This window comes from Taudactylus pleione, unplaced genomic scaffold (genome assembly GCF_031769625.1).
Source record: "Taudactylus pleione unplaced genomic scaffold, aTauple2 ptg000397bl, whole genome shotgun sequence".
Taxonomy (NCBI): Eukaryota; Metazoa; Chordata; class Amphibia; order Anura; family Myobatrachidae; genus Taudactylus; species Taudactylus pleione.
Genome location: NW_028284799.1, coordinates 1,714 through 73,802, shown reverse-complemented (window position 1 = coordinate 73,802; position 72,089 = coordinate 1,714).

Sequence of the window (72,089 nt, the reverse complement as noted above, 5' to 3'; positions counted from 1 at the left end):
CTGTAACAACTACTGCACCATCTAAATATCTGGAGCCACTTGCCACACAGATTATACCAACTTCTGCACCCCCCTTACCTCTGTATACCAGTGGCTTAAGGGAAGGACAAGGAAGGAAGACCTTTCTTTGTTGCGGTGATTTCTCATCCCATTACAGCACTGGTGACACTGCTGGCCAGGTCACTATATCTCATCATACTACCATTGATGTTAAATCTCTACAAGCTTCAATACCCCTTATAGCCTGACATATATGGATGGTATTACCATTTGGATTTCATATCATAGCAGCGTATATTAAAACTTAATCAGCACACACTTGGATTTCATATATTCAGGTCTATTTAATTTTTACTTCAATATCTCTATGATGTAACTGCTGCGTTCATCTGCAATTGTGGCCTTTCTACTACGATATTAATGAGATACTGGTCAAAGTAACCGTGGAGTATCTAAACTCTTGACAAGTGTTATGGACAGATTTGTTACTCTTACTACCCCAAAACCTCAACGAATAAGAGGTGGTGACCGCCGCACTGATCTAGTTTCGGAAGAATCATACCTAGCGACAATCCCTCTCTCTTCAGATACAACAGCCACCACAGATCCTATGATGCCTCCGAAAACACCTTCGCCCTCTCTGACATATGCAGAAGTAGTGAGAGCTATAAGGAAAACGGTGGAACCCCTACTACAAAGCCAAGCTGAAAAATTTATGGAAGCCGTGACAGATTTAAAATCCCAATTGAATTCAGTTTCACACCAAATTTCTGTTAACGAAAACAGGATCGGCTCAAATTTCTAAGAAATTGAAGTTCTCAAACAACAAGTCTCCTTGCTTACATCCTCTCGACAGCATCTAATGTTCAAGGTGGATGACTTAGAAAACAGGTCGAGACGCAACAATTTGAGACTCTTGGGGTTAAAAGAATCTATTAAAGGTTCCGATCTTTTCAAGCTCTTACTCTCAGACCTGCCGGAATTGCTTGGCATACCCGAAGAATTATCCTCATTGGAAATAGAACGTGCACATAGGCTTGGTCCACCACGTGACTCAAACCAATCCCGACCCCGGCCTATAATATTTAAATTTTTGAATTTCCTCCATAAAGAACTAATCTGGTCTACAGCAAGAAGTAAGGGCCCTCTTCATTGGGAGGGTCAACGCCTCTTTCTTTTCCAAGATTACTCTGCGGAGGTCTCCAGAGCACGTAGAGAAATGGCGCCTTTGTGCTCTCAACTAGGGCAATCTGGCAAGCAGTTTGCCCTTTTATACCCAGCGCGATTGCGCCTTTTCACCCCACAAGGCCAGAAAGACTTCACCATGGTGGCTGATGCCCAGGCTTTTCTAAAAGAAGAAGAAGAGGCTACACTACCATCTGAAATGGACCAAAATGATTGATTACAGGTTTATTTTATATCTGTTTGCATTTTTTGATAGCTGAATATATATCTTGAGAATTTAACTATTATAAATCTGCCTATAAGGCTTCTGGTTCAGTATTACATCTTTAATATGTTATAACTATTTAGATTCTTAAGGTTTAGTATTTTTTAGGTCTAGAATCTAAAGACCCACGGTTGCTCATATTTTCTTTTTTATAATGTGATTGATTAATGTGATATCAATAGTTGCTCAATACAATTACTTGCCTATCGGTTATAGGCCATGGTTGCAGTGTTTCTGCAGATGCTCTCCACATCATGCTTTTTTCTTTTTATTTTTATTTTTTATTTTTATTTTTATTTGATTTTGCTTCCATATTTAATTTTTATAAATTATATGAGGTTCCTGCATATTTTGTATACTCTCGGTTTTATTTTTGCCTTGCACTACATTTGGGTAATTTATATTGGCACCGTTTATACTAAGAATGGTATTTATCCATGCATATTACGGATGAATCTCTGGATTTGGAGACTTGAAAGCCTATTTTGCTACGAATCTGATGTCGTCACGACTTAAACTATACTCCTGGAATGTCAGAGGTATCAATTCCCCGATTAAGTGTAGACGCATTCTTACGTATATTAATAAAGTAAATGCAGATATTACTCTCTTACAGGAAACCCATTTAACTCCCGAAGAACACACTAAATTAAGTATGATGCGACAGCAAGTGGTGGCATCATCATCTTATAATTCAAAAGCCAGAGGTGTGGCTATTCTGATACGAAAGGGTATTACTTTTGACATCCACCGCCAGATTATAGACAAACTAGGTCGATATGTTATACTTGATATTACTCTAGAGGGTTCCCGCTATACATTATGTAATGTCTATGCCCCCACAAGTTACGAAAAATAATTTTTTCTAAATCTGACTAATCTATTACGCCCCTTCTCTGACACCCAAATTATTATGGGAGGAGACCTCAATCTGACAGCCTCTCCGGTACTGGATAGGAAGAGTCCCTCCAGTCCTCAGCTCCGTCAACCTAAAATTAATTTAAACTACATGGCAGATCAGCTTGGATTATTGGATATTTGGAGAGTTAAACATCCGACTGAATTAGAATACACTTATTATTCGGCAAAACACAATGTTTTTTCTAGGCTAGACTATTTTTATTTATCATCCTCATTATCAGTCAGGGTTATAGACGCAGATATAGACCCAATCATAATTTCAGATCATGCTCCTATATGGATTGAGTTGCAGGGTAGATTCACACTGGGTAGTCATTCCCATTGGCATTTCCCAGCTAAAATGGCAACTTCCTTAAAATTCAAATCTATGCTGGAAACCGCATGGAATGATTATAATACTAATAACGCATCCCACACTGATAATCATGCCCTATTCTGGCAATCTGCAAAAGCGGTTCTCAGAGGTGTTATTATGGCATATATGTCTAACTATAGAAATACTCAAGACACTGTATATAGGGCAGCCCAATCATCCCTCACTACAGCTTTTCAAACCTTTAAAATATCTCCTACGCAAAGGAATAAAACTGTATATCGTGAAGCTAAGTTACATTTTGACCAAGTTTTGACTCAAATGGATAATAGATTTCTGCAAACTGGTAAACATAATTTTTTTCAGCATGGTAATAAACCTAGTCGCCTATTATCCAACCTCCTTAGAGCGGACAGAGGTGCCTCGCATATTGCGGCTTTAAAAGATGAAAGTCTTATCACCCAATATGATGGTAAATCTATTGTATCTATACTCCATAACTATTATCAGAATCTTTACTCTCAAGACCCTATAAACCTATAAAAATATGTTCTGGCAACGGATAATTCTACCACAAATTACTCCCTTACAAATGGAAGCTCTAGTAGCCCCGATTTCACTTATGGAACTCACTGAAGCCATCGGTGCCCTCAAACCAATGAAAACCCCAGGCCTAGATGGCCTTAGTGGATAATTTTTTAAATTACTTTGTCCTAAAATTGCAGAACCTCTCACAGCCTTTTTCAACTCTATCCTCATCTCTCACTCTCTCCTCCTACACTTTAATTCGGCCCTGGTTAAGGTGCTATTAAAACCTGGAAAAGACCCACTTCCTCCCTCCTCCTACAGACCTATCTCCTTAGTAAATTTAGATTACAAGTTATTCACAAAAATATTAGCGGACAGATTAAAAGTGATATTGCCATCAATCATTCACCCGGATCAAACCGGTTTTATCTGGGACAGGAACTCTGTCACTAATATCAGAAAGGTGCTGGCAGTTCTCCAGTCCCTTGAGACTTCTCCATTGGGTGATCCCGGGTATTTATTATCTCTAGATGCAGAAAAAGCATTCAATTTGGTGACCTGGGATCACCTGATGGAGACTTTCACCCACTTTGGTTTCCCTAATGTGTTCGTTCTTCTTATAAAGGCTTTATACCATAAGCCAGCTACCCAAATTTTCACTAATAGATTTTTGTCCCCTCCCTTTGTTATTCAAAGAGGCACACAACAAGGTTGTCCCTTATCCCCTTTGTTATTTGCAGCTGCACTGGAACCTTTGGCCATAGCTCTCCGACAGGCACAAGATTTCACTGGCATTAAGATTAGAGATGTAGAATCCAAACTAGGATTGTTTGCAGACGATATGCTCTTTTTTATTTCAAACCCTCACATATCAATCCCAACAATTTTCGAAAATATTCAGGAATTTAGTTCTTTTGCGGGATATCGAATTAATATTAATAAATCAGAACTACTCCCTCTTGCCCCTTCCACTCATTCTGTCCTACCAACCCATCTCTCTGCCATGTTTACAATCACCACGCATAAGTTAAAATATTTTGGGATCTATATTCCTGGCTCCCTATCTCACTTGTATTCTTTTAACTTTAACCCAGTACTAACCAAAATTAACACGCAATTAGAATCTTGGATGGATTTGAAACTCTCCCTGTTAGGCAGGGTTACAGTGGTTAAATCCATCATTTTCCCAAGCTATCCTACCTACTTCAAATGTTGCCAATAACAATACAGAAAGCAGATGCTCTCCGTTGCACACAATTGTTCTCCAAGTTTATATGGCATAAAGGTAAACCCCGAATGCCCCGTTCATGTACATATATTCCCAAAAAACAGGGTGGATTGGGAATGCCCCACATTTTAGCATTTGCAAGGACAGCGCTTTTTCGATATATCTCAGATTGGCTCCTCCATTTGAATAATTTTACCAATACGATGCTAGAAGAAGCTTTATTTCACCCATATTCCCCTGCGGCCTTACTTCATACTCCTAGTTCAAAAATCCCAGAAATATGTCGTAATAATATCCTTTTTCAAGATACATACAAAGCCTGGACGGCTATTAACAAATCAGTCCAATGCAACCCTCTTATCACTCCTTATATACCTTTGTGGGGAAATCCAAATTTCACATCCTCCTTGGATAATCAGACCTATAAGTCCTGGTATTGTAAGGGAATCCTAGCAAATAAAAACATTTTTGACCCTGGTGGACATTTATTTTCATTTACACAACTTGAAGAACAATTTCATTTACCCCGATCAAATTTCTTTATGTACCTTCAAGCCCGACATTATGTACTCACTGATCCTCTAAAGTCTACTCATACTGATTCCAAATTAAGCGATATCCTTTCTTTTAGCCAAACTAAAAAATTTAAGATTCATTTTCTATACCCAGATCTTATCCAATTAAGAGATCCCTTGTGGTCAAAACTCTCAAACATCTGGCAGTCAGAAATACCGGACCTACCTGACCTTGAGGACATGCTCCGCTATAACGCAAGGATATTACCAACGTTAAAGTCGGCACGCTTACAGGAAATATATATCCGTGTATTAAATAGAACTTATATTTCACCTGCCCAAAGGAAACATTTTGTTTCTACCGAGATGGGTTCATGCCTCAAATGCAAAGCCTCTTGTGCCACAATTTCCCATAATTTTTGGTTTTGTAGGAAGATTAGGAAATTCTGGTGTAAATTGTTAGACTATCTATCAACAACACTTCATGTCCAACTACCAAGAACAGCTAGCGCCTTACTTTTTGCAGATTTTTCTTCATGGGAGGAGACGCAGGATATTTCCCACCTATTACTTTTATTTCCGGTTACAGTCACAGTGGCCAAACAAGTTATCTTACGACATTGGATTTATCAGTCCACTCCTACACTGGGGGAATGGAAAATAGCTTTACTAGAGGTTCTCTATCACGAACGACGTATGGCCACATTTTTCATCGAAAAGGGAGTGATTTCCTTTCACAAAAAATGGGGTGCTTACATTGATGGCCTCCCGATACAAACACAGGAACAGATCTGGAGAGTCTTTGAAAACACAAATTGTTTTTTTTTACGACAGATTACATAACCGGCAAAATAGTACTGTATGCCTATGTTTGCTATATCTGTTTCATTTTTTAAGTAGCAGGGTCCCCAATTTTTTTGGGGAAAGAATCTCTTTCTATATTTTCCTTGTGAATATTGATCTACTTTTTGTTTTTCTTTTCTTTTAATTTTTAAAATTTTATTTACTTATTTTTATTTTTGATACTGTAGAATATTTTCAGTCAATTTGTTTATGATTTCATTTATATAAGGTTATGTATACAGGTGCTCGCCATAGGGGATGCACCTACCTTGTTAGTTGAAACAAACAAAAAAAAAAATTACAGCAGATTTGAATGTGTAAATTTTATAGCAGACTGAAGATGAAGATAAGGCAATTACATGTATGTCTTTGTATATGTTATTTTTTTTGTCTTTTGTCTGTATATTTTTTTGTTATGTATTTTTTTCGCTGTACAATAAATAGAATTTATAAAAAAAAAAAAATAAGGGGGGAAGTAAGGGATAGGATACCCCTTTCTCATATTCATTGCTTATCTGGTGGTTTATCTTTCTTGTGAACCTCCAGTTCATGCTGGAAGGGGACATGATTTGGGTTATTGTGTCAGCTCATGTCTGATGCAATTGTGATAACTGTAAATGCTGTTTTCTTGCCATGTAATATATATGTATTCGCCGGTATTGGTGTAAATGCAAATGTCTCATTGCTAAAGTTTTATTTTGTTTGATTGTACATCTATGCCCGCCGAGGCATCTTTTCTATCTATGCATATATAGGTTTGCAACTGTCTCTGTGCCTAATGTCAGTCAAGTGCTAAATGTTTGCTGTACTGTGATGGTGCATTGCTGGTTTTCAATATTCTAATGTAATGTATATTCATCCTTGCCAGTGCTTAATTTGTATGCTGACATTTCTCAAAATACTGTGTATTTTACTGTGAAGCATTTACCTTGTTAATTTCTGTGGTGCAATGTATATCTAATGCTTGCTTAACCCTGTGTAACCCCGGGTGGCAATTCGGGTGGTAATAATTTGTGGCATAGGCATTTAGGTAGATTGTTCTTCTATTTTTTTCTATAAGGCTCATAAACTGTATTTAAGTTATTGAAAGTTGCCGGTGAACTACTGCTGTCAGCATAGCTTCAGTGTTATCCCTATTTTTCCCAAGGCTCAAAGACTGTGTTTAAGTCATTGCAAGTTGCCGGTGAACTACTGCTATAAGCATAGCCTCAGTGTTATCCCTATTTTCTCCAAGGCTCCGTCGAAGTCGAATAATTGCATGTGACCGCAATTCAACTGTTATTGGATGATTTGGTCGTCCACTGTCCGATTTATGTTGGTACAATCCATGCCGCACCATTGCGTGCGCACGCACCCAGTGTGCACACGTATCTACACATTCTCACAACACTAAATAAGCGAATAATATGCAACACTCTCACACTGATAAACACAATATTCATGCAGTGTTTAGTAAGGTAATAATAAACAGCTTCTGTATACATGTCTGAGAAAAGTAATTAAATACACCAGGATACTGTGAGTGTTTTACATATAAATTGAGAAGCCTCGCATATGGACAAGTATGGCTGTGGCAACTGAAATATAACTCAGACATTGATATGCACAATTGAATTTGTCTGAGTGAGAAGTCATAAACAATGGTCGGAGGTTTGCTTAAGAAGTACTGACAGGTGTATTCTGAATGGGCAGAGGAAAACTTTTGAATTAGCTATCAGATGAAGTGGCACCTACAAACAGCTGTGGCTCTCTTCCCCCCCCTACTTAGAAATAAACTTGCTTTTCAAGCAACTTAGAATTTGGTTCAAGCAATGTAAATAGATAAAGCAAGTGATATATATATATATATATATATATATAGAAATACAATGTCTGTTAAGAAACAGCAACAGGCGGCACTCCACGGACTTTATAGTTGAAGTAAAGTGACTTTATTTGCCAACGTTTCAAGACCTGGGCGGTCTTGTCATCAGGGTGTTCCACACCCTGATGACAAGACCGCCCAGGTCTTGAAACGTTGGCAAATAAAGTCACTTTACTTCAACTATAAAGTCCGTGGAGTGCCGCCTGTTGCTGTTTCTTAACAGACATCGTATTTCTACATTGTTCCTAGGAAGGCACCCAGGCATTATCACATTGGAATACTGAGTGCCCCTCTACATGTTCTATATATATATATATATATATATTAAATCCATCACAAATACCCTAAATTGCATAACACACACACATAGACTTACATGCATACGCACATTAAATAAGACATATAAATATATCAAAGCACAAAACACATAAACATATTAGCGAAACTACGCAATATTCTTACACTTACACATTGCACACTTATATAAAAAGGTTCCCTAGCATTAAGGGAACACAGACGGTGTGATGGTTAGCGTTACTGCCTCACAGCACTGAGGTCATGGGTTCGATTCCCACTATGGACCTAATTGTGGAGTTTGTATATTCTCCCTGTGCTTGCGTGGGTTTCCTCCGGGTACTCCGGTTTCCTCTCACACTCCAAAAATATACTAGTAGGTTAATTGGCTCCCCACAAAATTGACCCTAGTGTGTTTGTGTGTGTGTGCATGTGATAGGTGTAAGCTCCACTGGGGCAGGGACTGATGTGAATGGTAAGATATTCTCTGCAAAGCGCTGCAGAATATGTGTGCGTTATATAAATAACTGGTAATAAATAAGGTTAATATTCAAGGTTTTATTCATTATTAAATATGTAATGAAGCGACTGTATTTAAGATCTCAGGTTTAGTACATGATAAGCAGACCATGTTTGGTACCAATCTCAAACTCTGTTTATTTGCAGGTTTCCGATTCTATCAGCAAGGAGATTGCAGCAGGCATTCGCAAGATATGAATTGTAGGTTAGAATGTATCTCTGTATGTAGCTTTTCTTTATTAGTTCTTCAGAGGGAAACCTATACCAAGAAGCAATTGGATAGCTGATCCATAGCTCTGATGACACCATATGAACTAACCAATGAACGGAGTGACCTGAAGCAAGAACCAATGAGCATCTGTTATTCTGTGCCTTTGTTGTCTTTGAAACCTGTACCGAATATAGGCTTGTGAACTGAGGCAGTAGGCAGTCATTTCCTCCATATCCTTGGGTGACGGTGACCGCAGAATTTAATAATTGAAATACTGCATACTGGGCCAGTGCGCAGGCGTAAGTATTAGTTTTGTACCTTGTGTCTGTATAATTTGTTTCCGCTATTTGTATTTAGATCACAGCATGTAACTATCTGTTTTTATGGTGAATAATAACTTTTTGTGCTTTGGAACCACAATCAAAGTCTGAAAGCAATTATTTATTGTGCGACAGGTTATGCTAAAATATCAAAATTTTGGGTATAAAGGTTTATTAGGAATCCATAGCTCAAAGACTGTATTTAAATTATTGCAAGTTGCCGGCGAACTACTGCTATCAGCATAGCCTCTGTGTTATCCCTATTTTTCTCAAGGCTCAAAGACTGTTTTTAAGTTATTGCAAGTTGCCAGTGAACTACTGCTATCAGCATAGCCTCAGTGTTATCCCTATTTTTCCTCCAAAGGCTCAAAAACTGTGTTTAAGTTATTGCAAGTTGCCAGTGAACTATTGCTATCAGCATAGCCTCAGTGTTGTCCCTAGACTCTCAAGCAGAGCCGTAACTAGACTTCTTGGTGCCCTGTCCAGAAAGAGCATTGGCGACCCCCTTATTTTTCAAAGGGACATAATGCACCAAAAAAGGACCATGGCTTCATGGGGAAGGGCCAGGGAAGAGATAGGAGAGGCCAGAAGATGCTGGGGATGAAATAAGAGAAAGCTACAATCAAGAATGATAATAAACAGAAATTTGACAGGCCCAAACAGCGCCACCTGACCTGTGGTGCCCTGTGTGATGGCACCGGCTGCACTACCCTAGCTACGGCCCTGCTCTCAAGGCTCAAAGACTGTGTTTAAATTATTGGAAGTTGCCGGTGAACTACTGCTATCAGCATAGCCTCAGTGTTGTCCCTAGACTCTCAAGGCTCAAAAACTGTGTTTAAGTTATTGCAAGTTGCCGGTGAACTACTGCTATCAGCATAGCCTCAGTGTTATCCCTCCCTATTTTTCTCCAAGGCTCAAAGACTGTGTTTAAGTTATCGCAAGTTGCCGGTGAACTACTGCTATCAGCATAGCCTCAGTGTTATCCCTCCCTATTTTTCCTCCAAAGGCTCAAAGACTGTGTTTAAGTTATTGCAAGTTGCCGGTGAACTACTGCCTTCAGCATAGCCTAAGTGTTGTCCCTGTTTTGTTTCTTAAAGCAAAGGCTTAATAACTGTGGGCCTGATTCAGAGCCGGACGCTATTTGCGCTCGCTCGTTCAGAAAAAGGGGCCGGCTATTTAAATTGAGCGCTCGCTCTTTGCGGTCTGTTGACGCCTCTATGTCTGAGCGAGCGAACGAAACATGCGCTCGCTATTTTGTAAAGTCGCCCCCTGGCCGCTAGCATCCTACGTCATCTCCGCTATTTATTAGATTAATCAAGTACATCGAAAGGTGTCTGAACTGCTCGCAGTGCTTGTGGTAGGATTTTCCTACCGCAATAATGCGAACAGTTCAGGCTAAGAGACAACCAAGTGACGTGGCCGATGACGCTGCTTTGTTAATTATGCACACCCTTAAAACGCCCGTTTTGACAGTTTGGCACACCTGTGTTCGGATCTCCACTCCCTGTTTTCAAGCACCTTCCCCTGTTACCACCCACAAACGCCTCATCCTGTCACTCAAATTAGCAGGCACTCGCTATTTTGGGAGCGCTCGATTTCCAACCACACTGACTGGTTGGCGCATGCGCATTACAACCCATACGCATGCGCAGTTGTGCAAACATCGCTCGGAGCGAACGAGCGGCCGCTTACGAGCGGCTCTGAATCAGGCCCTGTGTTTCCTGTGGTGACCTTCACTTGCCAGCCAGGGTCACGGTAGAGGACATGGAGGTTGTAAGTGATTACTTTGGAATTGAAAGTGGTGAGGTTGTATTCTGTTCATGATATATTTTATACTGTTATTCACTCATTTGTAAAAATAAAACTGCGTTGTACCTTCCTTCCGCTCTGGTTACTGTGTCTGCAAAAGGGGATTTTATTAGGCTTGCCTCTCTGTCACGGTGTGTCCTATCTTAGCAGCGGGGAAATCGGCCACTGAAGCTTATTGAACACACCTGAACCTGGTGCTAGTGGTGCATCATTACTGTACTAAATTCCGGAGCATCACACAGACGCCTACCAGCCTATTCATAAGATGCACACTTGTCATACTTGCCGACTATCTGGCTGTTCCTTCCGGGAGGGAGCAGCCAGATCGGCAGAACAGGGGGCGTGGCTGGCAAAAGGTGACATGCCCGGATGGGCTGAGGCATTGTGAATCAGGGGGCCGGGCCAAAATGACGCGTTTCAGCGTGAGTCGCTGTCAGTGCCCCCCCCCGCTGCGGGGGTTTAACAGGTATTGGCAGGGGCAGATCGGCAGCAGGTGGGAGGCTTGCCAGCCTTTCCGGCAGGGCGGGAGCTGCACCCGTCTATCGGGAGGCTCTCGTCTGAATCGGGAGGGTAGGCAACCCTGCCACTTGTGCACATCATATCCAGGAAGAGTATGCAACCATCAGTAACATCGCGCAACATCGAATGCGATCGCAGCACATGGGGTTGACCATACCCTGCCGCAAGCACTGTGAGTGAATACTACCAAGTGACGTGTACAATGACGTTGCCTTTTAATTATGCACGCCTCAGAAAATGGCGTTAAGACGCTGAGGCAAGCCTGCGTTCGCACCTCCACTCCCCCATTTCTAGAGGCTAGCTCATCACAACCCACAAATGGCATCTCCTGTCACTCATTCTGCCGGGCAGTCTATGCACAGCGAGCGAACGCTTTCCGATCGCTCGCACTGGTTCATGCACATGCATTGCAATGCATACGCATGCACAGAATGCAAACAATCGGCTGGCTGCATGCGAACGCATCCTAACGAGCGGGTCCGAATCAGGTCCCCAGTTTCTGCTGAAAAATAGCACAGACTTTATTTGTCTGTGCTTCATGGTGACATTGCTCACTGTAAATTGCATATGGAAAATGTAAGTCTATTTCCATGCAGCAGCTTCGGTCTCAGGTTGTGCAGGTGATAACTGACTCCGTCTGAGGTCAGGGCTCTTCTCCCTTGTACTGCCCTAGCTGGGGATTTCTACTTGTAGGTATGTAAATAGGCAGGTGTAGCCCATGCAGTTTGGTGCATTGGAGTACCGGTTCTTCAGACTTTCAACGTTTCAGGTGTTACCTGACTAGAAATGGGGTCAGTTCGCTTCCCTCTTGTAGTTTTCCCAGCTGGGAATTCCTACGTGGAGGTAGGTGAATAGACAGGTGTAGCCCATGCAGCTGGGTGCATTGAGGTATATGTTCTTCAGACTTTCAACACTTCAGATGTCAGACTCCTGTAAGTTAGTGGTGATATCCTGGCAAGGGACACCGTGGTGTGGGATGTGCGGCTGTTATTGGAGTAGAGTTGTCTATAGACTTGTTGCCTTATGTCTTCTCATGTTGACCTGTTGGTATTAGAGCTCCAACACATATCGGCCCATCATGAATACCTGGAATATTTTATTGCTCACCCCCAAACACTTCATCCAACAGGTATGTCCCTGCTGCGCCTATGAAAGGTACTACTCTTTTTCCTCACTAATCGGCACTCTCATCACCAGCTCCCCACTGATATCACCTGGCACTGCTATATGTAACAGAGTACATATTCACAGTGACATCACAAGGGGTGACACCAAAGTGCTGACCCCTCCTCAGTGACAGGAGCTGGGTGCTGCACTGTAGCATTACATGCAGCACTCAGCTCCTGACACAGTGAGGGAGCCGGCACTGCAAAAAGACTCGTCTCTGGGGACAGCCAGCCCGTATCTCTGGCCCCCCCGGAGTGACTAAAACAGGGGGATCGAGTCACCAGCCCCTACCAACACTGGTTGTCACCAGAGGCAGGGATGCCAAAGCATATCCACAGGGAGAACCCTAACAGCAGATGCTGTACTTAACTTACTTCTACTGTGCCCTTGGAGTTGGAACTCTCATCCTGAGTTCAATGCCTGTTGGCAAATGGGGGACAGCAGATTATAACCCATTTTACTGCATACATAGGTTCTACTTTTACATTATTTAATTTTATCTGTGGAGATGATACAGTATATTTCTGTGCAATACTGTCTTTATTCCACTGTGAAATGCTATAAATGGTTTCTCAGATTGTGACAACCGTTAGTTTGCATTGCATTTTTTTGTACAGAAATTACAGCATTTATGAGGTATTCCAAATATTCCCTTTATGCCACAAATGTCACATATGAAATATATGGTTCCCCAGATAGTGACTATCATTATCCTGCATTTTTACATAGAACGTAAGTGTATTTGAGATTAGTGTTGCCATTTCTAATAAAGTATACCTATATCTTTATTTCTCACATATTTTGCCTTAACCATATCACCTCCCTTTTTGATTACACTTTTCACCTACCTTCACACTTACGCGCACACTTTATATTTAATTTGAGGCCCGTTGCCTCATATTATCCATTTGTTTTTTATTTTTTTGTTATTTTATATTCAATGTTGATATGAGGAGACATTGTTCTCTCATGTAATTATTTCTATTGTGCATATGTACAAACATATATGTGTTCCTGTGTTTTATGCCATTACAGTGCTAGCTGTTTACTTGTTTTCTATATGTACTGAAAGTGTACGGTTTTTCTTCTTTCCCTGAGCTTATTCACGATTTATCTCTTGGGTGCACCTCTCTTTTTCCGATAAGCATGGGTGTAATTACCATAGGGCAAGGGGTGCAGCTGCTATGAGGCCCAGAGCTGAGGGGATCCATCTTCCCTGTCAAAGTCACATATAGGGGTGCTTACAAACTTTAGCTATGGGGCCTTCAAATACCTAGTTACGCCCCTGCCTATAAGCTATTCACAGCTTTACAAGGACAGGGGATTAATCTTTGAGAGCATTGCTAGAAATTCACAACTTTGTTAACGTTGTTTGTTTTTGTTGATCTTTTGTAATTCTGCTTAGCTCCCTGTGCAGTGTTTTCTCCCCCCCCCCTATTACTTCCCATTATACATTGCAGTTTACAAAGTAACAAAGACTTGTTAGTTGATTGTAGGCAAAAATATGAATAATAATCCTTAAAATTACATCTGTACAAACAGGGCCGGATTAAGGCTCATGGAGGTCCCAGGGCAATTAAATTGTTGGGGCCCCCTCCAAGCCACATGGAGCCTAACCCCCCCTCCCCCTGAAAGCCCCAAATGAAGCCTACCCCCTCCCCAAGCCACATGAAGCCTACCCCCACTGCCCCCCTAGAAAGCCCCACATGTAGCCTACTACATGCAAATCCCAGCATGCATTGCAACAGTTTTAGCATGGCCAAATAGCAAAACTGTAGCAGGGCATGCTGGGAAGTATGGTTCCACAACAGCTGGGGGGGTGCTTACTGCCTACCCCTAGGCTAGGCGTATGAGGACACATCTGTATTTCTATGAACCGCATGCCGATTTGGCTCTGCTTAGTCCTTATTATTTTTGTGGATCCAATCAGCGCCATTGAGACAGCCACGGCCCGGCCCCTCCAATAGGGGCGCTGAGAGCCACGCCCAGGGAAGGGGTCTTGGCCTAATAGCGGGAAATGTGGCCACGCACCCTTAGGATAAAAACAATTTTAACATTTTATTTTTTGCAGCAAGCCCGGGCCTGGGTAATTCGTACCCGTTACCCCTCCCCCTTCTCTGCGCCCCTGCCCTCCAATAATAATTTGTACCACTTCCCCTCTTGGTGCCCCTGGATTTAATGTGAAACTGTCTTTGGACAAACTGATGGAAGGAATGAAAAATAAAGCAAGTCTCAGGCGGAACAATAAGCTTGCATGACTCTACACTGGTGATATTCATTGAAACATATGGTTATTAGGACAATATATTATTCTCTAATCACAACTTTGCTTATCCCATAAACACATTAAATAAAAACAAATGTAATAATTATAATATAAGCTCTGTCACAAGATGATCCTTTTATACTGAATCTTACTGGATATTTTGGTTCAACTCATATTTTTCAGTTTAGTTTTCTTTTAATAAACATGTAAGAAGTGACACGTTTTTATGTGCACTTTCAGCATTTACCACCACATGGAAGATATTAAATACTTTACATTTAGCTGACTTCCTCCTATCAACTGTTGCTATGTGTCAAAATATCCAGCCAGATCTTATTTCTTAAGAATTCAGTAACTCATTTGCACAAGACACACCCCATTGCTGTGTCTGGCCTTGAATGAACACGGTCAGTAGTCCTCCTGATATGATTAAACAAACATGTTTACTGTGGAGATAGAAATTCTGAAGAAAGTTTACATGCCAAGATATTGGATAAAAATAAAATGCATATACTAATTTACAGCACATTTACTTATTTATTTAATTAAACAGAATATAGTCAACAGTACTCAAATGAAATGGATATGGCTCAGGGTGAAAGGAGCCCATATAGTCAGTATTGTGATAAGGCACACATGCAACTTCAATGCTCTAATATGGGCTATTGGTCTGGAGATGTGTAGATAGAAGTCACTATAGGTCTATTACTAACAACACTTGACTGCACTTGATCATTTGTTAACAAATAATAATGTCAATACTATCATACTGTTCTCTTGCCAATAGACATTTTGATAATTATTCCAGCAAAAAATGGCACAGAGTGAAACTTGGATAAAATTATATCAGCATTTTAACATGTAAATTACATTTGTACTTTTACATGTTTAAATAAAATAAATAAACACCCTTCATATTTCAATTATCATTTTATCCTGCTTTTGATGTTTTGTGGAATATTATTTTATAGACTGTACTTGATAAATGCTACTTCAAAGTCGATTGGTTGCTATAGGCAACTTCTCCACAGGTCCATTTCTCCACTGCTTGATAAATAGACAGCTGAGACATTAAATACAGATAACCAATAGAGGAAGAGGAGTTCCATGAGGAGCAACAAAGGGAAACCTCCCAGAAAGTACATTGAGGAGTTTGCTGAACTTGTTAGCTGTTAACCTCAGATACTCCATGATCCAAAACCAAGTAGCGACCGACAAGAGTGGAAATTTGTTATAAGTCCTAAGATGACAACATGTGTCCAGAAAGCATGAAACCAACAAAAGCTGTGTGTCTAACTGCAAATGCAGAAGTTGGAAGAATGCCTACAGTAGATTGTAAGCTTGCGAGCAGGGCCTTCCTACCTATATATCTGTCTGTTATTACCCAGTTTTGCTCTATTAATGTTTCCAATTGTAAAGTGCAACGGAATATGCTGCGCTATATAAGAAACTGTTAATAAATAAATAATACCTACTGCCAAGGCAAAGTGTAAGACTTTAAATGAAAGAGCCAAAGAGGCCAAAGAGGGACTCAGTGTAGAGATTTCTACTCCATAGAGATTTGTCAACATTGCTATCAAACACTACCAATCAGATAGAGTGCCCACCAATTCCTTGAGCAGCATCTACATAGCTTTGTCTCAAATGTCCAGGATGACTGGTCTCAGTTGCTTGCATGGGCAAAGTTCTCACAGATCAACCTATCTGACTTTGTGCTTGAGGATTCTACCTTCTTCAACCCTTTGCCTTCAGCTTTGTCCCTCATAGCCCATCCTCTTATGACTAGGCAGATTGGTCAATCCTGGTAGGTCTCTGATAGCTGCCCTTTCAAAGCAGTTCTCATTACAACCAGCGCCCTTTCAAAGCAGTTCTCATTACAACCAGCGCCCTGAATAGGCCACATGAGGAGACCTATTATAGCTGGTGTTTAGGACTTTATTAAAATCCTTTGCCACTGTAATCTTGAAATAATATTTAAAGCTTTTGAAGCTACCAGGCTATAGAATATTTTTTTTTAAGGCTATTTAATCCCTTATTATTTGATAACAGGGACATATGGAATGTTATGTGAAATTATATGAAGGATTATTAAGACAAGGGCAACAACTTAGCAAGTAGGTACTAAGAGGAAACGCTGCTGGTTTTGTAACAATTATGTTAATTATCGGGAGCAGATGGACCATCATAATTAATCTACTAACTTGCCGCGAGCACCAGAGCAATTCATCAATGCTTCGGCGCAGAGACAGCTGATACGAAAATCATCTGTCTCCTCAAAGTATATTCACTGCTCCTTTCATCTGCTTTTGTAGAAATGAAGTGATAATGAATAGACCCCTAAAAGAGACAATGGGCCTGATTCAGCATAGATCGCAATTGCAACCGCATATGTAGATCGGCCAATTGTTGTGTACTGCGCATGCACCACACTGCGCAAGTGTCGATCGCACTGTGATTACGGATGCACTGTGGAATCAATCGCACAGTGAGTGAAAGGCCGTGAGCATTTGGGGCCGGTGACAGGGGAGTGGTAGCAGAAATGCAGGCGTGCCTGTCCGTTTGAACACTGTTTCATGGGCGTGCATAAATTAGCCACTGCGATTGCCTATGCAGCTTGAGTACTCACTGCATGAGACAAGACCTGCAAATTCTGACATAGGTCAGACCTGGTGTAATTGTGCGTGAGGGGCTGATGTTCTCCGATGTATACACAGGGCTGCAAGATGTATTACGGATGCGAGAAGGCAGTAGTGGGTGTCTCTATGCTGGCTGAGCGGTGGCAGACATTACCATATTTTCGTAGCTTCATTGCGTGCGATTACGCAGCTGCGATCTGTGCTGAATCAGGCCCAATATTCCAAAGGCCAGCTATTGAACAAGAAGCTAAGTGCTCGTTGAAGTCTGCACTCATTTCAAATATACATTTGTAAAGAAGCGGGCAATCGGCCCGTGAAACATATTACAGTGCCATTATATTGCTGTCATCATTTGGGAATGTAATGACCACTGCAATCCTGTCAAACTAATTTATTAAATCAATACTGAAAAGAAAAATTGCTCAATCTAAGGATCTTAACTGTAAGGTGCACCTGTGATCAAGAGAACTACTTTATTACTTTGTCATGCATTATTTACTAGTGCAGAGGCTCAGCCATATGCCCAGTCAAGATAATGAAAGACTATGCCACAGCTTGGTCAGCAAACAGCGCAGTGTTATTGGCACATACACATGAAAACTTGGATGCCTTACCCAAATTTGAGTTTACAGCAGTTTTAAAGCAATTGCACCTAGGCCTAAACCTGTATGTTTACAAAGGTCACAATTTTTGCATCGGTGCCACTACAGCAGCAGCTGTACCTGGCTTGTTAGAATTAGACATCAAAAACCTGGACCGGTGGTACTCCAGTGTATACAAAGCAAATATAAGGTCAAGAAAGCGCAGCATGAGGTCTGATTCAAGAGGACATTTTTGTTTTCCCTCCTAGTAGGGTTCAATTGGCCAGAATTACTGGGCGAGGGGGGTTAGTTTCACCTTCCTCTTTATTCGGGTTCAATAGGTCACAGTGGGATGGCGAGCAACAGTCCCTAAAACCTTTTTTGGCGGCAGAGCTGTGTACTGCTATGTTGTGAGGATCTACAGCAAGAGGAGTCACTACAGCGGTATCCATGGCAATGCTTGTGGAACAATCTGGGAGGGGAAATCAAGGGTGCACATATGCCTCCCCCTTCCCCACGCAGATGGGTCTCCCATAGCAAAGCTAAAAAGCTCTGAGAACTTGCATGTTTCACACTGTAAGCCGGAGCCTGCAGTGCTGGCTGTAGCTGTCCCAACCTTAGCAGAAAATTATACTAATCTTCAATAAATGCTGTGACCTAATTTTCTCCATACACATCTCGTCTCATTATTTCAGTCTGGTAAAGGACAAAACCCTATAAGAGGGGAAAGTATCAGCAGCTTCATGTTATACCTTACCGCATAAGAGAAGACAGGGAAAGTACTACTGTGGATATTTCTAAAACCTGAACTGTTGGGGAGCCTTGAGGACCAAGTTTGGAAACCTCTGCTCAATGCTATACTTTCACATAGCTGGTTGGTGATACGAAAAGGTCCTTCCATACTGGTTTTGAAAAATAAAACACAACAGATATGCCAAAGATAGAGACTTCTTGCATACACTTCAGATGTGGTGGGAGGTGATCACATGGAAATTTATTGCCTTTTAGCACCTTCTAAATGTTCCCTTACAATTTTATTTTCTGGTATGTCTTATTATAGATAGTAATTATTATACATTCAAATTTGATTTGGTAGCTGTACCTAGTAGCAAAGTAGCAGAATTGTGCAGCGGGATAACACTGGGTGGAACTGGTATTGTGCATTCTCTCCCTGAGGGGTCTATTTACTAAGCAGTTTTAGGAGACAGTGTGAAAAGTGATAAGAAAGTGATAAGGTGCCAGCCAATCAGCTCCCAATTGTCATCTCACAGGCTGTGTTTGAAAAAAGACAGTTGGGAGCTGATTGGCTGGCACCTTATCACTTTCTTATCACTTTTCACTCTGTCTCCTAACACTGCTTAGTAAATAGACCCCTTAATGTGTTGCATAGTTTGGTGCTGGTGGCAGATAGTTCACACGTGATAACCAGATCATATGTTTATTGTACCTGGTAGAGCAATAAGTAGTATATGACACAGGGATATAACAGGTATGTAAACTATAGTACTCATGCAGCTTGGAGCATTAAGGTATTGCTGGACGTTGTAGTGCACCTGGCATCTGGGTGGTAAGCAGCACGGTATAAGGTAGTGCTATGCCCCTCTAATATAGTGGTGATGATACAGTGTACCTGCAAGCTCCTAGTAAGCACTGCAGGGCTGCTGTCATAGGAAAGTCTGATAGGTGCGTCCATTATCTGAGAATGTTGGGAAGGAAAGGCGCACATGCTCAGTCGCGCATGTCGGAGGTCATGCATCTCTGGCAGGTACTAGGGACTGCCGGCCCTAGCTAGTTACTTAATAATTCCTGTCTTAGGAGTACAACTTTTTGTTGAACTATTTGAGAAATATAACCTCATCAAGAAATGGATTCTGCATAATCTCTGTTCTAGTTGATTTGTAAGTCACTGCAGCAGGGGACAACTATCTAAAAAATATGTCGTTATTACAGTCTAAATTCTTACTATAGGTCTTTGTAGTTAAGCCATGACTGTATAAAAGACAATAATATCTGGAAATGTAAATGAAACAAGAAATAGGTAAATATTATTAGATGATAGGCAACCAGAAGCACTTCAGTCAATAGCATATATACTATGGGAGCTCAACCTGTACCCAGAACAGACACCATGGTTTGATGCAGCGGGTGCAACCCTATTCAAACTGTTGGTGGCACCATCATCCATGTAGTATATATTTGGAAATGTGGCACCAGGGCATATGAAAGTAAAGACTCTGACACTGTAACAGTGCTTTTACAATCTTCTCTGCATGCACCATCTTCTTAAAATATCACACAGGAGGAGCCGCGATGGGTGCTACACATTGGCCCCCAGACATTTCATCTAAATGTTATCAACATATTGTAGAGTCTACTTTGTGTTTTCTCCTCATTTGGCTGATTTTTTTACCTTTTATTGCTTATTTGTTTTCTGTGGGATTTGGCATTGTGGCGAGAATTCAAGAACAATGCAATGTCCACTATTGTGGCTCTACAAGTGCCAGCATTTATTTCCACACCAGTGCATGCTGGTATTTGTAGTGCCATCACAGCTGCCACTAACTAGCTTTTAACATTATTACTGTGACACCTACCACCCAGTGGCACCAGGCTCTAGTGTTATTCAGCATTGGGCTGTGCCTCGTTCGGTGTGGAGGACCGATCATTGTTTGGCTCCCCCTTCTAGAGGACTGGGCTTGATGCTGAGAAGCACTGGCCTGTTGTCTTTGTAACTGATTTAGCCTAAACTGAATGTGATTCAGAGTTTTGCGCAGGTCTCTGGTAACATGATGCTTGTGCTTATTCCTGGAGACTTCTTTATTGTGCATAAGCACATCTCCCTGAAACTGTCCACAGCACCATTTTCCTGGTGGTTTCTGTCTTCAGCACCGGCCAACTCAGGTCTCCAGAGAGGTAAGTATAATTATGAGTGCAGGGTGTACCCCCCTGAACTCAGGGGCCCATGGGCACTGCACACCCTGCACCTATTATAGATATGTCAATGAACAGAGGACAAGAATGAGATTATCCCCTATGCATATAGTGTCAGCACTTTTGAAATATTTCAGACACACACTAAATTTTATTGAAAATAGTAAGGGGCTGATCAATTAGGTTTGCACTGTGACCTCTCTCATTACCAAGCTGTGCACATCGCCTGATATTTCAGAAACCCCTCATACAATTTCATTAGAAACAGCATCTCATGCAAATCGTGGTTATGTTTGAAATGTGTAAAGAGCTTTTAGTAGATGAATAGTTAACATCCACAAATCTGTGTATATCTGTCAATTAAGTTGCTGTAAACTGGGACTTGCTTTTCACCTATATTAATGAACATTGGGCCTGATTCAGTATGGATCGCAATTGTGATCGTAGCTGGGAAATCCATACAGAACGCAGCTGCAAAAATATACAAATGCCTTCCAAAGCTCAACCGGCATAAAGACGCCCACTGCTGCTTTCGCATATCCGTCCAATCTCGCTCTTCGGCATAAACATCGGTACTATCGGCATACATCAGCCACTCTCACAGCATTTACATCAGGTCTGACCAGCCGTAGATACAGCAAGTCTCCATGCATGCAGGGGGCTTTTAAGCTGCATAAGCAGTCGCAGTAGCGAATTTATGCACGCTCAGGAAATGGCGTTTAAACAGACAAGCATGCCTGCAATTCTCTGATCATTCCCTCCTCACCACCCCCAAATGCTGACATCCTGTCACTCACTCAGCAATGGATTTCTCTGTGCGTCCATAATCGCAGTGATTGCTGCGCATGCGCAGCGCAGCTTACACGTATGTGCGATGGCAAACAATCGCTTGATATGCATCAGTAGTTGCACTTACGATCGGTACTGAATCAGGCCCATTGATTTTCAAGCTGCATATGTACTGCAGGAAACATTTTGCGCTTTTATTTCTTGTGTGATTAGGATTATTATTTGTTTTTTTAATATATTTTATAAATGTACATTTATTTTGTTTAATGTGTTTCAGAATTGAGTTACTTGTCTGAGGAAGCTGACAGTGATCTGCAAAACGGATTGCGACCCCCGCGGGTATCGGTGCAATATTACCCAAGGCGGGATTCCTTACATCAAATAGTGAGCATATTACTTGTTGGATTATTGTTCAATCTATATCACACAGTGTATACTATATACACTTTCTTTCTTGGTAAGTGAAATAACAGGGCGCAGTGCACCCTGTGCTGGCGCCACCTCTTGAGGGCATGACATCATGAGAGGGCAGGGCCACTAGCAACAGGAAGTAGAACATTGCCTAGAGCAGTGGTGGCGAACCTTGGCTCTCCAGCTGCTGTGGGACTACATATCCTAGCATACCCTGCCAGTTTTAGCATTCCTAATAGCAAAACTCTGGCAGTGCATGCTGGGATATGTAGTCCCACAGCAGCTGGAGTGCCAAGGTTCGCCAATACTGGCCTAGAGCATCCACAGGACGCTCCAGATGGTTATACAGTCTGCAGGGTGCATGCCTGGAACATTCAAAGGACACTCCACTCGGCACTGCAGCAGCGATACTGGCTACAGGTTGCTGTTCCAAGGACCTTGCAAGCCAGATGCAGGGGCTGTGGGGCAGCGATTGTGCCGCCCACAGAGCCCTACGTTCTGTGTGCCAGTACCGCTTGCACACCCCTAGTTACAGCCCTGTCTGTACCCATAAGTACACCTTAGGATATTTTTAAATATATATGCAAGGGTTTTTTTGGTGTGAGCATGCAAGATATGTGCTAACTGCAACATGCAAGGTTAGTTTGTAGGGTTGTATTCAGGTGTATGTGAAAAGAATAGCAATAATGATTTAACTGAAGGGTATTAATACATTGTGAGCGTAAAATTAGTAGTGGATATACAATAAGCATACAATTTTGTTATACCGGTTAGAAATCATGCAGCATTTCTGACCCCTCAATTTATATACTCTGAACTTAAAATGTAGAACTTTAAATGGAGGCTTCGAATAGCCATGCTTGCACCTAATGCTTATGTAAAGGCCCCCATACTTCTACGATTGATCGGGGCAATTTGCTGATCCCCAGATTTCCGGGTTGGCGCATTGGTGAAATTCAGCATGTTGGATTTCACGGATTTGCCAATCACGATCAAAATAGGATTTGTTTTTGGTCTCACCCCCTCAGATGGTGTCACTGAACAGCGGTGATGCATGAGTGTCATCCATTCCACACGCCCATGTCCAGAGAGGCTGATCAACAGCTCCTGGAGCGCTGGGCAAGCCTCCAGATAATGAGAACAAGCGCGTGACACACAGTCATGCCCCCCCCCCCTCCCCCCGAAACTGCACACATTAACGAGCATGGCCTCACAGGCACAAGGCCATGCCTTCGGTGCATAGTGACGGCACTGGAATCTGAATCGGCCCCTAATTATGTGCTGGAGGCTATCAACTGTATCTACTATTAACCTGGTTGTCAGACTTCAATTTGCAGGGGTTATAGCCCAGGAGAAGATGGCTGGAACTGTGTAAGAGTGATGTGCATTGGCAGTGAGCACCCACATTACATACACCTGGAATAATACTAGTGGGTACATTCCCATACATTTTTCACTTATTTGAGCCCAAAACTACTATTTAGCAGTTTTATTTTGTGTGCATTAACTAAAAGAAGCAGCAACTGTTCCCATGAAATGATGTAACTGGGTAATGATTCTTGGGATGTGTTATAAAGAACCAAATGTTCTGATACACTGTGAACCTTAACCAGAATATACAGCCTTGTGTTCTCAGAGCGATGGTGAGCTGTTCGCACAGCAATCAGGAGGAAGAAAACAAAAAAACCTGTTTAGGCAGCAGAAATCAAATCAGATGAAAACCATGTGATGAAGCTGGGTCTGGCTCACTGTGAAGCAATATCTGCAACATCTAAAAAGGTACTTTTTTTATTTTTGGAAAGGAATACATTTTGAACACAAGTGTAATAGTTTCAGTTTATTTTCAATGCTGCCTATGAGCTGCAACATATATGGTTTTGGGACCTATTGCCCTGTTAATCAGTATCACAAGCTCACACCAACTGTATTGAATAGATAGCTAAATAAGGGCCTGATTCGGAGCCGGACGCTCTGACCAGAGCGCTCGGGCTGAATCAGGGCCCTCCTACCTAAAATTGGAGCGGCCTCCTGGCCGCTCGCATAGCTGTGGGTGACCACCCAAAGCTTATGCGAGCGGCCAAAAGATGGTCGCGATGGTCAAGACCGTCACGACCATCGGGCTTGCGACGAGACCCTGCGGTAGGGTCTCGCTGCCGCAAGCCCAGGAGTGCTTTTGGCTCTATCAGAGCCAAAAGCACTCCCACTGACATCACTAGTGATGTCAGTGGGGCCGGCCCCAGACGGTAGGCGTTCCCATGGGAACGCCTCCGTCTGGGCAGCAACGCCCCCGGCACGCCCACCAAAGGGGGCGTGCTGTCACTCACCATCAACAGCACGCCCCCTTTGGTGAGACACCCATAACTAAGGCTTGGCCGTCGCTATGCGGGTCTCGCGCATTCGCACAACGGAGCTCCCTCTGTCGTGCGCATGTGCACTAGGGCAACATCGACCCGCTTGCGAGCGGGTCTGAATCAGGTCCTAAGTCAGTATTTGTGGCTGCTGCTCATATACACACAGATATTATCATGCAGTGATATGCGCTCAGGAGGTTGACAGTAACTATTTCACCTCACTATGCCGTCACTGGGATCCTAACACATGTGAAATGCTACTTACAGCATTCCAAACTTGAAATAACTCTATACAATGCTCTTTAGTCCCTGAAGAGTCTCCTAAAGGCACAGTAAGGAGCACAACACACAAATGTAATTTAGTATATTTAATCATACTTGCTTGATGATACGATTATTTGCCCCCATATTGCTCCAAAGTGTGAAAAGACTCCAAGTGAGTTCAGTATATTTGTCGACATGATCCTAATGGGAAAATATAACAGGTCGATATTTACATGAGAATGTCGACAACAGTCAACATTCTTGTTGACATTTTGAATGTCGACATGGGGACTGCATCCTTTCTAAGCTGACTTTGTTATCCTTATTTTTCACATAGTGACAACTTTTTCTTTATAATACATAAGATGTTTTAATGTATTCTTCATGATATTATTTATCAGCTATTCATTGCACCGATTTATGCTTTGGTGTAGGTGTTTTGTTTTTTATAAGAGAAAGGAAAGCTCTGTGCCTCCCACAGCTGTGCCCTAGAAAACGATGCTACATGGAGGAGTTGGGGTTGGATTTCTGTCCACGGTGTAATGTCTGGTTGACACAATTGTATTGTGAATGTATAGAATGACACAGAAAAACTATTATTTACTATTAACTTTTATTTTGAAGGTACCACAAAGTGAACTCAGTGCAGTCAAAGGTATACATAGGAAACCGTAATAGGGTATACAGCATAAATATAGGTATTATGATCTGCCATTGCATATTGTAAGTACATAACGAAAATACACCACAGACTGGGTAGAACAGGTTACAGGGGCAGGGCAACTCCCTGAAGCTAGTAGGGACATACAGAAGCCATGATCCTATACCCAACATATGGGCCAAAAGTCGGAATCACTGAATAGGAGGAGACAAGGGAACAGAGTGGACAGTGCTATTGAAGATCAAAAGCGGGGAAGCAATCGGGAAGCAGACTGCCTAAATACCGGCAGCCGGCTTCCCGACTGTCATATCCCGGCAAGGGTGAAATGCCGGGCGTCTAGATGTAGATGCCCGCATTTCCCCGACGCCGGGCGACCGGCATCCCGATCGTAGTGATGCCGGGCGCCGCGAGCGGACAGCCGCGGGGGGGAGGGTTAGGTTTAGGGCTCCCGGGGGGGACTTAGGGTTAGGCTAGGGGGAGGGAGGGTTAGGCACCCCCGGGGGGGGCTTAGGGTTAGGCACCCCCCCAGGGGACTTAGGTTTAGGCAGCGAGGAAGGGGGTGGTTAGGCACTTAGAGGGGGGATTAGGGTTAGGCACTTGGGGGGGGGAGTTAGGGTTAGGCACCCCTAAGGAGGGTTAGGGGGGTTAGGTTAGGTGGGTTAGGTTAGTAGATACTCACCTATCCACGATCTGGAGTTCCAGCTCTGTCGGGCTTCCGCTGCTCGGAACTCTGCTGATGTCGGCCTGCCGCTGACGGGAATCGAACCGCCGGCGGTATTTCATACCCATTCCCAAAAGCGTGGTGGGGCCATGCCCATAAGAGCTTACATACTGAGAGGAAGGGCTGATTAGATAGAGGGTGAATTGTTAAGAATATATAGTTGAAGGTTTAAGGAGAAGAGAATTACATAATTAGAATGGCTGATGTACTTTCTAAATAATGATTTAAGGGCTCATTTGAAGCTGGAGAGACTTTGATTGGGCAATAGAGTTCCAAAAGATGGGCGCACCAGAAACAAAATCTTGAATCGAGCGCTAGACGAAGTGACCAGGGTGGAGGAAAGGAGTCTAAGGAGTGGAGGGGGCGTGAAGGGGAGAAGAGATGGGGTCAGAAATGTAGGACTGGGAAGAATGGTTGAAGGCTTTGTATGTGAGGGTGAGAAATTTGAACTGAATTCTGAGCAACACACATGGGGGAAAAGGCAGATGCCGTGTGTCATGAGTGGAAAATCAGATGAATAGCAGTGTTGAGAATAGATTGAAATGTGGGGAGAGGTGAGAGGGAGGGAGGCCAGAGCAAGAGATTACAATAGGTTTAAGATGGGTACTCTCTAAGACAACAGGCATTTGTTCCGACATCAGGGGGATTGCCTGACAACACTTAAACGAGATAATGAACAATGGAGCGATCACTGTTCCATCCTTCATTAACTTACCATAGGTCACTAGCAATGACGTCAGGTTTGATGTACAGCACATCAAGCCTGATGTTGCATGCGACTGCGGGAGTGCGCATATTGAGCATACACACTGAGCAATGTAGGCGATTTGTCGTTACAAAATGGCTTAAGTGAGAAATGATGACCATGTGAATGATCATTTTGGTGGCATCATGGGATAAGGAAGGTTGATTCAGAGCTGGAAATGACAAGATTGAGAGATGGCCATAGTGTGAGGAGTAAAGGAGAGAGTGCAGATGAGGACAACTATGAGGCAGCAGACTTGGACAGAAGAGAGTGAGCGGTCATTAAGAGAGAGATGGAGGGACCCTGGAAGGGGGAAAGCGATTTCTATCTTGACCAGGTTAAGCTTCAGCTTTTAACAAAATTGTATGTATTGTTAATACAGGGTATATAGAAAGGTAACATATTGTATTGGTCACTCTCTGGCATAGATGATATATGTCCAAAGATGGGCTCTTTAGTGAAACATTATTTGAGAGTGATCAAGTAAGAAGGATACACACTAATATTTATATTTTATATACACATACATATATGGGTAACACTAACTGAATATGTTTTTTGTTTGGTCATATAAAAAATCTGTACACACTTATATTATGGAGAATGCACTTTTGAAAGCTCAGTTCCATACCAGGGGCGGATTGGGCTACCGGAAGCACAGAACAGTTTCTGCTGGGCCAGGCCCCATGCTCCCCAGAGTGGCTTGCTACAGCCCTTGCCCCCATGCTGATTCACAGGCCCAATGACAGGTATGTATGGGATCCAGGGAGTTTTTTACACTTGCCTCTTCCCCTTCCAGCGCTGGTGCCAATGCATTAAAGATATTTTGTTTATTGCGATACAGTGCGCGTGATGTCATGACGTCACACCGCACCACTGCGAAGCAACACCTCGGGGAAGAGCAACCAGAAGACACAGAATAAGGTAAGTGACCCGGAAGGATGTAGGGAGCTGGAGAGACATAAGGTGGCTGGAGCTGGAGAGACCCAGGTTAGTTTAAGGTTGAATAGGGAGGGGGGGGCTGAAGCTGCAGAGACATGGGGGGGTGAGGATGAAGAGACATGGGGGGGGGGTTAGTGTCTGGAGATGATCCACGACTTGCAGGATTAGTAGGAAAAGGCTTGGGAAAAGTAATCTTCAGTAAGGCACCAATTCTAAAGAGACCATTTTACTGAAACAAAGGGTATACCAAATTAGCAAATACAGTTTAATTATATAAAGTTGTTTGATCAGGGAAGTTCACATTTTGCCCTGCACCAAAACATATGCTACTATGCATTAGCTGGATTGACCTGTTATATCATATGATAACACTGTTTATATTCCTACGCAATCAGGCATCTTCCAGACCATGTGATCTCCCTATGTGAATACCAACTGAAGTCACCATCTACTCAGGGAGGAACAATTTCTTCAGAGGGTGGCTCTCAATCTATGGTATAAGTGAAATGGGGAAGGGGTCACTCCTCACAGCTCTAGCAGCAACAAGGGAGGAAAGGGGCAGCTGGCACTGCTGTTAATTACATAATCTAGAATAGATATATATTTAACACACTATGGGCCAAATGTAATAGGGTGAGAGTTTACAAAATGTGAGAGTTTAGCAGTAAACTCTCACATTGGTTGAGTTTTATCTTCAAAATGGGAAAACATCTGAATGAGATTTTAAATCTTGAGAGTTTTTTAAGTCTAAAAAAACATGCAAGTTCGCTCTGTTACCTTGTTTTTGGACTCTATTACATTGGCAAAGTTTAAAAAGTGTCAGAAACTCTCACTTTTCTAAACTCTCACCCTATTACATTTGGCCCTATATGTGTGTGAAAAAAAAAATATATACATTATATACACACACATATATATATATATATATATATATATATATATATATATATTACACACACATAGGGACAAGGGACCTCCTCCCATTGCTATATGGACTAAAAACAGACTATCACACTGAGTGACTGCACTACTAAGCACTTTGTGCTACCAATATACTCAGCTAAATCTTATAAATTATTATTTTTTAGGTCTATGTATTTTTGCATTTTTTCCTTCTGCATAGGACTATATCTATTTTACTTCTTGTTTTTGTTTTTGATTTTTTTGTAATGTGTCCTCTCTTTTTATTGGAATTTCTATATGATTCTTTGTATACCCATATATCTTGCTGTCATTTTCAATAAATGTACCCCACTATTTTTTCTAAAAACATATGAATATGATTAATTATTCGTATATCCCTAAAAAAAGTGACAGCTAGTGACAGAGTAGCCGTGACGTGGCCTAGCAGCTTCCCATGTATTTTCAAATGCATGCAACTAATATCTCTGAATTTCTATTACCATACAGTCTTCATATATTGTTGCAAGTATAATTCAGTGTGCTGAGGAACAATAGGGGGTTAAACCCCTCCCTTTCATTCACCTGAAAAGTACTGCCAGATTGATTGAGCAGCTGCCATTTTTTGTTTGTATATCACCTTAGGAAGGTAGCCCAGGTCCGGAGTACATCCCTGTCTGAATGGAAAACAAGGAATGGGAAGCGTCACGAGAGGGCGCTCAAATTAGACACCCTCCGGGCTGAAGCTATGGCTTGTAGAAAAACAGTTTTCCACGTGAGCCAGCGCAAATCCACAGTCTGTAACGGCTCAAACGGAGCCGACTGTAGAGCTCAAACAACTAAAGACAGGTCCCAAAGAGCCACCGGAGACACAAATGGAGGCTGAATATAGAGAACTCCCTGGAAAAAACGGCACTTCCGGCAGCTGAACTATATGCCGTTCGAAGAGGATAGACCAGGCCAAGACCTGGACCTTCAAGGACAATAGCCTGAGTCCCAAATCCAGACCCAATTGCAGAAAGGAAAGGATCCGGGAAAGGTGGAAAGACCTGGGGTTAAAACCTCTAGACAAACACCAAGAAAAATAGGTCCACCAAACCTGGTGATAAATACATGTCAAAGAAGGCTTCCTAGCCTGCATCATGATCTGAACAACCCTGCTGGAGAACCCTTTTGCTCTTAGGATGGATGTCTCAAGAGCCACCTCGTCAAAGCAAGACGGGCCAGGTCTGGATGGAAACATGGACCCTGAGACAGAAGATCCAGCCGCAGTGGAAGATGCAGAGGGGAGTCTATGTAGAGTAGATTTACATACTTCACATGGCAAAGCCAATCCAAAAGCCACCAGGTATCAGAATGCCACACTTCAGTTTGAACTTGCGGAGGACCCGAGGAATCAATGAGATCGGAGGGAAGACATAAATCAGAGGGAAGGTCCAAGGAACCACTAGTGCATCTACCAGGAGAGCTTCTGGATCCCTGGTGCGGGAGCAGTATCTAGGAAGCTGATGGTTGTAATTAGACGCCATCATGTCTATGTCCTGCAGCAGGCCCCAGCGACGAACTAAGAGCTGGAAGATGTCTGGATGCAGCGCCCACTCGCCTGCATGGACGTCCTGACTACTTAGGAAGTCCGCTTCCCAATTTTGAACACCTGGGATAAAGACAGTGGACAGTGCTGGAAGATGCCTTTCTGCCCAGCGAAGAATTTGGTTGACTTCCTGCATGGCTCCCTGACTGCCAGTGTTGTCCTGGTGGTTTATTAGGCTACAGCGGTTGCATTGTCCAACTGTACCTTCACCGGACGACTCTGAAGGTAGTGTTGTGCCTGACACAGGGCCCTGTACACGGCATGAAGTTCCAGGGTGTTGATGGAAAGCTGGCTCTTTTGAAGCATCTAATGTCCCTGAAGTGTTAACTGACTAGTCACTGCCCCCCACCCCCGAAGACTTGCATAAGTGGTGAGTAGGACCCAGTTCTGGATCCAAAAGGGACACCCCTTACTGGACTGGAGCCACCACAGTATAAAGAGACTTACCTCCTGTGGAAGAATTAGAGTCTGAGCCTTGAGGTTCAGGCGAGACTTGATCCATCAGTTCAGAATGATTATTTGGAGAAGCCGGGAGTGGAACTGACCGTACTCTACCATATCGAACGCTGAGACTAACTACTCCAGAATCTGCATGCACGAATTAATGGACACAATGTTGACTGAGAAAGGTGCATATTCTGGCTTGTAAGATCAAGATCTTTTCCAGAGGGAGGAAGACTCCCTGAGCTCTGGAATCCAACATGGCTCCCAGATGGAGCATCTCCTGGAATGGAGATAGCGTGGTTTTCTTCCAATTTATTATCCATCCGTGAGATTGTAGGAGCTCTACTGTCAGATGGATGTGCTCTCTGAGAATTGTCTGTGATTGTGCCAGGAGAAGCAAGTCGTCCAGGTATGGCAAAATTCTGATGCCCTTGCGGTGCAGATGTGCTGCCATGACCTTTATGAACACACGAGGGGCCGTGGACAGGCCAAAGGGTAACACCTGAAGCTGGTAGTGATTGGTTTGGATAGCAAACCTGAGCAAATGTTGGTAATTGGCTTGTATAGGGATATGCAAATAGGCATCCTGTATATCCAACGATGCCATAAAGCCTCCCAGTTCCAATGCTAGAATGATGGTCCAAAGGGACTCCATGCAGAATTTGTGAATCCGAAGAAATTTATTCAGGTGTTTCAAATTGAGGATGGGTCAAAAGAAGCAGTCCGGCTTCTGAACCAAAAAAGCCCAACCCACTCTGGGACGGGGGAACAGGAATAATGACCCCTGAAGCCATGAGAGAGCTAATAGACTCCCTGAGAGCTTCTTCTTTTTCTGGATGTGTAGGAAGACCAGTGACAAACAACCGGGAAGGCGGAAGCTGGCGAAATGTGAGAGTGTAGCCTTGGGACACAACTGCTCCGACCCAAGCATCCGTAGTCTGCATCCACACTGCCGAAAAATGAAGAAGCCGGCCCCCCACTCCGAGGTCCCCCAGGAGGTTCCCTACCCATCATGCGGCAGGCTTGTCCTCTAGCTTGGCAGCCGGACGTCTAGTGGACCAGGGTTGCCTACCTCTGGGTTTGGAGCTTTTAGAAGCAGGACCCTGGCTTCTGGGAAATGGCTGACCTCTGACCTTGCCCTGTGGATGAAAGGAACGAGATGCTGAAGTCCTGGATCTCGGAGTGGTAATAGATGGTAAAAAAGCAGATTTAGATACTCCAAACGTTGTCACCATCTTGACCAATTCTGGTCCAAATAGAGCATAACCCAAATAGGGAAGGACTTCAAGGGCCTTCTTGGAATCCGTGTCAGCCTTCTAGGTGCGCAGCCAGAGTGCTCTTCTTGCTGCAACTGCAGGAATATTAAATGTTAAAATTCCTGAATCTATAGCTGCTTTGGAGAGATAAGAAGCTGCCTCTCTAACGTGTGCAACCATAGTAACCAAGTCACTTCTGTGTACACCAGCGGTAAGTCCTTGCTCAGCGGCCCACAGCTTTAGCCACCCAAGCCGATGCCAGGGCTGGACAAGCCAGAGCCCCTGCATTCACATAAATTGCTTTTAAGAAAATATCCAGTTTCCTGACCGTCGGACCTTTAAGAGATGCAGTGTTAGGGATAGGTAGGAGGGATGACCTAATAAGTCGAGTAATATGGGCATCCACCAGGGGGAGGAGACTCCTAGTTAGCCCTCCACTGCAGTGAGAGGGTAAAAAGAAGTAATACGATTGGAATCCTGAAAGAGTCTACTAGGGTGAGTCCACCACTCCGCTAGGAGGTCTTCTAGCTACGCAGAAAACAGAAATTCTGCCACTGATTTTTTCTGTCTTTTAAAGACCAGCGCCTTGGCTCTAGGAGGTTGCTCTGAGTCCTCCAGTAGAAGAATAGCTATCACTGCTCTGATAAGAGCTTCTACGCTACTGCGGACAGAGTTCCTCTGGGACAGAAGACGTCTCCACACTTGAAGCAATGGAAGCACTAGTCTCGCCATCTGAAGATATCTCTGAATCCGAACCTCAGTCAGAAAGAGGCAAAACGTCATCTTGCATGGACGAACATCTGCAAGATGACGTTTTGCCTCTTTCTGAGTTCCGTTTTTTTGGAGGGAAAAATACGAACTCAACGTGCAAACTCGAACCTATCCGCGCCTGCACATCCCTAATATATATATATATATATATATATATATATAAAAGCTGTACTCAACCCCTGCAAGGGATGTCTCCCAGTGACCAGTAACAGCAGGTACAGAAACACAAGTAAAGGTACACTTACTCACAGGGACAGAGACCACTTACTGCAGATAAATGTGGGCTAAATAAGCTCAACAAACCAGCCTAAACAGCAGGTATGAGCAGTGAATTAAGCACAGCTGCTGGGAGCAGGGTATCAGAGTTGACAGGAGCCCAGCTCTCTTTCCAACGCTGGGGCAGGCAATGCTGTAAAATGGCCGCTCAGCATCTGGGAGGGGGAGGAGAGTAGGATCTGCCGAGGTTTAGTGGGCTTAGGGAAAACAAGCCCCAAGGGTGCGGGAAGGGCAAACAGGGAATCACCAGCCTCCCCCGTCTGGCATAACCATCAGGGAACATGGCCACCGCTGCTATGAAGCAGCCCCTGCTCCATATAGTAATCCCTGGTGGTCTAGTTGTGAGCGCGGTTAGACAGAGCCCCCCACCGACAGCTCCTGCCGGCACCAAACTCAAACTGAGGGTCTCTGACTGGGGTTGGGGTATAGAGGATAGGAGCCTGGGCTTGTGGGTATTTACATTTAACTATTTAGTGCACAGGCTCTCCTCTCCAGGCTATACGTTTCTGGATTTGGCATTCCTAATTTAGATACCGGAACAAGTTACTCCTAATAAGCTGTGCAGTGACATATATATATATATATATATATATATATATACGTGTGTGACAGGGTCAGCATCATTTCACATGAAGTAAATGTGGAATATCCAGATCTCCCAGGTTTGGCAGAGCAAATGCATTAGGATTGTATAAATGTCCACTTCAGGTGTTGCCTCAATCAGTGCCTGGAAAGACAGCTGATTACAGACCCACCTGTGAGAAGCTGGTTTAAGAACTGCAGAGACACTGGGGAAACTGAGCCTGACGGTGAAATAGCCGCCCAGCTTATAGGCCTGGGGGTGACTAGTGTTAGGGTTCCTGGACCTGCGAATCCACTGAAGAAATATTGCTGTATTGGAAGACTTTGTATGACATCTTGTCTGTGTACCTGCCAGTGGTGACAATAAAAGCTACTGATGGATTTTACCCAGTCTCTGTGATTCTTGTCACAATATATATATACAAAATGAAATAGGCGATGCAGATTGCGTAGTATGTTAAAAGCACAATGGTTTACCTAAGATAAATCACACATATATCAGAAAACTTAAAAACCTCGTTCGGAAACCCTATGCATACTTCAAAAAGTCGCTACTCCGTCATATATTAAGTGCTTCCAAAGCAGTGAGCCCTGTTCATTGGAAATCCAGGTTAGCCCCTTCCATGTCTGAGTGGTGTACACGTCTTAATCACTATATGACTATGGATGATTTGATTTTACCCCACTCAGACAGGGGTAAACATTTCTCTGTGACTTTGCATCCCTGGTTGCAGTTTAAGGAGTCGGACCACTATAAGATGCTTAGTCATAATTAAAGAAGAGTCCTAACAGACTCCGGGAATATATTTAATAGTGCATTAAAAATAGATGATTGGTTGTAGCAGTTTTACGATCTGGTAGGAGGCTTCTTTCTTTTTCTTTGGTGTTTTTCCTTCACCTTTCTTTAATTTCCCTCTTTATTTCTTATTTTTCTTTTTTCATTTATTCTTATGTAACTGTGTCAGATAAAGGTTTTGATGGAAAATGTCACCATAATGTGTAATATTATTAACTATATTGATATGCCAAATGCTGATTCTTTTGAAATGTTCTCAATTGATATTTTTACATGTGAAAGAATGTGTTTGTACTTTGTTATGGTTTTCATTAAAAACATGACAGTTTTTAACTTTTCTTTTTATGCATTATATCAGGGGCAAACAAGCCTGTTCATAGGAAGAGTCCAGAGGATATTTGAAGCTGGTTTGAAAATGGAGCAACAGTGCTTTCTACTAACAGGCTTGTTTGCTCTCATCTCTGTCCCGTCCCGCTTTCCTCTCTCCAATTTATCCTATCCCCCATTTGGGAAGGGGGACCAGGGAACAGCCCTGTGCATTCAAACAGTGCTGGGGGGAGAACAGAGGCTATGTCTGGGAGTCTGGAAGCCAGTGAGAGCTGTGAGGGAGTGGGGGCTTGCCTTCAGCTCTCACTGTGCAGCTGCTAGACAGATACACCTATAATGCAATCCTATTAAGTAACTAATTTCTTATTATGCACTATATATGTGTGTACCCAGTGCTTTCTTATTCTTATTTCTGAGCTATGCTTTCTTGTTGTTCCTATTTGGATGTATAACAGACATGTCCTGCTAAATAGGTTTATCCTGTGTACACTTAATGCAATCAAGTTCTTTTTCTCAAGTATGTCAACATGTCCTTCTTTATGAAGACCCTGAAGTTATTCATTAGTATTCTCAGGGCCAGATTAAGGGCCACATGAACCTGGGGCTGAAAATAATCAAAGGCCTATTGAAAGAAGCAGAAGAGCTGTGACCAATGCTGTGTGGGTGTGGCCAGAGCCATGTGGGCATATACACCCCCTACACTATCAGCCTCAATGTCTTCCTAATTAAGAAAAAGTATATAAATTGCATCATTTTGTGAGGAATATAGAAATACAATTTTAATACTAAGGATTTATGGCCGACCGTGTTGCCAACTGGGCTGCTGGTCATCATCATGTTGTCATGATGGGCCTATTTTTATGTGGAGGCCTGGAGCTGTAGTCCCATCCACCCCATTGTTAATCTGGCCCTGAATATTATAGCAGTTTAAAGGACTAGTTCATGCAATATTTTAATGTAATTCTGTAATATTTGTAGAGACGGAGAGAGGCTGAGAACATAATAAAATGGCTGTCAACCTGGAGTTTAAATAAAGCTGGACAACAGTAATCAAAGGAAGTCCAGTGTGGAAATGCTTCTATATAAAAAGATGACCTAAGGGAAGTATGTAGGAGAAATAGGCCAGAAAACAATCCTGAAAACTGGGATGAAAGAAAAATGCAGGGTAAAGCAGTAATCAGTTTATTAGCAGAAAATGTAAATTGTAATCTGTACCTGCTGCACAATTTATAAAGGATTGCATGCTTTTATATTTACTTAAAAGTGTAATTAAATTCATTTCAGGAGCAGCTCATAGTATACTTGCCTTCTCTTCAGAATGTCCAGGAGACTCCTGAATTTCAGAAAGCTCTCACAAATTTCTGAGAAAATAGACCATACTCCCAGTGAAGTGAGCAGAAAGGGATAACCATATACAGTGCCTTGCAAAAGTATTCACCCCCTTTTGCATTTTTCAGGTTTTGTTGCCTCACACCCTGGAATTAAAATGGATTGTTTGAAGGTGTGCATCATTTCATTTACAGAACATGCCTACACTATGAAGTTGTGTTTTTTTTAATATTGTGAATCAAACAACATTTAGGACAACGTAACAGGAGGATATCCCGACTGGGGCTGGTAAGTATTCTATTGCTCCCATCTCCCCCTCCCCTAACCCTCCCTTGGTGGTGCCTAACCCTAAGTCCCCCCTTGGGATGCCTACTCCTAACCCCCCTTCCCACACCCTAAACCTAATTCTCCCGGGGGGGTTGCCTAGCCCCAACCTCTCCGGGGTGTGACTAAACCCAAGTCCCCCCCAGGAATGCCTAAACCTACACCCCACGGCTAACAGTTATGACGCGCCGGACTTACCTCGATCGGTCCGGCGTCTGTCGTTCACCATTGGGATTAATATAGGCGTCGGTATTTCGATGCCTATCTTTAGTTCAGTGTCAGGCTTTAGGCTTTGGTATTTAGACTGGCAGCATTCAGTCCGCTGATCTAATAACTGCCGTCCGTTACCAACACCCTGTTGAATAGCTTTCAGGCTGTGATGGGAACACAGGTCAAAGGTGTAACTATTAAAGTGATACAAGTGTATCTATATTTGTTGTTGGAGTATTAAATATTTAGTGACCCAAAAAAAAAAATCAAACCTAAAGTGTAATGATTATTTTAAATTGTTGAATTAGCAAAGAGTTACTTGATTTTCAAGCAAACCAGATTGTAAAAGATGCAGCAGCACCTTATATAACCTCTACAAATCCAATAGTTTTATATCAGACAACTTTATGGCAAAAACATAGCACTGTTATAGTTAAAGTACTTGCAGCTATAAAAACATGTTTCTGTGCTCATCATGGTAGAATAAAAAATAAATTATACAGCGTTTACCCACTTGGAAGTGTGCCTTTATAAGACTCTTTCATATCGGAACAGGAACTGACTGTAATGCATGGATTAGATTTCTCAAATCACAAGAATTTGCCAAGACATTTGGCAAAGACTATAAATAAAGCAATCTTAAATGGTTATTTACACTACGCAAATACACTGTAGTGGGAAAACATTTCTGTAGTTATTTTTAATTTGTATAATTTTATTACAAATATTTCCTTATACACACAATTATACTTAGAATTCGGAAAACATAATTGATGAGTAATGCAACATTCTCAGCAAACATGATTGACATTTATTTCATTACATTAGATGAATAGAGAAAGGCAGGGCTTTATATAGATGATAGCACCCCTAAAATTGGGTGTGCACAAATGTATTTGAGAAATCCTTACAACTTTTGCGCTCCTAGTAGTGGCAGTGCTACCGGGTTACTAAGCAACACAAGTATTACACTGAGATTTGTCTCTCTTCATTCAGACTGACTGATGGTAATTATTTCAACAACAAAGACTGCTGATTGAATTGCCACTTACAAGAGCTGTATCATCACCTCTACTACGATTACACAAAATGCGATTTATAACTTCTGATGAACGCTTCCAACTTTAAATACCTCAGAGTGGGACTTTCTATGACAGGACCCTTACTTGTCAAAGAGGTACTGATTTTAATTATTTCACCAGGGTTTACTATAGTACATTTAGATCTTTAGATTCTATATGAACATCCCTTTAATATGCATATTATGTATATACTTTTATATGAAGTTGAGCTTTATATAAATTAGTTTAAATCTTGGGAATGGAGTATTTTTATATTTATTTTTTTCTAATTTTATTTAAAACATATAATTGGTGCTTCCATTTTTCTTGTTCTTATTGTTAACTAGCTTAAGTACCCAGCGTTGCTCGGGTTTAAATCTTCAAGGTATAAAGTTAGACATCCCAGACCAATTGCCACCCCTCTGTCAAGTTTTCATCCATATCTATCCAGTGGAAGGCCCAGAACAGGCTCCCGAGTCAAAGTTCTGCCCAGCACAGCTGATTGTTACAGCATGACTGACGAAGCGCGTTCTGGGAGACCATCCACTGGGGTTACAGATGTCAACATTGCCAAAGCTGCGGAGATGTTGCAAAATGACAGGTTAACTTTATGCAAACTTTTGGCTTCACTTGGCACCCCATTTGAACAGGTTCAGCATATTGTGACAAAGGAACTGAACATGCATCACCTGTGTGCCAGATGGGTACCCAGAAATCTCATAGAAGAGTAGATGCAACGAGTTGAATCGTGCAAGAACACCATCCGAATGTCGGAGGGGATACACAATTTCCTGACCGATTGTGACGTGTAACGAATCGTGGTTTTGTCATTATGATCCGGAATCCAAGCAGTCTGGTGCATGGAAACACGTGAATTCACCTCCGCCCAAAAAATTCTGTGCGATTCCTTTGTCGTGTTTAATCATGCCTCAGCTGTTCTTTGATGCACACAGTATTATCCTACAGCACTGGGTTCCCCATGGACAGACAATTAATAGTGACTACTGTGCAAACGTCCTGAAAACCCATGTGCATGGAGCCACGAGGAAGAAAAGACAACATTGCTGAAGAAACAGTGGTTTTTCCTACAAGACAATGCCCGACCACATGTTGCTGCTGTTGCATTGGCAGCACTGACTGAAATTAATGGGACAGCACTGGAAGAACACCCTCCATATAGCCCGGACTGTGGAGTCATCCGATTCTGAATAATAAAAAATCAGTCTCATTACTTTTAAATCAGCCCTCGTTATTTTATTAAAGACTGTTGTACTCATTCTTGCTATGAAAACAATACTTGATCTTGACAAGAAGTTGCCAGGTTATTTAAAAAAGGATGAGAACAGAAGCTTGCAACTTTAAAAGTGCATTAATGAATCTGAAGTGTTAGGTCTTAATAAGCTAAGAAGGCAAACTGTATGTTAACACAGAGGGGCTCATTCATTGCCTCTGGCCTCCCTGCTTCAGTATCTAAATTTAAAAAACCAAGAAGGAATTCCAACAGAGGGTCCTGAAATATAAAAGATTGCATCTTCTGACTGTTTGGAAGGCTAATCTGATAATGGGTCATCTGAAGGATATAGAAGCATGAATGTAGGAGTCGGGATGATTTATTGTTCCCTTCAAAATAAAGATGGATATATAAGCTAAAAGATTTGAATCACATAGGTCTTAATGAAAAATAAAAATGAAGTATGTCCTTGAGCGTAATTAGAGATCCTTGGTTCATGATTGCTCAATTAAGAAATGCAAACTGGGTGCTATAGCTACCCCTCTGGTACAACGCCTTAGGCCTGAATTGTGTGTGTAAAATCACACACAAATACTTCTGTATATAACCAGTCGGCATGTTGTTTCACTAGAAAGAGTTCTCCCAACTTGCTATGATCCCTGGAATGGGAACACCATAGTTCTGCTGGGTAAGGTAGAAGGGATATTTGTCTAATGATGTTTAGTTTCAGTGCATTAAACATTTAAATGTTAAATTAATCTTCCCACCAAAACCGACATCTGTTTATTAGTGAAAATTGTGTGCAACACGAGCATTCACGCTCAGACACCATTTGTCTGTTGGATTCCCTGAATGATGAAGGTGGGGTAAGAGGATGTGTGCACTTGAGAGTTAAGCAATGCAATGTCATGCTATATACTGTTTTTCTTTCCCAAACAAGAATGATAACAGTTTTGCAGTTTAAAGCATAGTCTTGAATCCGTATATATATATTTTTCTTTTTTTAGCTGCACCAGGTTTCCTGCTGCCAAGTGAGAACTACACAAATGTTATATATTTGTTTCCCATTTGAATGCTGTTTATGACATACCTTTATCCCACCACCGGCGTAGCAGTGTGACTGAAGGCTCTGTATGCCAGAATCTCATCAGCTACATTTCCCTCCATGAATGTGCCCTATATCTCACTGTCCCCTTACAGTCAGGTGTGTGACAGGCTCATTTGCAACGTATGCTTACATTTAAAATGACACCGTGCCAACTTTTTACAACTACAATTAGCGTATAGCAGCACAATTTACAAATCAAAAGCTTCAAAGTCCAAGGCAAGCACTAAGGGGAAGACTGATCACACCTTCTAAAGAGGACAAGTGAAAGTGTTCCTGATAGCAACCAAAGTTTAGCTATCATGTTATAGACTCTGCTAGATAATGGATAGTTAAAACTGGCTGGTTGCTATGGGAAACATATCTATTATTTGTTTTCTTTAGAAGGTTTGATAAATTATCCCTTATGTCACTGTTCAAAGTATTGTATATTTTTTACAGATTTGAAAAACACACACACACACACACATTATATATAACCGGCACTCAGAAAAAAAACAGTAATACCATGTCCCGATGTCTTGATAAAAGAGCCAAGATCTCTGAAATGTCAACTTTACATAAGACTGTGTCTATGGATTATTGTGTGGGTTGCTGAGACTCTGAGTGCCGTCCATCTGTTTGTACTGTGTATATATAATACAAGTGATAAGCTATATAATGTCCAATAAATGAAGCAAGGAGAAATACATTTTTAAAATGTTTATTTTTTTAATTTTACAAAACAAACAAAAATAGGACACATGGGTTAATGTATGCCTTATGTGTAGTAGAGGCAATGTGTAGTCAGGACATAGATACAGAATCCCTGAAAATAAAGTCAAACTTTAACGTACAATTTGCACCTTTCCTTAACAGATCATGCTGACAGCTCACAGGACGCACTCATATAAGAAGAGCTGCATCATGTGAGCAGGAAAGGAGACAGAAATAAAACGGACTATGAGCTATAGCGGTGTATCAATTTGTTTTGTAGGATATTCTCACTACATTGCTAAATACATAAGGCAGAATAATCCATTAGGAAAGTAATAAAATAAGTGGCTACTCTTGTTTATAGTATATTAAACAAATATATGTACAACATTGCATCACTAGAGAGAAGAACGTGCATTGGAGTAATGAATAAACTGTAATAATCACAGGTGTAGTGCTAATTGCCAAGGAGAGCTGGCAAAGGAACACAGACATCACTGTATGTATTTGTAATGGACAACAATTAGTACATAAGGCAGCCAAATGACATGCGCTACAAACCAGAACTAGGGCTCATGCACATTACCGACATATTACTTTCTTATTGATCTGATACATTAACATCTGGTCATTTGCATTGTATATGGATCATTTCTTGTGGTTTTGGCTCCTTTTCCATCAGGTAACCTTTGTTCCAGTGAATTGCATAAAAGAAGAAGCTGAAAAACTGGATAGAAATATAACGCAATCTTATGCAATGGATCAAAATACTCACATGCATCATCCCTTCAATGCGCCATTTATTTTATTCACATCCCCAATTGATCAGATGATTTGCAATTTATTATTTTCTCTGCTGCCTTGTTACATAGTTAACAAAAATAAATAATACAAAAAGATAGGCCAACTGAGCATTTAATAAAGTGTAATTGTGTTAAAATTCACCATCTCATGTATATTGTGTGGATTAACGTCTCCATACTCTGGCTATCTGAGAAAGCATTATGCTGCTGCTGAGAGGATGTGATATAGGCCCAAGGTATAGACACCTATCTGACACAGAGAAATGAGCGGCACCTCCACAATTACTACACAAGTCATTTCATATAACTTCTATAAATAATATCTAGATAAACAGCTCTGGTGTCATCACTTCAGTGTTTGTTAGGAAAACGTGTGCATTATTGGGAATGATGATCTCCTGGTTGTGAATCATTACTGATATGCAAAGTCACCTGTGGTTTTATATGGTCATAGAATGGCAAATTAGGGAGTGCATTGTCCCAAGTGTAAATAACATACTCAGACTCTGCTCATTCCTGTGTGTCAGTGCAGGAGCCATGTTTATAAAAACAGCATTTTATCTTTATGCCAGACATACAGTATCAGCAGAAAATGTAATAATGATTGGCAAATCATATTTTCAATTTGGATACACACTTTCATTTATATATTTTAAGAGTTTGAGATCCCTTCTGAGGTAAAAATATTATTTTACTAGCGAAATGCAATTTGCAAAGTGCAGGTTTACTTTACTGCATGAGCCATATACACGTGTTACGGACCTATTAACCACAAAAGTAGCTCAACTGCAGAACAAAAATGACATCATGTAGCAAAAGCTGTGGAAAGGAAAAAGCTATCCCAAGCACAGATCTACAAATAATCAACACAGAGTAAATAATGACACTAAAAAACAGAGTGAGTTATGGAACATGTTCTGCACAATTGTTTTAAACTACCATAGGGTTTTAAACTACTATATGATATATCAGCACTGACCTAGATATCTCACGTTTCCAATTTAAAAAGTGGTTTTCACAAAAAACAGGAATTGGGTGACTGTTTTACAATTCAATTATATTGGCTCTCATGGATTATCACTAACAGGTACAGGGATGGAAGAGTTCCAATCTCTGGATTTACTATGTGGATCTACTAATGAGTGAACAGTCTCATCAAACAGAAGCAGACATTTCACCAGCAGCTGGTTGTATTCACTGAAATCAAGACATGTCACTACACTTATTGTTATCATTTATAGGTTATTACACTATACTATAGTATATATTCTAATTATTTAAAACATACCTACAGAAAATATATTCCTTTGTGTATAATATATGCATTAGTCAACAAAAGCTTGAAGGGCACATTACCTTTTTATAAGTCCATTCCATGAATGGTATTTTCAAACATGATAAACTACAAATATAGACTTAAAACATTTCATAGTAATGACTGCAACATAATCAAAACAACTATGAACAAGACAAATTTGGTCACGTGAAAGACACCAAAATGTCAGACAGCCTACCGACTGTTGTTGCCATGAGATGCAACAGTCAACATCAGTCTGATAAGCTATCCGACAGGATGGTACAGTCATGGAGATGTCACGACGATAGATGGAGGTGCAATGTAAATATAACAGGAAGGAAGATACAATGAGTCAGAAGACAATGATGTGACTTCTTGGAAGCATGAATTGCTGGGTAAAGTAACAGCTATAGGTCCAGTAATATTTCTTACAATGCAATGGATAAGACGAATAATGAACTAAGGGCGGCGGGGTGGGGGAACAAGATGTACGGCTCTTCTACCTTCTGACACTTTTCCGGATATTTACCACCTTACCTACTTCTCGTATACAAAAAAAAAAAAAAATAGTACAATGACCTCACTAATCGGTTAATTTAGTAAAGTTTGGGCAACCTGCAGCTCAATAGAGCTACAATATCCAGCATTATGTTTTACTCATATGCATAGCAGATGTATGGAGTTGTAACAGTACAAGGCGGCCATTGCATTCCTAAAGCAGTTACACTTTGATAAGGAAAAGCATAGCACATAACTTCTGAGGCCCAGATTAATCCTCAAACCGTTTCAAGGTCAGTATAGAAGCAGGAGCACATGACACCACAATAAACTTAAACAACAGATAACAATCAAGCATCAAAAAGCATATATGTGTCAATATTGTATTTCACAATGTACTTTTGTCATATTTGTTAATGATAAAGTCTGTGCACTTTTTATGCTGAAATTTGACTGCAAACTGGTCCCACGTGCGTCATCAGTTGTTGACTCACTCACTAGGAATGTTTCTGCTGAGAACAGAAGGATCCCAATACTGACTTCACAGAACATACAAGTGAGGAGAGAGTTTCAGCCGCAGGCATCTGCAAAAAGGTACAGAGATCCAGAGCACAGCACTAATTACATATTTTCAAGATCAATCATTAGCAGGTGGAGCTGGTTTATCTTGTGCATTTCATCCAATTTGTTTGCCCATGACCACTGAATGATTGCAGGAAGCAATGTTATTAGGGTCGACTATAAACAACACCTACAGGTGACAACACTCAAGTACTAGTATAAACAACTAATAAACCAAGCAGGGGTTATCTGCTGTGAATGTTGCTACATTACACAAACACTTTCATTATAGTAGCTTCTGCCTTTTAAAATATTCTACATATCTTAAAATCCAAGTTATATGGTCAAGTGGCGTTACTATATGGACCTATAGGTTAACAATGTTCCAAACCAAACTTTCCAGTCAAGCTAGAAGTACTTAACACATGACTGTTCACTATAAAAAGGTGTCACTACCGATTATTTAAAACTCCAAAATCAACATAAACCTGCAAAGTGCTTCCCTTCTGTCATTCCTGTGTTGAGATCTCAGCAGGGGATACTGAATTACAACAAATACCTCCACGGCTGGCATTAAAGTGTAACATTCTAAACACTCAGACAGATGTCAGTAGCTTCCATATCATCACCACATTAAAGTGTGTATAAAACATCTATATGACCTGCATCTCTTCACTTGTCTGAAATATCCATATCAATCACTGCAAAACTTTAGATTAATTAATAAAAAAATGTATTCTCAGGAGTTAACATGGCTGCCAATGACTCAGGCTTGGCAGGATAACAAGTGGAATCATGAAGACGTTTTCTAGGAAGGCAGCTGGGATATAAGTCAGCAGTGAACGCAGAGCCAGAGCTCAGCACACACTTCCTTCTTCCTGCTTCTGCAAGGCCAGAGTGATTGGGAAATCACAGACAAAAGCTTTTTCTACAGGGAGGATTAACACGCACGCAATAAACTTTGGTCCAACAGCTACGGGGGTGGAGTGGACAAAAGAATCAATGCAACAGAAATATAAAACTAAGCATACATCAAAAGGAAGAATGAGAATTAAACATAGGGAGGGTAAAAAACTGACACGAGAAGTTCTGGAATGATCAAAGGTGGCTTTATAAAGTTCAGTTTCAACTTTCCATTCTATATGTACAGAATAGACCAAAAAAAAAATAAATGCAGTCAGTTTTAAAGAACTGGACGGTGTGTACTGGTATAAATGAGCAGCTTGTGCCTTACACAATAACAACAGTACACTATATAGAATACAATTCCTAACTGTTTGATAAAATAGAAAACTATGGATAGGCAATATTGCTATATTTTTGTCAAGACCAACATGTCTATTTGTCTGTTCCTTCTGTAAGAAACACAGGGGTCTATGTACTACGCCTTGGCGAGAGATAAAGTGAATGGTGATAAAGTACCAACCAATCAGCTTCTGTCACTTTACAGGCTGTGTTTGAAAAATGACAGTTAGGAGCTGATTGGTTGGTTCTATATCCACTTCATCTCTCTCCAAGGCTTAGTACATAGATCCCTTACTTACAAACAGTAGTAAGATTTCTGCTGTGAAACTGATTACATACGTAAGCTCATTAAACTCTTAAAGGAGCACTTTCCTTTCTCCCACATAAGTCATTAGGGGGTCTATTTACTAAGCAGTGTTAGGAGACAGTGAAAAGTGATATGTCTGTGATAAGGTGCCAGCCAATTAGCTCCCAACTGCCATCTCACAGGCTGTGTTTGAAAAATGACAGTTGGGAGCTGATTGGCTGGCACCTTATCACAGACTTATCATTTTTCACTGTCTCCTAACACTGCTTAGTACATAGACCCCTATATATTTAAAGGATATATTAGCCAAAGAAAATACTTGAGGAATCTAGAATTACAGTACAATTGGTACTTCTTTAAATAGATTCTCCTTTAAGAGGTGTTCCTGATTGATGGGAAAAAAAAAAGTAATATGGTCCATGTATAAAACTGACTGAAACCCACAACGCCTTCAGTCTTGGGAGGACGTTAGTGCAATGCACAGCAATGCACTAATCTCTCTCACCAGCACTGAAGTAACAGAGATAAACTGCAATACACATCGGCTGTCCAGTTCAAGAAGAAAAATATTTGCAAAGACGTAAGAGATTAGTACAGCCCATATGGTAATGCTCTGCAAAACCCTGGCCTGCTTTCTATAGAGTATGCTAGATCAGAGCTAGGCAACCTGTGGCACTCCAGGTGTGGAACTGCAAGTCCCAGCATACCTTTACAGCCTTCGGCATGTTGGTACTAGTAGATGCACAACAACTGGAAAGCTGCATGTTTCCTAAGCTAGAGCTATACAATATGAGCTACAATTAAAGAAAAAAAATAAATACAACTCACCATAAGAAAAAAAATGTATATACGTTACCTTACTTTGCCACACAGACATGTCTTATCCACATAAAATAAACTAACTTTTTATATTGTGAAAAAAAATTTTTTTTTGAAAAAAATAATTTAATACGATTTTGAAAAAGAAAATTATTTAAAAGTGTCCAAAGTTTAATTCGCCAATTTGTACTTAACGGTTCATCAGGTCAAATGAGGTTCTGCTTAGTAGCATTTTGTCTTTTATCACCCTCCCAGTTATAGCCAGAGTGCACTCCCCTTATTTTGTCTTCTCAACAGATAACTTTTTCTGTTGGACACGCTTGGCGTAGCTCTGTGCCATGGAGTTAATGATGGAAAGAATGAAATAGAACACCATAACGATAACCAGCTTCTCAAATGCCCATGATAACCAGTTTTCACTCTGCAGGAACAAAATGACAATACAGTGTGGTACGGTCATTACAATGTACTTACACGTGGAGTACTCTCTAGATACAACTTTATCCACCTCTAATGTTTCAATATACAGAAGCATGGCTGATTGCGCTACTTTCTAAACTAGTATATATAATATGCTAAACATATACCAAGTGATAAGGTTACTGTTTACAATTGTTTTGACCTATTCAGAATCTTCCAGTAACTTATCAATATTTTTAATTTCTAATTCCATGCAAATATTACTCCTTTATGATCTTTAGTTGCAATGAGTTTGCAGTTCTTGCTACCTTCTGTCATGAATGGAGCTAGGCTATATCTGGCCAGTGGAGGGCAGTATTTCATTAAAGAAAATTAACTGCATGCATCAGTTATATCAATTTCCTATTGATACCTCTTTACATAGTAACCTAGAATTAACTTCCATTGTTCTTGCTTCATGCCAAGTACATCTACTATACTTTGTATACATCTTCAATTTAAAATAAATATTTGTTATTCTGAGTTAGGATTAAATGCAGCAATTTGTACATATGAACTGTTTAGAAGAAGATCACAGATGTGTACTCCTAGAGGAAGCACTGCTGACCTGTAAACAGTGTCCACAATGATATTAGGTATAAATAGTACTTTGGGAGTGACTGGAAACAGTGCCTCATCAGCAGGAAGTTTACTGTATAGTTCATCAGGGTGTAAAATTAATTGTGTATATAATACTGAACACGTTAATGTATGCTATTATAAAAAAAAAAGCCCTAGGTGGTTTCTGGAAATAACATGTTACAGTTATATGAAAACTATTTCATATGGAATAGTGGTAAAAAAAAATAAAAAAATAGAAGTCTTAATATTAATCTGGGCTCTTATGCAAATAACTCCTGGAAAACACATTCATTAGGAGTATCTGTTCATTCTAAAATCTCCCATGGATGGTCATAAAAGTCAATTGAAACTTTCAAATCCAAGGTTAGATATTTTATATTAGAGACTACAGTAGTGGCTGTAAGCTCTCGCAAGCAGCAACCTCTCCTCCCTGTCTAATTTCTGCCCCTTCTACATCAACCTCTTATGTCCTGTGAATGATTTGTTGCACTGACTGTCTGGATGTGAATGATAAAGCCACCTTTATGCCAGTCAATCATAAACATTATTAAATATGAGGGAAATGGCAACTGTAGCGGATAATAAAGTGCCATTTATTTCTTGTACTAATTAGTAGAGAGAATCTTCTAATATAACAATGTAATTGGATAAAAATTAACAGGTTCATAAATGAGCAAAATGGAAAGTAAAGCCCTGAAAATGTGATGTTTGGTTGAGGAACTAATAAATGGATTCTTTTTTCCTAAAATGTGAATTAAATGCTACAATAGTGAAACTTGCTATAAGTGAAGTAAACTTCTCTTACCTGCGGAGCTCCCCCTTCTGTTTTAAGATGAAGTTTCTTCCTCTGTGCTTCCAAATATCCCTGGAATGGTTTTTGCAGGGAAGGTCCGATACTTGGAACAGCCCTATGTCCATTTTCATCCCGAGTGCAGGCAAAAGGATGATATATGCAAAAGACAAGGAAACAAATACCCAAGACAAAATAGTTAGTATATATCTTACTTACCCACCAGAAAGGATAATGAGCATCCTGCCTGTAAGTATGCCCAAGTGCTAGGGCAGCATAGAAAGACATCAGTGAAATGTGAGTAATGTGTGTCCCTCCTCTGTAACGAGGGAAGCACTTAGCTGAGCTATGTGCACTGGTGCAATGCAGAAAATGAAATGAATGACTTCTGAGAACTCCCACATTTATCACCAGCAGTTCCTGTAAGAACTGGTTTGAACCGATTAATAAGGAAATGAGTGGTGCTTGTGTCATCCTCACATGAAACAGAAACTGCCCACCCTCCTATAGTCTCGCCCCTTTGTGTTCAGAAAGGCGTAGCTTTCTTTAGAGGGGGAAAAAAAAAAAAAGTCAGTCAGTTCCCTAACCCTTTATGAGCCTGACAGAATCCAGCACAGTGCTGAGCAATGGGTTGTGTGTATCCTGGCACTGTAGGAGTTATGAATCTGATGCATGTGTCATGTTATTGCAAAAGAATGGATTAGCTAGCTCTGGAGGGGACCTCCCAGCTGGTCAGAAGTCAGAGATAAAAAAAAAAAAAAAAGAATCAAAAGGACCTAATGTCATTTATTTTCTCGTAATAACAATTCTACTATTTTGTTGCACTCATTCTTATATTAGTAGTACGTTTGGACTGACAAATACATTATATATATATATATATATTTTTTTTTTTAATTTGCAATTTAACTACTGTACTGGACGAAACATTCACAAATAATTTCACAATAGGGTAATATGATACACTCAGAAATAAGAAGCTAGCTGTCATGAATAAGTAAATAAAGCCACCAGCCACCAGAATCAGTCCAAACACTGACCACACAAGGCAAGGTGTAATGTTAAATGAATACAGGTCTGATCTGAAAGTAAGCCTGCAGATAAGATGAAGGAATAGGTTGTTATCTACTGACAGTATTCTACATTTCTATAAAGCAGGTACCAGAGCTAATCAGTAACACCATATGAACAGGCTGCTGAAAAAAATGGTAATATTAACGGAATACGGTTGTGAGGTACCCATTTGGAATTAAATAGGAGATAGATATTTTAGAACACATGTAATATTTTCTTTATGATACAGCTGTACTACTAGCAGATACTTTACAGTCCCATGTGTGTATTCATTTGCTCTGTTTCCCTGACGACGGGCTGACCCCCGAAACGTTGGATAATAAAGGCAGTTTTTACCTTTATAAGAAGTCTCTCAGCGCCTCCAAATAGCAGTGTATAATTGGGTTACCGACCCGTGGATGGCAAGAGAGCAAATACACCTATTTTACTCTCTAGCTAGTGCAGGATTATTGGATACATACATAATATATATATATATATATATATATATATATACATACACACATATACACAGACATACATACACAAATGTATATATATATATATATATATATACATACATACATACACACACACAGACATACATACACACACAAATATATATATATATATATATATATATATATATACACACACACACATACAAACATACATACATACATACATATATGTCTCAACATCTATTCATCTTTTCCTGTAAAAAAAAATAAATAAATACACACACATTTATACATATAAACACAAAAACTATGAGCTTGGCTATTTATCAGCACCATTACAATAATGTTGTGCAGGTAATTATGAAATCTAGAGACAAACTATAGCAGGGCTATTGACGTCACAGCAGAAAAATGATTTCTGTTAAATATATAGCGGAAAACATGATATACTTCAGTTTAAGACTACCACCAATTTAAGAAAGACCTTTTGTAAATGTCAATATTCTCCTTAATCCCTTGATAAAGGACAATATAGATTTTATTTTATTTTTTTGTGAATTAAAAATAATAAATTAAAATTATAGGAAATACATTGGCAAATTAATTATGTAAAAGGAAAACAAAATGTAAGATAAGGCCACATTTTCTATAATTATTAATTTTATACTTTTGTAAGAAAAAAATTACAATAAACTAAACATGAAATGTATGTTTCACGTTGCTAAGGTAATCAATATAAGTATTGAAAAGAAGAATTTCAAGGGTCTTTGAACACAGCACTAGGTGGAGTTTATCATATCGTTTTTTTTTTGGTCCAATTTAGGTATTTAAAGTGTCACCAGATGTATTTCACATAGTGGTTTTTTATTTTTCACTTTAGTACGTTACCTTATTTTAATATACTTTTTTATTCTATGGTTTATAATGTTATAGATTGTAATGTTAATGAAACTTGTGTCTTGCTAAAATTCTCAAACATTATTTTCAAATTATTAGGAATTGTATTCAAACTTAAAATTAATATTAACGTTACCCAGTATAACCTTACAATATTTATTTTGTACAATTTAAGTCAAAATAAGAACCAAATATAATTATAAAGATAAGCATTTGATTAAGTGTTGAAAATTAAATCCATCTTGGATTAGTCATGCTCCCTTATTAATGTAGAGTAGTAATACAAAGCAGGCTTAAGGCAAATGTTTGAATCATTGTCAAGGGCTGGAAATGACGCTCTTGTTAGGATGAGAAATCACTGAAAAGACCCTCTTACAAAAGTATGAGCAAGCTACTGATTTCGTGCAATGACTGCATTAGAAGCTAAGATGAGTAACTCAGCACAGACATGTAGATGCAAAGGTAATTTTTATTATTAATGCTGCAAATTTAGTAAAGATGTTTAAATGTACACTATAAGGTCGCTTCCTTGGAAACTTTATGGATTAGCTTTTAACAAACCTTATTATCATAATTCAGTTGCAGCTTCCACAAGTAGTGTGGTGTTAATTGTTCCAATATTGGCTTTTTTTTAAGTTTACGAATGTAATTAACTTGGAATGTAAATTTACAATTTGTAATCCAAACCAATGCTTTCCATCTAAACAGTTTTGCCACTTTACATACAAAACTACACAGAATTATATATTTTTTTTATTTTGTTCTGGGGATTTAAAAATCATCGTATAAACCAACATTAGGTAACAAAAATGTGATACAGCAGGATGCACATTAAATACATGATAGTCCATGTCAATGATCTACATTATAACTGAGATCAGTAGGTTTCAAAATAGATTACTGTTTGACCATGCTATACAATGTCTAGGACAATTGGAGGAAAGACACCATGCTAAATTTCAAGTAATTTCTGAGAAAATAACAAACATTCCTTATACTGAAAAATGACTAATCATTAATAAGACTTCACATATACAAAATGTACAGGATGAGTTGTAAGAGAAAGTGTAAAATCACACATTTGTGCTGAGGTTAGACATTCTAGATAATTTGGCCAAGTGGCTTTTAAAGGAAAGTCTTCAAAAAAAGAACAGTTTCCCATTCATTTGTAATAAATAAATCTATGCCCATCAGCTGCAGATTTGTACCACAGGTACTTTTTTTTAAATAAGCTTGATAACAGAAGTTTTTCAATTACATACAATGTGCCTGCAAAAGGAGCACTAAACTCAGCATTAGTTCTAAATATAATTTACCAATAGACTTACGAAACCACAATATAAGTATGATTGAAGAAAATTATTATTTTATAACATGTCCAGAATGCAGCATTTAATTTTTACACTAATATATATTAGTTATAACTTATATAATGTGCTTTCAGTGAGTTTACTTTGCCAATACTATACTTTCTACAATTTTATTAATTCATATGTAGAGTATATTTATAACTAGCATTACAATGGAAGATATCCTCTACTGCACTGAACTAAAACAGTCAACCAGAAGTGCTAATTTTAACATGAATATTAAAATACACTGACATTTGTAAATATTTTACAGTGGGTGCAAAAAAACCCCCCCAAAAAACAAAACACTTTTTCCTAGCACCAACAGACATGTTGTCTACAGTACCTCTGTCTCTATATCGATCAAAAAATGTATGTATATGTACACACCCACTAAAAAAAAAAAAATATATATTATATATATATATATATATATATATATATATATATACACATACATATACACACATATATATATATATATATATATATATATATACATTCACACACACACACAGGTTGAGTCTCCCATATCCAAATATTCCAAAATACAGAATAATTTTGGCATGACAGATAATGAATCCTTTGATTTTTGGTGGTTCAATGTACACAAACTTTGTCTAAGACACAAATTATTAAAACTATTGTATAAAATTACCTTCAGGCTGTGTGTATATGGTGTATATGAAACATAAATTAATTGAATTTCTGTACACAAACTTTACTTGAGCCACGAAATTATTGAAAATATTGTATACAATTACCTGCAGGCTGTGTGTATAAGGTGTATATAACACATAAATTAATTCTGTGTGTATATTGGGGTCGCATTCCCAAGATATTTAATTATATGCAAATATTCCAAAATACGGAATATTCCGTTATTCAAAATACCCCTGGTCCCAAGCATTTTGGATATGGGAGACTCAACCTGTACATATTTATGTGCTGTATGCACACATCTCTAACGATATATACACACAAAAAAAAGCACATGCTCACTTGAAATTTCCTCAGTGCCAGAACAATTAGATTGTAATTATGCAGTGTGACAAGTCATCTTGTCACAATTATTGTTCATACGTATGTAGTGCTTAGGACATCTGAAGGTAATTGGCAAGACACTGACAGAAGAGTCAAATAGTAAATATATATAATAAATCAAACATATAATTACAGTGTATTATAATATTTTACAAGTGTGACCTATATTGTAGAGTAGATGCATTACATTGCAGTTTGTTTCCATAGAATAAAGTTTTATGAAGATACCTATTCTAGGAATTAATATATTGATAGGGTTTGTACACATTAGGCATTGGAAACAAGCACTAATTAAAGTATAAACAAAACCTTTGTATTTATCTCAGCTAAGCATTAGAACACATTAACAAAGTGTTCTCATTAGTATGTTTCCACGTTTCCCTGCTGCATCATGGACTATGTACTTAAATGAGCATTCCCATACAAGTTGATGGCATGTTATGGAGCATTACCAATCCTGAACAGTGCAGGCAATGTTGAAATGTATGCAAATAAAAGTGCTTGCTTCTCAGTGTGGGTTCAGGTCCATCCACTCATATTTTTTTATATTATTAACATCAAGGCACATCTAATAAGCTTTGAAAATGCAAACACATTTATGTAACCAAAAAGCTTATATTAATCAAGAAACATATGTACTGCTTATCGATAATTCCCTTAGTCCTAGGTATGTATACATTATACACAGATGGCGTTTATTTCTTAGGGGTGGGGTTATTGTGGTGCGCCACAAATTGATTTTATAGATATATAAATTTAATGAGGGGTTAAAATACCTGCTGCTTAGTAAAGCTATTTATACACTGTACAAACTGTGGACGATCAGAAACATTAAAATGATGTATTTAGGTAGTCTACTGGTCTGATGGATCACTCACCAGCATTACATACATTTTTGGATATATTTTGTATCCATCTAAATCCAGGTAAGTACATTTTAGTATGGTGTCTTCATTCACAACCAAACAACTTGCTGACAATGCACACTAGTTTATTCTGTAATAAATGTGGAGTGATAATTTGGGGCAAATATATAGTTCTCTTTTTTGTGTAACACTGAACTGCTTCTCACAAATGCTGTATGCATAATTAGGTATTTATTGTTCTTCAGAGTCCTCTAAATTTCCATATTTCCATTCTTTCAACACAGCACACATCATGTTCCTGTAATCTCATTTTTAGACCTTACTTAAGGGGACATGAAATGCTTAGGACAGTTTCCAAGAAATTAGTGTCTGTAGTAACTAGGGAGAATAGTATAAGTGTTTACACTATTTATCAGTGTTCATTGCTGTGATATCTCTAGTAAAACATTAAAACTAAATTTTTATGATCGCGAATGCTCAAGTTTTCTGTAAATATCAGCTTGTTGTGTTCATTTGGAAATCAAAGAAACCTAACCTAAGCTCAGAAGTGCAAAATCGTTAAATATCTCAACTGATGTTAACCAGTGCCCTGTAATCTGGTTGGAGACCAAAAAACGAGACTATGAGGGATGATAGCAATAAGTGATAGCATATACACGCACACATACACACAGTAAGTCATGTAGTGTTGGACATAAACATTTTGTGCATTTTTATTCCCTGGAACTTGCACTTTTTTCATATCTGTGCAGTCATACCAAAAATTGTTAGGTATCCATATCCACACCAGCTAAGATTTATTTTGCGCTTGTGACCTATTGTATTGAGGGGGCTGGAACAGGAATGAAGGAAATATTGCAAGCTCAACCAGGGTACAGTATGGGCTTTCACTCAGAGTGCATCCTGTACTGGCCACTAAAACAAATGCATTTGTGTCTGTTTTTAGGCAGAACACTTCCAGGTGCTCGACCCCTGGTATTGTTCTAATTTTCCCTGGCATGGTGAATTTGACTATTACAGTTAAAGATAAATCATAGACTAAAAACTGACTGAAGAATTGGATATAGCACCAAAATGGGATGTAGTTTACATCCCGGTGGCCGCTGCTCAGAATACCAGCGCCAGAATCCCGACATCAGTCAGAATCCCGGGGGCCGGTATTCCGATGGTAAGTACTGGGATTAGGGGGGAGGGTTAGAAGTTAGGGTTAGGCACTGGGGGGGGGGGGGAGGTTAGGTTTAGGCTGCTGGGGGAGGGTTACGTTTAGGCAGTGGGGAGAGAGGGTTAGGGGTATGGTTAGGTTACTTACCGACAGGTGTCGGTATTCTAACCCTGTCGGGATTCCGGTGTTGGGATTTTGACCGCCGGGATCCTGAGCGCCGGCATCTCGTACCAAACCCACCAAAATACATCAGTAAATAGACTACCAACATTTAAAATAACATTGTTACTACGATCCTTAGGTCATAACACCTTCATCCATTTAAAAATAATAGAAATAATTTTTCAGAAAATGCTTACACAACACTTCCATCCACTCGCTTCTTGTATTATTAAGAACACTGAACATGTACTGTTTTGAGTAATTCTGTACTTTATTTTTTCAACAATAATTTACTACCATTGTTAGGTCACTTTTCCTGGTGTAAACCAGGTGCATACACTACTGTTCTCTCCAAATGTAAAGTAGGTGCATCGGTACTCTTGTCGAACTGATAGTGCCCTTCCTATCTTGATATCTCAGTGAGTCTTGCAAAAGAAAACTTTTTTCAAAATGGATTCTGTGCTATCGATTTAGAAGCAATTTCCGTTCAACTCCACATGCACCTCAGTATGTGCGTTTCTATGTGTGCATGTATTTATGAAAAGCAAAAAACAAAAATGCGCCCTTAATTGTGCAGCATTACATATGTGTGCTCCAAATAATACATTTGTGATATGCCTCATACTAAGAATAGAGATAAATGTGCTTATCTGTCACTGAAGTAGTCCTTTTCCCTCATATGACCGCATGTATTGTTGCAGGAGACCTCAAAGGAAATTTATATCTAATTGCATGTGTGTGTGTGTGTGTGTGTGTGTGTGTGTGTGTGTGTGTGTGTGTGTGTGTGTGTGTGTGTGTATATATCAATATTTTTTTACAGCCATTGAATTATTGTCGAATATAACTTCTCCTTGCAGTGACTAATACAGTGAGTTGTTACAGAAAGGAGGGGACAAAGTATTAGTGCTTTTATTCCTGAACCCTGTGCAGAAATTGATTAAAAGACTACAAAGATAGTGTCTATCATTCAATCTATGTGAACTTTGGATTTTTTTTCCTTTCCAGGCAGTGATCTCGTCAGCACCAACAGTTAGTATTTTAATGACTTGTCATTTCCTGCTCTGATAAAGATTCTCATGTTATTTTACCAACCATTTCCTTGAGGCTGCACCAATAGCAGAACACCATCATGGATGACTCAGAATGGACCTCAGACTTCAATAGCCTGACTCACCCAGCTAGGCTGAAATGCCCTGGAGAGAAACTCGAGCCCCAGGTGCTTCTGGCTTGGAGTCAGAAAACACAGATATACTCATGCCTGCTTTAAAAGCATGTTAAGAAATATTATAGGATGTTTAAGAACATGTTTTGTTTCCTGAAGTCCAACAGGGCGATAAGTAAACAATGAAGCAGTAGTAATTACACATAAAATACTTAACAATAACGACCCCTCAATTAAGCAGCAATAATTTATTCTTAAATGAACAGCTCAGTAACCGTTGATGGCAGATGTGCACATGTACTGATATGAGTTGCTTCATAGGACTAGGCTACCAGGAAACCATTCACTATGTATTTATAAAAAAAAAAAAAAGAGGGGAAACCCATATGTTCATTTGAAAAAGAGGAAATGGTCTCAAGTTCAGTTCACAAAACTCTAGAATATTTGGCAATATCTAACTATATTCTAGAGTATAACTATTGTATAATCATTTCATTAATTCCCTCCCCTAAATATCAGAGTGCTTTATTAGCCCATATAACCAAAGTCCCTTTGGATCAAATAACTTGGACAGTCCTGAACACTTACAACAGGCTTATTATTTACTTAGGACCTGGTTTGTGGAGTCTGTACCTTAGAGGGAGTGCAGGAGGGTATAGTATATATTACACAATACCTAAATGCAATCCATAGTTACCTACTCTCCAGGAACGTCTGGGAGACACCACATTTTTCAGGTAGTCCCCCAGACCCCTGGAAGAGTGGGTGGATCCCCCACATCCCGTCCACTTCCTAGTGAAGTTGGAAGGATAGGGAGTGAATATACAGGAATTGTGAGTCCGTGCGGAGGGGGCGGGGCCATTCATATCACAGGGAAAAGGCTTAATGACACGAAGTGCCCGCCTCGCTCCCTGAGTGGCCAGCTGCAACTCCTCTTTGGGTCTCTCCAGGAAAGGAATTACAAGAAAAGTCAGCAAGTATGATGGTAAACTCAGGGTCTAATTAAATATTCATATTTCCAGCTATTGTATTTGCTATGAAAACTAGAAATAAAAGTAATTTAAAGTTGTCTGCCTCTTTCGTGCTGTACATAGAAAGGAAGGACATGAAATGAAGCTTGCACAAGAACCATTTCATGCTCTATTGATTTCTGATGCAAGACAAGTGGAAATTCGTGCTCTCATGTTCAAAGAACAAACATCTAAAAATACTGCTGGATTGTAAGGTGGTGTCGTACAAGATGCATTAACGTACACCCACAATGAAGTGCCTAAGAAGAGAGAATTTTGAGATTTTCTGATGGCCTCAAAAGCATTCCTCTTTAAAATCAGCCTCACTAAAACTAAAAGGAATAGGGATTTGTGATCCTGTAACCTCTGACGGTACTTCGAGTCACAGTATTTTTCCTGCCAGGGCACCTAGGAACATAGGATTGCTACTGTGTCTGCAAGTAGCACATTAGAGAAGCGGACTGGACGAGTCATGCTCCTGACTGAATACTGTGCCCTTCTCAAATATCCATTGTGTCATATGTTTACCTATCCTGTACTTAGAAAATTATTTACATTAGGAAATATTACAAAGTCATTATCGATGAAATTACAATAGTAGCAGTAATAATAATCATCAGCTGTGGTTTCAGCCAGCTTACAGTAACATAGCAGAAACAAAGACAAAAAAATAGAGAACACATTGATTAGCATTTTAAGCAGCTGTTCATACAGGTTAGAGATTGCACATGTGTGAATTTACCCTAAATTATAGTATACTGTAGGGTAAATTTACTAAAGTGAGAGTTTTTAGGAGTGGAGATGCTGCCCATAACAACCAATCAGAATCTAGCTATTATCTTCTAGAAGGTGCTAGATAAATGTTAAGTAGAATCTGATTAGTTGCTAAGGGCAACATCTCCACTTTAGTAACTATACCCCTTATGTCTTTAGAAACATGTACGCAAAGCTTGCACACAAATACTATGGGAGTGTGTACACAGATAGGGCCGTATTCAATTTGAGCCGAGCCGCGATACTTTTTCGTGGCCCAGACTTTTTCGCCTACTTTGCCTGTTTTGCAGGCGGAAAAGTATCGCGCGCGTGCCCACTTATCCCCGTATTGAATTTGAAAGTACGCGAAAACGGGACTCAGCGAAACTTAAACAGGCGAAAAGTACTGTCAGAAATGGCGAAATCAGCCTGACACCCCCCAAAAGATGCTCTGACATGGGGGTTCACTATGGTACCCCCCGATTTGGCTAGCTGAACGTATTTGGTGTTTTTAAACGGGCTCAATAGCTGCTAAATAGCGTTTTTCTATACATGGTGCAGAATAGTAATCTGGAGTATTTTTTCCAGAAAATAACTTATCCCAGCAAATTTGGGGTACTTGAAAATGGGGGTCAGCATATTTTAAAGTTGCTAAAGTGAAGTTGAAAAAAATCGTGAAAAAATCCACCTGCCGCAAGCACCTGCAATCAAATAAACACTTGGGGCATACTTGGGGACCCCCCCAGAGTCAAGTTCGCTAGTTTTTAACTTTGTACCCCAACTTTATTTTTTCGCCCCCTTTTCCAAAGTCATTTTTTGGGGTGTCAAGTGGTTTTTACATTTTTTTTGACACAGTTTACTTTTGGGGGACTGTCTGAAGGCTGCATGGGGGTTCCCGCAACGTTGCACCCCAAAACCCCAATTCTGCACTTTTTTCCGCCTATTAATATGCGAAACTTTTTCGCCTATTACATTGCATTGACTTTCCGCCTAGGCGGAAAGTCTTTCAAATTGAATACAGGGTAAAAGCAAAACAGGCGAAAATTACGTCATCGGCGAAAAAGTATCGTGGATCCGGACTTTTCGCCTCAAATTTAATACGGGCCATAGTGTGGGCAGCACAGACGGTGTAATGGTTAGCGTTACTGCCTCACAGCACTGAGGTCATGGGTTCAATTCCCACCATGGTCCTACCTGTGTGGAGTTTGTATATTCTCCCTGTGCTTGCGTGGGTTTCCTCCAGGTGCTCCGGCTTCCTCCCACACTCCAAAAATATACTGCTAGGTTAATTGCCTCCCAACACAAATTAACCCTAGTGTGTATGTGTGTGTACATGTGATAGGGAACATAGATTGTAAGCTCCACTGGGGCAGGGACTGATGTGACTGGCCAAATATTCTCTGTAAAGCGCTGCGGAATATGTGTGCGCTATATAAATAACTGATAATAAATAAATATATATAATTTGTTTTATTTATACATATACATACTCACACGTATACAAAACCAATGTTTCTGGTAGATAGGGCATCTGATCAACTTTACTGAAACAAACCTGTCCATTTACACTAACGCTTCAGGCAAACACAGGTCATTTGTACTTATACAGTAGATACTAGTGTTGAGCGCTTGGGGAGTAAAAGACAATTCTAGAAGATCATGCAAAACAAACCAGCAGCTTCTCAGTTCTAAAATAAAATCAGACATATCTGAATTTACAAACTGTACTTTTTTACACCCATGTTAACAATGTGCTGAAATGTAATCTGTAGAAATTATAAACTGCTTTGGGGAATGGTGACAAACTAACCTGTCTAGAAGAAATACTACACATTGTTACTAACAGAGTATGCAGCTGACGCACTTCAGCTCTGAGAACATCATGAGGGCTCATAAATAACATTATGAGCTGCGGTGATTTCCCAATAAAAATGCATGTCCTTCACGTGAAAATACATATCCCCAGAAGTTATTTTTTAGTGTGTTACCTAATATAAAACATTACAAAAAATTATTTCAAGGAAAAGTACTGGTACCCTTTATTATGGATAATTCCCAGCTTTATTACTTGGTTTGTTATACCATTTTGTGGGAAGCTCTGTTCTCTTTTCCAGTTAATACTACTTTACTTACTTTCAAGTAACCATAGAGGTAAGCTACTCTGTTCTGTTTAGGCTTTGATTAAGTCATCAGCATACAATGGGCAAATTCATACCCACCCACGTAAGTCAGCAACTAAAAGCCAAAGCTATAAAAATAAAAAAACATACATAGCAATAGCTCAGGAATAATAATAAAGGTTATTTGCATGTACAAGCATAAAAACATTTATGACACTTCTAACTTTCATTTGTGAACAGATGCAAACAGGTTTTTTTTAAACCTTGGGCCAATTGTTTAATTCATTCAGAGTTGCACATAAACGCAAACGTCTAAAATGCATCTGCTGGGAAAAAGTTGCATTTTGGTACCTATTCTGGTCCGCAAACCAAACCTGCATAGGTGGCAAATGCACCTCTCACCCCATGCAAGTAACGGGAGCATATGCGTCAGGAATACGCGGGGGTGTGGCTTGGATGTGAGTACTAAAGATGCTAAAAATCATAGCACACAATTCATACACATTATAGTAAATGGTTGGAGAGTGCAGATAATAAGTGCCCAAGTCGATTGGACACTAACATATGAGCTTCCTTCTCATTCCTAAAGGGAGTAGGAAGCCGTATTTTCGAAAAACAAGAATTCAGGGCACTTATTTAATTTGCAGTAGTTTAACTTAGTTTACATTAATGAGTTGTGTCTTAGAAGCATTTAATGAATCAGACATCACCAGTTTGCAACAGGGTTAGAGTTTGAGCCCATCATGGCTACAATTAGCGCCAGCAAATCCTCGCTGTTCTGCATCTTACACACCTCTCCAACCCTCACCCCAGCCTCAGGGCCACAAGTGCAAAGTTGTCTGGGGGGAAAAACACACATCACAAAAAGAACCACATGCGCACACTAAAATAAGGCCAGCAAGTTATGGCCAAACAAAGTTGCAGCTTGTTTATGGCCACTTCTGCATGAGGTCCTCAGTTATATATAAATGCTAGAGGCCATATTAATAAAAAAAAAAAAGAAAAAAAAAACAATTTAAAAAACAAAAACACAGAACGGTTTAGCACTATCTTAGCAATGACAGCACCCCAAACTGCCTATCCCCTTTTCTATACTGTTTTGTTTCACTGCTATTTCCACATGGATGCCCCATGCTACCTAAAGGTCTGTATGCCCAAAACAGAGCTCATCTCCCCTCCTCCCGGAGTCACCACCTCCACTGCCGAGCTTCCTGCCTTAATGTCACTCTAGCTTGCTGAACTCTGTTTTACTCTTCACATCTAATCCATCTCGTAGGCTCTACCTTAAAATACTGACAGAATATGATCATTTATTATCCAAGAGACAAGTATAACCCTTATCCTCTCGCTCATCCCCAGTCTCAACTACTGCAACCTCCTATTCTCTGGCACTCCCCTTACCTATCTATTCTCATTTCATATCTAACCAAATGCAGTGGCAGCTTCACATCCACAACATGACACTGCAAGTCCCTACTGTACACTGGCTCCTCATACCTTTTAAAATTCAAATTAAATGACTCATCACCTACAAAGCGCTAAACACAACCACCCTTTTACACAACTCAAACCTCATATTAAAGCACTCTCCCTGCCTTTGACTGGTGTCTTCTCACTCTCACATGCTGTGATCCAACTAAGAATTTCCTTACCACAACTGATCAAACTTTCCAACAGCCTTGAAATCACTCTTAGAAATCCACCTATTTACAAGAGCCTACACCAATACTAGTCCCACTTTTATATGCCCACAGCTGTCATATTTTCCACCCTGAATCACAATAATTAATTTTGGTCATACAAGATCTACCAACTTATTTTCTTAATGCCAATAAAACTTTGGGATGTCTCTACATAGATAAAAGGTGTCCCACAAATTATTTCCGTCATTCTATGCTGCAGTATACAGGCTCTCCTGCACAGCATATCAAGGATATCTAGACCTCAAGTAGCCCATACAAAAAAATCAGATGAAAATGTGATAAATACAGACAATAGAAGGGTAAGTGCAAATCTTACTTGGCCCAAAAGGAGGTATTGGGTCAAGCAACACAAAGCACTGCCTGCTGAATGAATCAGTCAAATGAGGTGTACATCCATGGACTACTGTAGGAGTACATTGTACACTGAATTATCACCTAGTTTGTCATTCTCTTATAAACCCAACTATACTATAAGCTCATTGGGACAAGGAACTCCTGTATCCTATAGATTGTAGGCTTGCAAGCAGGGCCCTCTTACCTCTATGTCTGTCTGTTATTACCCTGTTTTGTTCCATCAATGTTTCCAATTGTAAAGTGCAACGGAATATGCTGCGCTATATAAGAAACTGTTAATAAATAAAATAAATAAATATTTCTATTACAATGCAGCTGCATTTAGATCTCTGTAGTGTTAAGTATAAATCGCCCCCTCTACTTTATTCCTGTAAATTAGAAGAGTGCTGTGCACTAAAGAAACTAACAGAAAACATACATACTTGTTTTAATAGCTTACAAATAGTACTGCAAAAATAGCGATAATACTAAACCTCAAAATATGTCAACTCTAGAACAATTAAAACTATTGCTGAACTTTCATTTTAAGGGTAACTGACATACACATTTGTGCCTAAAAGTGAAACTGACGAATGAACCGTACATATAGATTTAATAGGGCGGCTTACTGTAAACACTTCTTAAAATCATGTTCCTCAATAAATATACTCACGTTACTATTGACACAATCAGACTAATTTTTAAATCAGTATATAAATCCATAAAACAAATAAATATTTCTACAATATCAACTGTAATACGATCTGTGAAACTGCCATTCTTGTGTATAAATACAGCACATTTCCTGAATAAATGGGTGTGGACCTACTAAATGTTCAGAATCTTCAGAGACCAGATAGGAACAGCTGACAATGAACATACCAGCCTAAAACTCCAGCAACTTCCTGAGGCATTTGTAGTGAGGTGTAAAGGTCTCCTCACTGTTCCTTGAGACCACACTGAACTATGTACAGAAAATATGCAGTTATCTGAAAGGAACTATCACAGTAAAATTGCAAACAGGCAAATTAGCAGGGAATCGCTTATTTTTAAGCCAATAAATATTTTGCTTTGGATTCAGAGATGGTTTTTGTTTGCAGCAGTTGATTAAGAGTATTTGCCCCTAAAAAAAAAAAAAAACAGCATTTTTCAGTGTTTCCCAAACTTTACTGAATCACGGTGTCCTAGACTATCAGCATATTTTTCAGGGCACCCCTAGGCCAAAAGTTAATTATTGAGAAAAATTATTAAAGTAAGTAAATTGTGCTTATAGCCTATGTCATCCTTAGGTTCCGTTATGTAGCGGGGGACAGGATTGCGCTTCTGTTTGTTCACATATTTTATGACTGGCAGCCACCAGCACTGTTTCTGCCCATCACATTGACCATAAATAATATGATTTGGTCCTGGGCCACCAACCCATGGCACCCCTTCTGATGCTCTGCATACAGTAAGCTATCCACACAGAGAAACAACATACTGCCTCCACCAGATACTGTAGCAGCTAAGTTGCTGGAGTGAGGATGGGTGACCCTTTTGACATATTATATTAGTCTCTTGCTTCAATACTAAAAGGAATGAGTCCAGAACTGAAGACACCCTATTACTTTCGGCCAAGGTCAGTCACACCATTTGCCCCATTGCAAACTAATACTGTATGCATGTATACACACTTGAAGCACCATATACACATGTTCAAGTAAACTAACTAAGATGGTTGGTAACATAACAGTATCCACAATTTTAATTCCTGGACATTCAAAATTGTAGAAATTCACTCCCATCCTGGTTGTTACATCTCCAAAACTTGGAGAGTATAATTTTCCCTTTGCTAGCATCCAGCCAATATGGAAGGTATGACATATAACCCACCTCATGAACAATCGTAAGACACCAGACCATTGGCACTAATTGGAAACTAATGTTGGGCACATAAATCTATGCTCTTAACGCACAGGTTACAATAGAGACACAATATTTAATGTAGGACTGAGGCATTGGACACACTCTTTTAATAAAGGTTTTGAGGATTTTCACCAAAGTACTAATTTAATTGTCTGATAGAGGATACAGTATATGCCACAGTCTCACATAGGAAAATGTTTCAAATTTGACCTATGAGGGGTACTTGACAGATGATTACCCACTGTGTGTGATATTTAATGGTTGTCGAAAATGTAGCCTGATTGCATTACATATTAAGAGGAAGAATAAGTGTCACCTTTGGTAGAATTACAGATTTGTAGGGAGTGAATGAATTGCTTTGAAGAACACAGTAGCTGCTGACACGAGCGTCACACAAAACACAATGAAACGTGTCCATTGAATACAGCCTATCATAAAGAGCAAAGATAAAACTTTGTGTGGGTGGAAAACTCTCTCATTCATGCAATTGTGCAACAGAGTGACTGTGCGTGAGTGTCACCGGGTACAGCAATGTTATAAAAGGGAGTGGCCAGGAAATGCAGAGGAATATAAATACATTCTTGGCATATACTGGGAAAAGCTTTGATAGTTGAACAGGGTTGAGCCTAGCCTGCAAGTTATGTATTTAAAGGGAAATTACAGTAAAAGTGGAAAGGTCTATAATTTACCTCTAAAAGCTGCATTTCACACCTACCTGATTCAAATGTAGCTGTGTCTACCAAATAACTTAAGATCTATTAGCAGTTACAATATACAGGCTGCAGTTTCAGAAACTCTCATGAGGATAGTGACGACCTATGGGTGTGTTCTGCCAAAGGCAAAAACTATCTTATGCGCTGATGTTCAATTTTGTCAGCTCGTGCTTAAACTGACCATGCTCACCTGTTTCACATGATTTATTTTGCGATTGTTTCATATATACTACTGTCCAGATTAGCAATTTGTTTCTTTTATCAATAACATGATACAGTTTACATTAATCAAAATGCAATATATTTTACATTTATCTGTTTGTTCCAGTAATAGTTGCTATAGCAACCAGGTGCAGTTTTAACCAGGTGTAGGGTGTTGATTCTAGCACCCTGCACCTGGTTAAAACCTGTACAGTCACGTTTTGCTCTGGTGCTTCTAGCACACTCAGCTGATGCAATAAACTGCTGAAATATAGCAGTTTGTGTGTTAGAAGCACCAGAGCAGAGAGCGACTGCACAAGTTTTAACCAGGTGCAGGTTGCTAGAATGAACACTATCAGCATATCACAATTGTAATGCGGTTGCTGGATCAGAGATTGCAGAATATACAACCATAAAACCTAGAATTTAATTGTGCTGTGTCCTGCACTAGGAAAGGGAAGACCAGTGAAATTAGTATTGGATCCTGAAATGGCCATATTAAATTATATGATTCACAGACCACATTACACATGTCACCAGAGAGCTCTTTACCATGTACACCTCAGACAACTTGAGTTGTGCTAGGCCCTTACACTGTAGATTAATCAGTAATGTGAAACAATGCAGTATGACACGTGTTATAGGGTGCCCAACATATCCTATATCTCTGATCTCATGTAGTCATCAGCTACTCTTTGAGCAGAAAGCTGCATGATGTCACTGGATGACATTTATTGGCTCATACAGGGCTACCACACTAAGTGGGCAACATTCACTAGACAGACTGAAAGACATGTGTCTGCTTTATTCAGTGTGGAAAGTTGCACTTCAGTCTAATGGCGCGTATACACGGCACGATCAACAACGATATCGTTGTTCAATCTCCCGGGTGTGCTGGATGATAGATATCGATCATCCAGCACACCACCAACAACTATAGCGATTGATATCGACCAGGTTCTCCTGCATGCACGGGCGATGGTCGATATAGATATCGAAAATACGAGCCTGAGTATCGCAGGTCATTGGCATTATGATATAGGGGGTGGAGCCACAATGAGCTGATTTACTAGAAGATTAAATCATCACACCTCACCCACTACTTCAGTGATGAGTGAGTGTCATCTACTCTCCCCAAGTCTTGAATCTTCCGGAAATTACGGGAAAGTTGGCAAGATTATTAAACACCTATGTGCAATAAAATGTCAAAGGTGCTTATGCCATCTCTCCATTCTGAAACGTTAACAATATTTATCATTTAGAACCTAGCACAACCTATTACATCAGGTGAATGCATGCTACCAATGCAACACAATCTATTGCTTAAAACCAAAAGCATGAAAAGTTCATGGAAAACACGAAACACATCTAAAGCGTGCATTAGATTTTATTTAAACATTTTCCCAACACAGAGGTGTGAGTGAACTCTGAACCACACACTTATACTAGTATGTGCTTTAGCTCAAAGACCATTGTACACTAGTTAATGGCTATGCAGAAGAGCTTGCACCATGGGTTAGTGGACATTTCAAGTGTATGATTCCTTATAATAGGATTTTTGGGTACTTACCGTTGAATCCTTTTCTCTGACAGGCTGGGGAGCACTGGACCATGGGTTGTAGGTGGGAAGGCATGGATTTGGCACCAACACTGAAATCTATAACTCCTCCCCTCTGCAACCCCTGACTTCAGTACAACTTCAAAAGTGCCTGGTAAGGAGAAGCAACACTCAGTGACATGGTCACTCCGAAAAATAAAAATGAAATTGACGGTCAATACGACCCAAAATCATAACTCATACTCAATACCGCTGAGCGTGAGGGAGGAAACGCAGTGTCCCCCAGCCTTGAAAAGGATTCAACGGTAGGTACCCAAACATCCTGTTTTCGCTTTCGTCTGGTCTGGGGGACATTGGACCATGGGATGTTCAAAAGCCGCCCCCATAGGAGGGAACGCTCAAATTGCCCGACCAGAGAACTGTACGCCCAAAATGGGCGTCCCCGGAGGTAAAAACATGAAACCTGTAGAAGCGCACAAACGTGTGGACAGAGGACCAGGTAGCAGCGCGACAAACCTGTACAGCCGAGGCCCCGTGATGCGCTGTCCAGAAGGCCGCCACGGCCCTAGTGGAATGAGCCAACACCCTAGCTGGTGGGCTCTGAGTAAGCCCTTGAAATCACTGAGGAGAGCCATTTTTCAATGGTCTGCTTTGTGGCTGGCCAGCCCCGTTTGTGGGCGTCGTAGAGAATCAATAGAGATCGAAGTTCTGTCTAAATATATGTGTAGGGCCCGGACAACATCCAACAGTGATAGATCGTCCTGGTCCCCTGAGGACTCTGAAGATGAGAAAACAGGAAAAACAATCTCCTGGTTTAAGTGGAAAGATGAAACCACTTTCGGTTGAAAAGAAGGAACCGCCCTGAGCACAGCCCTATCGTCATTGAAAACAAGAAAAGGTGGTTTGCAGGTGGTTGCTGTGCCCCCAACTCATAGACCTGCCGAGTCGAGGCAATGGCCATAAGAAAAAACACTTTCCACGTTATGAACCGAAGGTCCACGGATTCCAAAGATTGAAGCCATAAGCCGGCCTCCAGACCGCCCTGCAGAAATGCTAAAAACCTTGGCAGGCGGAACTGGGCAGTATGTACTCCCCGCTGCTCACAATATAGGTTTTCCAAACCCTGTGGTAGTTCTGTGCAAAAATCCGCTTCCGCTCCCGGAGCATGGTCCTGATGACTGAAGGGGAAAAACCCCTGGCCTTCCAGAGCAAGGTCTCAACGACCAGGCCATTAAACCCAACTGAGGTAGGCCCTCGTGACAGAATGGCCCCTGTAGCAGAAGATCTGGATGCAGAGGCAGACTCCAACTCGGCCCTGCGGCTAGCCTGAGAACCGCGACAAACCACAACCGGCGCGGCCAGTTTGGAGCCATTAGGATCACTGAAACCTGCTGTTCCCCGACTCGACAGAGTACTCTTGGTAACATGGGAATTGGAGGAAAAATGCAGGCCAGATGGAAGTTCCAGGGAACTGTCATGGCATCCACTGCAAATGCCAAAGGATCTCTGGACCTTGCACAAAATCGAGGGACCTTGCAATTGTGGCGAGACGCCATCAGGTCCACCTCCGGCAGCCCCATCTCTGGACCAGCTGCTGGAAAACCTCTGGGTGGAGAGACCACTCCCCTGGCAGGAACGTAGTCCTGCTGAGGTAGTCTGCCTCCCAATTCTCCACCCCCGGTATGAAGACTGCTGAAATTGCCGGGAGGAACGTCTCCGCCCCAGAGAGAATGAGACTTGCCTCTGCCATGGCAAGTGCGCTTTTGGTTCTGCCCTGTTGGTTTACATATGCCACTGCCGTGGCATTGTCTGATTTGATCCTCACTGGTCGGCCCGCCAGGAGGGTCTAAGCCCCGTAGAGTGCCCGATAAAAGGCCCGGAGCTCCAGCCTATTTATTGGGAAACCTATCTCTGATGACAACCAGGTCCCCTGTAGACAGAGGTTCTCTGTCACCGCTCCCCAACCTCTGAGACTTGCCTCTGTGGTGACAATAATCCAGTTGGGAGTCACCAGGGACCGACCCTGGAGAAGGTGATCGGTAATCAGCCACTGACGAGTGCAGTCTGACAGAACCAGCAACTGAGAAGAAAGGTCGTCTGAGCGGCCTGTTCAATTCCGGAGAATCTCCCATTGGAGAATCCGTGAATAGAAGCGGCAGTACTGGATGGTCGCGAAGGTAGAGACCATCGTGCCTAGTAACCTCATGCCCAGCCAAACGGATTGCCGAGGGGCAGACAGCGTTTTCCTGTCTTGAAGGGCCCTTTCCAGTGCTATATCGAAGATCACCCCCAAAAACGTCAGACGTTGGCATGGCCTGAGGTGACTCTTCTCGAGATTCAGTATCCACCCATGATGCTGTAACACCTGCACCGTGTGATCCAGGTGGAGCTGAAGTTGGGCAGCGAAATCCGCCCTTACTAGAAAATAGTCCAAATAGGCAATCACCGTTATTCCCTCGAAATGCACCAAGCTTGCCATTGCTGCCATGATCTTTGTGAAGGCCCAGGGAGCTGTAGCCAAACCGAACGGCAGAGCCTGGAACTGGTAATGCGCTCTTCCGACCGCAAACCTGAGTAGAGATTAATGCCCCACCCAAATCGGTATGTGGAGATCGTTTGCCAACATACCCTGGATCACTGATCGGAGCGACTCCATGCAAAACCGATCCACCCACAGGCTGGCATTCAAGGCTCGTAGATTCAAAATCGGCCGATACGTGCCGTTGGGTTTCTGGACTAGGAACAAGTTGGAGTTAAACCCCTGTTCCTGTTGAGACTGTGGAACACGAACTATAACCCCTTCTGAACAGAGGGAACGGATAGCCTGGTTTAAGGCCAGTCTCTACTCTGGCTCCCTGGGTAATGCTGTAGCGAAGAAACGTTGTGGCAGCAGATCCTTAAAGGAGGGCCGCCCCTTGGACAGGGAGAGCCGCGTGCTTTGCTAAACGAGCCACAGCCGCATCCACTCTTGGAGGCAGCTCCCACTTAGCGACCTGCTCCTGTGGAAAGGGATAAAGGGCTGCAAACTTACGAGGAGTAGCATACTTTTTATTTGGGCTTCCTCTACCACATCTGAAATATCCTGAGACACTGGGAAACAAACGACCCTCTTACGCCTCCGCTTAAACGGCCTTCCGCCCTAGCTGAGGCGTCAAGGTCCAGACAGTCCAAACACTGTCGTACTGCCATAATAAGGTCCTCTACGCCCTGACTTGACAGAGTCTGAACCTTCCTCGTCGGGCAGAACCTCCTCTTGGAGTTCCCCCTTTTCCTCCCCTTCGGGATCTGACTCCAAGAAGACACTGGATGGAGGAGGACGCTTATGCGTAGTTTAGACTCCTCAAAGAAGCGTTCCATAAAGGCCGATACTTTCTCGACCCCTACCGCCAAGCGCTCCATGGTACGGACCGAAGGAGGATCAGGACTCTGGTAACCACCCCCTGCAACAGCAGGCGGTGTGGACAAAACAGGCGCTGGCGCTGTTTGGGCTAATTCCTCTCTATGGCAGAGCAACGTCAGAGAGTGAACGGCTCATAGCCTGAGCCCATGGCAACTCCGCCGTAAGCGGAGTGGCTCCCCCAGCTGGCTGCGCACACGTGGGCCCCAGCTGACAGTCCATACACAAAGCCCCTGCATCCAGTTGTCCACATGGCAATTTAGCATGACACGGGACACATGTAAAAAATATAGTCATAGTGGGGTTCTGGCCCTTTGTGGACTTTTTGTCCATCATTAGAGCACCCCCCTTCCTGCGCTATCCTGCCTCAGCAGTCAACAAGGAAAAGCTTTTTTTTTTCCTTTTAAAACAAAATACAAAAAAATATAACAAGTGGCAATGAATATGCAAACACAAGAACAGATTACAGTAATACTGGAAACTACTTAGCTGTATGCTGCAGAGGGAAAGGAGCTTGCTCTGTCCTCCCTCCATGCTGTTCAGACTTCCTGGGAGACTGGATTTTGCCATTGGAGAGCGGGGGGAACCAGCAGCCATGGCTCCTCCCCCATCATAATGAAGTGAGCCTCACTGCTCCTTCCTTCAAGTGTTACTCCCCTCAGTGGGGAAAGCACTTGGACTGACCCGCATTTACCTACAGCACCTGGTATACCCAGGTGGTCTCCCATTCAAGTACTAACCAGGCCCAACACTGCATAGCTTTCAATATCAGCATGTCCAGTGGGTTGTAGCTGTAGGTCTCACCTGCGTTCGGTCTGTAGTCGGCGCTCTCCCCACAGGAGCCGCCGACAAGAACCCGGCAAGATGGCGTCCGCCATGCAGGACCACGCTGACTGCCTGCACTTCTACTAGATAACAGCAGCGCGCTATTCCCGGGCCCAAACAGTCTCTTCAGAGACTGGAGTGTGTGGAATGGTGGAAGTGCTCAGCACCATCCCCCCCTTAGATGCGGCTCTCATTGCTGCTTTACACTCCAGCTGTGTGCTGCTATAAGCAGCGCACAGTACCTATAGTAAAAAATAAACATAACATTACAAATAAAGGAAAAAAATCCCTAAGTTAAACCAGGGCTGCTCCCGAAAACACTTGCCTCTCTCCACAGGCACTAAACTTATGGTGCATACACACGGTCAGATTTTTCTTCAGATCTGAACGATAACGACTCAATCGTTCAATCGTTCATATCTGAAGGAAAATCTGACATATCTATCAGATGAACGATTTGAACGATGCGCGTTCCCGATGGTCAGATAACGATATCTGACAACTGATGTGTCTGCAGTCAGACTTGGACGATTCCATTCATTTTAATGCAGTCAAAAATCGTTCAATCGTTCAAATCTTTGGTAAAATCGTTCAAATCGTTCATCTGACAGATCTGACCGTGTGTATGCTCCATTACACTGAAGTCAGGGGTTGCAGAGGGGAGGAGTTACAGATTTCAGTGTTAGTGCCAAATCCACGCCTTCCCACCTACAACCCATGGTCCAGTGTTCCCCAGCCCAGACGAAAGAGAAAGTGCGTTTTTTAAGGTCTTTTGATCGCTTCCTGGATTTCACAGAGGCCAACAACTGTGCTCTACAACAGCATAGTAGTTTCAGCAAAGAATCTGAATAGGTGTTTCAAGACTTCACTGTATTTAGAAGCAGCAGTAGAGTCTTGGTGCAGCTTTTACCTTTAGCCTAAAAGCCATTTTATAGAGTAAAGGAACGCTGGGTGCTGAGTACTGTGAATAACTGCAGCTGGGAAGGGGTGCTGCAATTGCTCCAGTCAAATATAGAAACAAATCGAGAGAACACAGTGCTAGAAAACCAAAACAATTAGGTTACAGTTAACCTATGTGTACTTCATAACTTTTTTTCACATCTCACGAGATCAGTGACGGTACTATTCAATACTAAGCAGCCAATCCTCTCCAGTACATTAGTTCACTTTTGATGTCACGAGCACAGATTAGTCAAATTAACAGTACCTAACAACTGATCCTCACCATTACGCTGATTAATTTTTTATGTCGCAAGCCAGCAGTCTATACTTGCTCCTGTTATGTTGATGTTTGAATAGTTATAACAACCAATCCAATACATTTTTTAGGTAAATAGTGTTTGCGTTACAGTGTAA